Below are 72,089 nucleotides of genomic sequence, written 5' to 3' on the forward strand. Positions count from 1 at the left end.
ACCGATTTCATTCTCCATAGTTCGGTATTAATCTCCCAATTCTTACAATGATTCAAAGTAGCTTCAATTTCAAAACCCAATCCAAAAAATACTTGAAAAACTCTTCAAAACTAAGCAGGACAATATTTTCGTGTACAAAATTATAGTCTAACAATGATCGGGCCCCTTTTCCTCTCTCAAAAATCAATTTATACGCTTTCAAAATTTGGCCTTCGAGGTTGTTCGGCGGTATAAGTCAAGTGTCGCTAAACAAGTCAGCGACAAGCCAAATGCTCTTTCCATCGCCTTTTAATCTTGTCTTATCACTATTTTGGTACTGTAAAATTAAGCGGTCGAAGTCGAGGATACCGACCTGGTCGGTGATATTCCATTTTTCCTTCCTGATTGCCATTTTTCTTGTGTCTACACCAGTAGTTCTGTAACATTAGGCGATCTGGACCTCCTTCGCCAATCAAATCGGCGTGTTACCAGAGGGTATGTTACCTTGCCCAATTGATCTTATCCAAGGGTTAGCACTCTGTAACTTTAGGCGGGCAAAGGGACTAATTTGGCGAATCATCAACTGTCTTCGGTGGTCTTTAGCTTTGCTTTTATTCTTCCTTACTCACTTGCCTTTTTATCTGCAAATTAGTGATTAAAGCATCAGTTTAGAGCACACAATAGGCATTGAGGACACTATTAGTATGAATAACAAGCTCTAAATGAGTAGAAATCTCAAGTTCATCAATGTGTGACTTACTTTTTAATTATGATTGATACATTTGTTGCGTGTGATTGATCTACTTTGACTTTGTGATTGACTTACTTGATATGCTTGGTTGTTGAATTATGACCATGACCGTAATTTATTAAACTGTAAGTTGTGCATTATAGAACTGCTAGGTTGTGTCAATTTATGTGCAGGTTGTAGTTTGAGAAGATTCGGTTGTAGTGTAGGAGGTATTCAAGTTTTAGCTAGATGCCTTGTTTATTCGGTTGCTTGTTGGGTAGCGTGTTGTTGTTACTCACTCGTTGCTTATACACTTGTGTCGTTTCGAGCCCGGCATAGCGTGATCATCCACTTTTTCTCACTTTCTAAGGCTTGTCAAAGGATTATTGAGAGATAGTTGTTTGTCATCCCGGTGGGCCCTCTTTTCATTTTTTCAAGCTTTGTTCCATTTGAGAAACAAAAAGTGAGACTTGTATTTATTTCTTAATTATGCACTATATGTATTTAGTGGCTTGTACACGTGTCAACTACATTTTAGTGGTTTTAATAGAATGAAAAAAAATTCCATTTTATCTTGTTCTTGATTTATTATGTTTCACACTTCTTTCGTTTTCGTTGGATTGAGACTAACTTGTCTTGGTGGGAATAGACAAGTGTCATCACGTCCATTTTTGGGTTATGAGAAATATCATATATATATATATATATATATATAGTACATTTTTCCGATGAAGCAGTGACATGTGACACCCCTTGGCCCTTCGTAGATCCATCTTTGGCACCGAGGCTACACCCTAGACGTGGCCAACACTCAAAAATCATTGTTGATCCCAAGTGAATCCTTGTCTTGGCTGACCACTGAGCGAAATACTATACATATATGCAAAAGCCTTATAAAATGAACATTTAAAATAATTTAAAGATATCTTATTCAAAAATCTGAAACAAATCTGAATATAAATAATATTTACAATAATAATGCTTAAAACTTCTGAAACTAAATATTGAACTGATTCACTAACTTTGTATATCTATGAAGCTTCTACTAACTTAAGATAGGTGTAGCGACAAGACCCATGACTACCTGACTATTCCACCAACAATGACTAAAATTCAAATAAACTAAACTAACAAAATTAGAGCCCTCTAAAAGAGAGTTAGTCTCAACAACTACTAATGAAAAGAGATCTTATTGAACGTCTGATATCGTGAGTACCTGAAAACTGCATCATAAAATGATGTAGGGCAAAATGGTGCCAGTACATGGAATATATGGTATGTAATAATACTGAATGAAATAAATAAATAACTTAATTGAAAAGAGACTGATAGTAAAGCATTAACATGAAGTGAAATCATTAAAGCTTTACAATGAGATATGCAATAATAGCAACTAAAATAACATACTTTACTTTTCTTAGGTAGTTTCTGTAACCAACAACCATTAATATGATCCTCGTGATAATACAATGCCTAGCCTACATTGCCAGAGTCATCCTATAAGAAGGTTCACCAAAGCTGACTGGAACTACAAGTGGCATCAATGAAGCTTATGTTCATTACCCTGAACACATGTATCTGAATCATAAAACGATGCAGACCAAATGGCATTCGTACATTGAATTTACGAGCATGTATGGGGAATTCTAAAGCATAACATAAGCTTGAACGAATGGAAAAGAAACATACTTACCTCTCTCAACTCAACTCAACTCAATGAAACATAGTTCCCCTCAACTCAGAGAAATATGGCTCAACTAAGAAATACGATACTCAACTCAGCAATAAGATAACCAACTTGGAGAAATATAGTTCAACTCAACTCAGAGAAATAGGGCTCAACTCAACAATACAGTACTCAAATTCTGATTCAAGATACTCAACTCAAACTCAAGATACTAAGCAACAATAAAATATACAATTTGTTGAAAGCTTTTTAAAATGATAGACAATAACTCAGTTGTATACAAAATACAATAATAACTCAATTGTATGAAAATACAATAATAACTCTGTTTGTATATAAAAATACAAAATAACTCTATGGAGATTCTCTAACCGACAACCATCACTATGAGCTATATGATAATACATTGTCCAGCCCACACTGCCAGAACTGTCATATACTATGTCGGGGTATAGAACCTACTAACTAAGTGGATGCACTAGTCTATGCTAAAAAGCAATAAGGAATCATCTAAATAGTATGACCCTTTCTACCCACGTTATACACATGGTTCATGGGGGTTGTGAGTTGTCTGAACTCTCCCCCATATCAATTCTTAATACTTCTCCCAAAATATAACTAGCTCATTTATTTAAAAGCATAACTCTTTATGTGTTTTGAGATTATTACTCAAAAATCTTTCTCTTAAAAGAGATGATACTCAAACTTCTCAAAACTCGTTTGGAAATCTCAATTTCCTCTCATCTTAAGTGTAAAAACATTTACCCTTGGGAATACTTAGCTCCCATATATCATTTTGAAGAAAATGAATTCAACTTTACTCTTCCTCAACTCAATGCTCAAGTCTTTAAAACAAGTTTTAAAATAATTTGTAAAAAGACTTCTTAAAATGAGGTTCATGTCGAATCATGGACGTGAACGACTCAATTCAAGGTTTAAAATAACCATGCATAGAACTCAATAGTTAAAACTCAACAACTCCAGAACTCAAGGAGGCAATGATACTAGTCATCTCAAGAATGCTTGACTTGGAGGGTTCATGCAGAACTATGGGCATGAGTGTAACACCCGAAAAATATTTTGAGCTAAGACTCAAACCGTTCTTCGTAGTGAGTAAGATTTTATAGGGGAATTTAAAATTTTCTTAAGTTTTAGGGTCGCTAGATGTAGCACCTTGAGTTCCAAAAAGAACTAAAGAGAATTTCTTCAAGTCATTCCTAGGTTCTTCTAGCTTGGGGTTAACTTCAAACGACCATAACTTTTAGCACAGAATGAGTTAGGAGACCCATAAGATATCAAATGAAAGATCTCTGAGTCCTCTTTCCAACGCCACCAATATTGCTAATTTTCAAGCTCGTATAAGGGAGATATGCATGTTTGAAGTCGGGCTATCCAAATAAGGAAAGTTACCCAAAAATATGAAGGGTATTTTTGTCTTTTCTTTACCCAATCAGGTTAAAACGAAATTAAGTAATATTTTGGGGACTAATCTGATTTGGGTCAGTTTTCATAAATCCAAATACGCTTAGGGTTTTAGAAGAGAGTTCATTCAAGTCACTCCTATGTTCTTTTATGTTTTGGGTCAACTTCAAACGACCATAACTTTCAGCACAGATTAACACTACAACAAATATGATATATAGCTACAAAATTATTATCTACGACATAAAATTCGTCATTAATTGTTCACTTTTAGTGACAAAAATTACTTTTCGTGCTTAAATATACAAGGCAGATACATTTGGTGACAAAACATAATAGCTCATAGCAAAGTTTTGTCCACTAAAGTTTCCCACCAAAAAATGTATTGGCGCCATTTATTGAGTACTGTCAGTCACGAATTTAAAGTTACCAGTGACACATTATTTCGTCACTAATGATGTTTTTAATTTGTGACAAATTATTTTTGTCTTAAAATTAATCAATTTTTAGACACAAAATAATTTCGTCTCAAAAAATATCTTGATACAATAGCGACAAATTAGAATTTGTGGTTAAATATTCTAAGTTTTAGCTATAAAAATTTAGATTTTATTGTAACATTTATTTTCGTCACTAATAATATAATTAATTGGTGACAATTATTTTATTGTCTCTAATCAACCTACGATTTAGTGACAACAAAAAATTGTCACAAAATATGTATGGTATTAAATAGCGACGACTTAGAATTTGTAGTTGAATAATTCAACTATTTGCTACAAAAATATTCATTTTGGGTACGATTGTTTATAATTAGAGAATTTCATAAATGGTCCATCAACTATTAAAGTAGGTCTAAAATAGTCCTATAACTATACATTTATCATATTTAGTCCTTTAACTATTCAAAATATTATCATGTTTGGTCTCTTAATTATATACTTACCATTTTTAGTCTCTTGACTATGCATTTACTAGTTTTAGTCCTTTAAGTATTCACCTGACTATTTTTATACAAATAGAACTCATGTCTATGTGAAATTATATCTTTAACCCATTTTTTAGTTAATTCTCTTTCCCACTATTATTTCTTCAGATTACTCTGGAAAAAAGAACCTTACCTCAGTGATTCAAAACAAAATTCATGGTAAAAGAAGATACAAGTCCTGAGTTTTATTCAATGGAGGATGAAATCAAATATATTATTGCTACTAATGACTTGAGAATGTTAAAATTTATTATAAAAAGAAAAATGTTATTACTGATTAGTTGTAGTTATTTATATTTAATAGAAATGAATTTCCTGCATTTAGAATAAAATTAAAAAAAAATTTACTCGTATATTTTGATTCCAAATTTTGTACTCCAACGACTTTATTAACGGGAATTTATTTAATATCTTAGAAGCTGAAATTTATAAAATGGTAGATTTTCCACCATTTTAAAGATTTTTTTATTTTGAAATATATCAATTTTATTATTCTGTTCATTTGATTTTTCGTAGAGAAATTGAAGAATAATACCAAATCTTTTATTTATTTTATATGAAAAAAAAAATCACGCTGATTATGAACCGTTAACCTCTAAAGAAAAAAACATTTTATTTTTTGTTGGTAATTGTACAGACTAACTCGATCTATTTGCTTCTGTCTAAAAATACATACATAATTAGTTGTGGATCTTTTTACGTAGAGCAACTCTATAGAGATAATATCAACTTACAAACTTAGACTGCAAAGATGCAAAATATTTCATGGGTTCTATTACCTTTTTCATCTGTGTGGAAATTGAAATAAACTAAAAAAAATGAAAGCACAAATGAAAGAAATTAACCAACTATGATTTTGAATATATTAAGATAAAGTACTATCGTTGTGGGTATCAATATTTTTAAAAAAATTGATTTACCGATCGAAGCAAATCGAGTATTAGTATTTCTTTTAATAAAGTCGAATGTTTTATTTTATATAACTTTATAATTATACTGAATAATTTTTTAATTTAAAATAGTGTATACACTTGCATATATGTGTATAATAGTGTATAAAAGGTGCTTATATACATTTTTATATTGTTATACATAATTAAACAACTCATACACAAATCAATTGTAGATAATTTTTAAATAATGTACCTGCACTTTATAAGTGTGTATAAACATTGATTATATACAATAATAATATAGGACACCTTTCAATCATCACGAGTGTTGACACCCAATTTTGATCATATGCAATTCGTATTAACTATCGAGCTTCTTCAATTTGAAATCATTATTTTTGAAAATTTCAAAAATATTTTAAATATATTCTCTAAATAGTTCTGTTAGTTTTCAGAAATAATTATATAACTATACATATGTATATATATATATATATATATATAACTCTAAATTAGTTAACTTCATATTTATGTATAATTATTAATTAACTTATGTCTTAAGAAATATTTTGTCTTATTTAAATTAAGAACCTCAGATAATTAATCAATCGAATTTAGCTAATTGATTCAATTTGGCAATATTCAAATTCAATTGACTAAATTCCTAATACAATAGGCCACTCAATTCAGCTAAGATTACAATCGTTTTGCCATATTTTGAATTCTTTATTCTAAGACCCTCATATCCTCATATATCTAGAGTCAATTAGGTCATTTTATAGATTATTATATTTGATTTAATATATTGTGTAGACACGTAATTTTTTATCAAACTTAAGTTTAACATTATTTTTAATGCTTAAATATTTTTTAAAATTTAAATTAAATAATTTTATTTTTATTTTATTTTATTAAGTTTATTTTAAATGATTTGAAAAGCACAAAAAATTGAATCGCAATTTTAGGTAAGTTTTATTTTTTCAATTGTTTTAAAAAGAAATAAAAAAATATAATTTTGTTTATATGTTTTCTTTTAATTTAGATTTAATAAATAAGCTAGTAATTTTAATATATTCTTTAATTACATATTTAGATTAACTACTTATCTTTTCTTATATTTTCATTAGTTCAAAATAATTAGCTAATATTTTTATAATTTTTATATAAATTTAATAAATAAATAATAACCAACTGAAACTACCTCTTACCCCACTACTACACCTACACCATCCTATTTTCCTCCCACTATCCTAATTGTTTACCCAATATCTACCCACACACACAATCATTACCTGTATTAACACAACAATAAATCAAAACTAAAAGAATCAGCAACACCCAAACCCAGCAAACGACAAAAAGGAAAAAAAAACTCCTATACTACCATCACACAAAAACACACAAACAAAAAAAAAGGACGATCAACAAAAACAAAAAAAAAACATATACACGCAAAGCAACAACAACACACGAAAACAAAAATACAATACACACTAACACCAAAAATAATATTTATGAGCGTTTTAATCGAATTTCGATCAAGATTTTGTGGTTCTTATTTCTTCATTTGTGGTACTTAACTTTACCTTATCTCTTAATTTATTTGTGGAAATTTATGTAATTATGTGATAAGTTTTTCTATAGTTTTGTTTTATTTATAATTTGATTGAAATGAAGATTGGGTTAAAGTGTTATATCATTATTTAATGAATGAAGTCCTATATAATGTAAGAATTTTATTTTTTATTCTTTTTGTTGTTGTTGTTGTTGTTGTTATTGTTGTTTAATTTTGTCATGCCCAAGCCACTATTTTTATGACATTGTTGTAGCTTAATGTTCATGTCAATTGTCTATTTTAATTTACATATTTTTAAATAAATGTGATTACCTAATAAACAAACAAATGGGTTATGTTGTTAAACTTGAATTTACTTCATTTTGGATTAGTTGAATCCTTTGATATGAAGATTAATTTATTTAAAAATAGTATCAATTAATATAATAATGGGATGAAAGATTAGTTCTCTAAAATTCACCAAAATAAGAGTAAGTACTTTCAATACTAGGTGAGTTTTAGGCACTTTTAAAATATGTGTTTCAATTAAGAGACTTGTAATCATTGCCTAAGCAATATCAGTTGTTGGCTTTTGTATTCACCTGCCACATTCATGAGTTATTTTAGGTCTTTGTATTTAGCAAATGAGAATTACATTGTTGATAACATGCACCTAATTAACTGACATAACATTCAATTTTTAGTTAAATGAGCTAGATAAAAAAGATTTGGACTTACAAGTATTTATCTGTCAACTTTATGAAAAAAGAGCCTTTTGATTGTTTCATTTGTGCCATTTCTTAATCACATTAATTTTTTTTATAATTGATGGCCTTTTTCTATTATGTTCTAAGAAATTTCTTGAGTTTTGTTTTCTAGAACACTCGTCTTTTTTTTTTTGCAACATAATGGATGAGGCTATAAATTCTAGTTATATGCAGTTTCTCCTTTAATTCATGCATGCTTGATTCGAATGTGAAAATTCCTACATAGATTACATTATATTTTAATAGTTAATAGTTTTCATGAATGATAGAGTTTCTGTTGCCATGTAGAGTAGTTTGTGATGATATACTCCATAAACTCACTTGTGTTAACCTTGTAATGATAAATTTTATATTGTAAATTAGAGAGTACTAATATATATATATATATATATATATATATATATATATGGAATTGTAATACAAGGGACAATCCATCAAATAAGTCTTATAAAAGTGGGCAATAGAACATATGAAAGACAAATAGTGTTACATGTTTTACTTTTGACTCTAGTATAAACATCTCAATCTAAATTTTTGTTTTATTTTCTCTCTCTTTGTACAGGTATAAAGGGTGAGAAATGAATCAAGATTGATTACAAGCTATATGTGTTACCACATTATTGATATTTTGGAAAGAATTATTACTTATATGTCTTTGTATAGGAGTAATATTTAGTATATTTTTGGTTTGATTTTCTTGTCATTGGACATATTTTACTTTTATTTTAGGAGTTTGTAATGAGATATTATTAATTTAGTATAATTTTAGTTGTTTTTATTGTATGATCATGGGTGAATTTTATGACAAATATTTTTGTCATGAATTAAGTTAATTTATCACAAGTTGATTACATTCAGTGACACAAAATGTATTGTCCTAGTACCCCTTATATTGAATATGATTTTTTTTTATTTTGTGACAATTGTAATTGTCACTACTTATGAAAATATTTAGTGACAATATATGTCGTCGATAAAAGCAACACTTTTAGTGACAAAATGATATATTTAATCACAAAATTATTAACCTTTTTTATTATATTAAATTTATCCCTAATTTATACATTTAAGGATAAAATATTTTTTTGTATATAAAAAAATAGTCATTAGTGACGATATTGTATTTTTTAAACTACGAAATACGTATAGCTTTAGAGACATTTGATGTCGTCACTTATTGAACAAAATAATTAGTGATGATTTAATTTTGTCACTAATAATAATATTTTTAGTGACAAAACATACTATTAACTACAAAAAGTTACACTTTTTATGACAAATAAATTCGTCACAAATGTTTATGCATTTGGGGACAATTTTTATTTTTGTAGTTAATATAATATTTTAGTGACGAAGCACTAAATCGTCTTTGTATACTTTTAGTGACGCACATTTAGTGACACTGATTGACGAAATTTTTTTCGTCACACAAGAGTTTTAGTGACGAAATATGATTTATAGATGACGAAATTATTCGTCCCTGATAATCAAAATTGTTGTAGTGTAAGTTAGGAGACCCATAAGATATCAAATGAAAGTTCTTGGTATTCTCTTTCCAATGCCACCGAGTTTGATAATGTTTGAGCTTGTATGAGGGAGATATGCCCTTTTGAAGTAAGGCTATCCATTTAAGGAAAGTTACCCAAAAATAGGAGGGGTATTTTAGTCTTTTCCTTACCCCCACTTATTATAAATGTGAATTTCACCCAATTAAGGGTCTATACTGATTAGAATCAGTATCATTCATCCCCAAAGCGTTAAGGGTTTTAGAGAGAAGATTCAAGGGGAGAAAAAAAAATCAAAGTAGACTTTATTCAAGATTGTTTCAATCTTTTTCAATATACTTCTTCAAGGTAAGTATTTCTCCAAGAATTCATTCTCTCCAACTCAAATTCCTCCATACAATTATGAATCACTAATAAAAATCATAATTCTTGGTCATAGAGATTTCAAGAAACAAATTCAATAATCTCAAGAAACGTTTTCTTAATTGTTTACCTTCAATCTAGGGTTTCAAGGATTCTAATCAAGTTCTTCTTCAATATTCTTCAAGAAACTTGTTTTTTGAGGTTTGTAAGCTTCCATAGTTTTGGATTTGTTCGCCCACACATCAATCATGAGTTTCTTTGACGAATTTCATCCATGAGATTGAGTATGTTGATAATCTTGAGGTTTTGTGCTTCGTTCTTTGATAATGAAGTTCTTGTTGAGTTTATGAGGTGTGAGTTGCGAATGAGTGATTGTTTTGGTAGGTCTTGATTGGGATTTCGACTTATGTGTGTTTAGTATATGAATCCAAAAGAATTTGGAGGAGAATGTATTTATGAGTCTAAACTATCATCGAGATCCTTCACATCATGAATCATAACTCGTGAATTCATAATTCAAATTCAAGAAAGAGTTAAGAGTAGAGTTCAAGAAAGTCTTTGAGTTCAATTGTGAATCCTTTGAGATCAACTATCAATTAAAGCTAAGTTTTGATGAAGTAAGTATGAGAATGAGAAGAGTCGTATACCTAAGTTTCATATCGTTATTTAGACTCTTGAGTCGAGTCGTTTATGCCCATAAATTATGCATGAACTCCATCAGTTAAGTATCTTTGAGAGGAGTAGTATCTTCAAGTTCTAAGTCTTGGGTATTGCGTTCCTAATCATTTTGGGATTATATTCCCAATCATGGGACTACTACATGTTACCCATGAAGGTGCTTGAGTTGAGTAGTTCACACCCATAATTTTGCATGAACCCTATGAGTCGAGCAGTCTTGAGATGAGAAGTATCATTGATTCCTTAAGTTGAGTAGTTCATGCCCATAATTCCGCATGAACCCTTCGAGTCAAGCATTCTTGAGATGAGTAGTATCATTGACTCCTTGTGTTCTGGAGTTGTTGAGTTCCATGTATTGAGTTCTATGCATGGTTATTGAAAACCTTTAATTGAGTCGTTCACGTCCATGATTTAGCATGAACCCTATTTTAAGAAGTCTTTTTACAAATTGTTTTAAAACTTGTTTTAAAGACTTGAGCACTGAGTTGAGGAAGAGTAGAGTAGAGTTCATTTTTAAAAAAATGATATATGAGAACTAAGTATTCCCAAAAGTAAATATTTTTACATTTATGATGAGAGGAAACTTAGATTTCCAAAAGAGTTTTGAGAAGTTTGAGTACCATCTCTTTTGAGAGAAAGACTTTTGAGTAATAATCTCAAAACACAGACAGAGTTATGTTTTTCAATATATGAGCTAGTTATATTTTGAGAGTAGTATTTAGCACCAATATGGGGGAGAGCTCAGACAACTCACAGCCCCCATAAACCATGTAGCCAACGTGGGTAGAAAGGGTCTTACTTTTTAGATGATTCCTTAATGCTTTTAGCATAGACTAGTAGATCCACTTAGTAGTAGGTTCTATACCCTGGCGAAGTACATGACAGTTCTGCTAGCGTGGGCTAGACGTTGTATCATCACATAACTCATAGTGATGGTTGTCGATTAGAGAATCTCCCCCAAAGTTATATTGTATTTTTATATACAAACTGAGTTATTATTGTATTCTTCAATACATTGAGTTGCTATCTACTGTTTTAAAAGCTTTCCATATATGGCATCTTTTATTGTTGCTTTATCGAGAGTTAAGTATCTTATTGTTGAGTTGAGACTTATTTCTCTTAGTTGAGTTGAACTATATTTAGTATCTTATTGTTGAGTTGAGCCTTATTTCTCTGAGTTGGGTTTAACTATATTTCACTTAGTTGATTATCATGTTATTGAGTTGAGCCTTATTTTCTCTAAGTTGAGTTGAACTATTTTATTTGAGTTGAATTAAGTTGAGTGAGTTGAGAAGAGGTAAGTATATTTCTTTTCCATCAGTTCAAGCTTATGTTTATGCTTTAGAATTCCCCTTACATGCTCGTACATTCCATGTACTGACGCCATTTGGTTTGCATCATTTTATGATGCAAATAAAAGTATTCAGGGTTATCAACATAAGCTTTGTTGATACCGCTTGTAGTTCGAGCTAGCTATGGTGAGCTTCCTTGCCTTCTGGAGGATTCCATTTACTTTTCAGTTTTGTTAGGAATTTGTGGGTCTTGTCCCAACTTCCATCCTTGTCATTTAGAGACTTCATAGATAGACAGTAGAGTTTGAGAAGTCTGTTCATTTATTTTGTTAAATGTTTTAAAGACTTGAGTTGCCTATTTTGGCTAGTTGAATATTCTATTATATTTAGAGTTAATCATTTGAGTTAAAGCGTTGTATCTAAATTCTACGAATTTTATCCAATTTTAAGCTCTGTATGCTTGAGTTAGTTTTCCGCTTGTAGTCAGCCAGGATGAGGGTTCACTTGGGGAATAACAATGGTTCTCGAGTGCCGACTACGTCCAGGGTGTAGGCTCAAATTGTGACAATTTTGGTAACCTGATATAATGCAGTGATGAATTAGTTGATGGGTGATATACTGTGAGTTTACGTTATTTTTAATACATTTCACTTAAGAGTTGTGTGTGTCTAGGGCCATTTTGTATTAGAACTAATGTTTATTGTGCTAAATTTGCAGGAAATAGGCTTGGACGTGGTCGAGGGAGATAGAACTGAAATTTTGCAGAAGTGGCCACCCACAGAAGTGACCTACGAACCGTAGGTCCAGTCACAGTCTGTCATCGAGTAGGATCACTATCCTGTTTTTCCTTAACCTCTACTAGCAATAAAGATTCGGATCTATTATTAACTATCACACCACCATTTGACATGTTTGTAAGACCAACTCCTAGGCGAGCAAGTCAGTGAACATCTTTTGCTAATTCCTTCTTTTCTTCCTCAACATGTGTTATACTACCCATAGATAGTCTGTTGAGAGCATCAACAACTACATTGGCCTTACCAGGATGGTAAACCACATTCATATCATAGTCCTTGAGGAATTCAAGCCATCTCCTTTGACGAAGATTCAACTCTTTATGGGTGAAGACATGCTGAAGGCTCTTATGATTTGTGAACACATCTACATGAACACCATACAAGTAATGTCTCCAAATCTTTGGGGAAAATACTACAGCTGCAAGCTCGAGGTCATGAGTCGGGTAGTTCTTCTCATGGACCTTAAGATGTCTAGAAGCATAAGTTATGACCTTACCTCACTGCATCAATGCACAACCTAGGCTGACCCTAGATGCATCACAATAAATCACATAACCATCTAAACCATCTGATAGAGTCAAGACAAGAGTTGTAGTCAACCTAGCTTTCTACTCTGAGAAACTTTTCTCGCACTCATATGACCACTAAAATTTGACTTCTGAGTCAACTTGGTAAGTGGGGAAGCTATGGATAAAAATTCTTCAACAAATCTGCTGTAATAACGGGCCAAACCCAACAAACTTCTTATATCTATTGGAGAGGTGGGTCTAGGCCATTATTTCACTACCTCTATTTTCTAAGAATCCACTCAGATTCCTTCGCTAGATACCATATGACCAAGGAAAGTGACTGACTGTAAAAATAATTCACATTTGCTAAACTTAGCGAATAACTGGCAATCCTTGACAGTTTGCAGAACAACTCTTAAATGAGTCGCATGGTCGTCCTCATTCTGAGAATATATGAGGATATCATCAATAAAAACAATAACGAACAAATCCAAATATTATTTGAACACCCTGTTCATCAAGTCCATGAAAGCTACAGGAGCATTTGTTAGTCCGAAAGACATAACTACAAATTCATAGTGACCATATCTAGTCCTGAAGGTTGTCTTCAGAATGTCACTATCTCTAACTCTAAGCTGAAGATAACTAGATCTGAGGTCTATCTTAAAAAAACAACTAGCACCCTGAAGTTGGTCGAACAAGTCATCAATCCTGGGGATGGGATCCTTATTCTTGATTGTGACTTTGTTCAACTGAGGATAGTCAATACACATCCTAAGAGAACCATCTTTCTTTTTCATGAACAACACTAGTGCACCCCATGGAGAGATACTTGGTCTAATAAAGCCCTTATCTAGAAGGTTTTTCAGCTGCTCTTTCAATTCCTTAAGGTCAGTTGGAGCCATTCTGTAAGTATGAATCGAAATGGGCGGGTTATCTGGAAGGAGATCAATTCCAAAGTAAATTTCCCTTTTGGGAGGAACTTCAGGAAGATCTTCTAGAAACTCATTTACTACTGGAACTGACTCAAGAGTTGGGGTTTCGGTGTTTAAATCCTTAGCCCAAACAAGATGATAGATATACAATTTAGAGATTATCTTTTTTGGCCTTAAGGTAAGATATAAATCGACCTACATGCACTAGGCTACTACCCTTCCATTCTAAGACTGGCTTGTTTGGAAACTGAAAACGAACGATCCTAGTTCAACAATCGACTGAGGCATAATAGGAATGTAACCAATTCATGCCTAGAATGATGTCAAAATCTATCATTTCTAACTTTACAAGATCTGCTGAGGTGACTTTCTAAGAGACTGTGACAAAGCAATTTATGTATACCCGTCTAGATATAACTAGGTTACCAACTAGAGTAGAGACTAAGAAGAATTCTGAAAGAGTTTTTGGACTGACACCAAAGTTTATTGTTATATAGGGAATTACAAAGAAAAAAGTAGCCCCTGGATCTAACATTGCATAAGCTTCTAAGTGAAAGACTCATAAAATAGCAGTGACCACATCAGGAGAATCTTCCTGATCCTAGTGAGCCTGGAGAGCATACAACATGTTCTAGCGGTGACCGCCATTTGTACTAGATGAAGTACCCTGCTGAGTTAGGCGACCTGTTGGTACTACTGGATTTGTAGACTAAGCCTTATTATTGTTACCTTATTGCCCCTTCCTGGTATAAGGGCAATCCTTCAACCCATGGCCAGACTGACCACACCCAAAACACCCTTCCTTGCCTACAAGACACTCACCCGGATGGTTTTTACCACACTTTGGACAAGTTGGAAAGGTCCTGTTACCTGAAGCACTCCCTTGAGAATTAGAGACTAATGCCCTACCTTTTTTATCCTCTCAAAACCTGGGGGATTAATCACTAGTTGTTGAAAGTGTTGGGGTTGTAAACCTCTACTGAAACTGTGAGAGATTCCCACCACTTGACTTCTGCAGAGAGTATTCATAATTCCATGTTCTAGACTTCTTGTTGTCCATAGCCATTTCCCTAAGCTTATTTCCCTCAACCTGCTAAGCATGAGTCATAAGCCTAGAGATATTCATATCCTCTAACAACATAGCATTCCTGCACTCTATCTTCACCAAGTCGCATACCCCAAATAAAAACTTACTCATTTGTGCCCTTGGAGCGGCAACCATACGTGGAGCATACCTGGAGAGCTGAGTGAACTTAGGTCCATATTCTTGGACTAACATGGTACCTTTTCTCAAATTCATGAACTCTTGAGCTTTAGCCTGTCTCAACTCTCTCGGAAAGAACCTGTCCAAAAAAGCTCCAGTAAAGCATTCCCAAGTCACACGAGCTGCATTTGCACCCCTCTTTTCTTTCCACTGAGTGAACCAAACGTGAGCTTCATCCTTAAGCTGGTAGGATTCCAACTCCACCCTATTATTACCAGTTACTTGCATCACTCTAAAGAATTTCTTAACCTCATCAATGAAGTTTTATGGGTCCTCACCAATCTGTGACCCTAGAAATTCAGGCATATTCATCTGAACAAAATCTCAAACTCTAGCTGCCACTTATCCACCATTAGTATTAGTAGGAACTGGGACTTGCCGATTGTTTTGGTTGGCTACACTCTTAGCCAAAAGTTGGATGATCACATTTCGGAATTCTGCATTCGTACCCTCATTGTCCGGGACTGGAGGAATTGTGTTAACATCGTGTGCATTAGCATTCCGTGCATAATCTCTATGAGGAAGCATGATCTAAAACACATAACGATGGATTAGAGAGGAGATCATACCCACGCACTATAAGAAAAGGAAGAAAGTGAAGTTTTTCTTAAAACACTTCGTAGCCTCCCTCTCATTAGATGTGGTGCACTTCACACCCATGAAAAGGACTCCACTTAGTGCGGCTTTCATACATCCTAGGACTCTTGTACCTAATGCTCTAATACCAAGTTTTTCACGCCTTAAGGCTACCCTCTTGATGTAAACACGGATCCTAGGATCACGAGTGACCCCAAGTTAACCCTGAAGTTGGCATATCATAAGCATAATAAAACAATTGAATAAAGAGATACTAGGCGGAAGAGAAAACAAGAGATAACTGAATGATGGGGAATACCCAATACTAATCTAAATATATTTCAAACTACTAAAAGTTAAACTATACTGAACATTCACTCAAATCTAAAGTTGAATCTAATACTATGCCTGAAAAGCCTCTAATTGAGTTGAGTTGAGTTGAGCTACTGGGACATGACATCCAGCTAACTCTAACAAAACTGAAAACTGAACAAAAAGACTAAACTGAAAGCATGTCTATTTTCCTCGTAGTATGAGGAATCACCACTGAAGCTTCTAAAATGCGGACCAAGAATCGATCTAAGCATGATTTGGATGTTGAGTACCTTAACCTACATCATGAAAGGATGTAGCATAGAGCATGTGTCAGTACTTGGAATGTACTGAGAATGCAGAATATAAATGATAGCTGAACAAACATAACAGAGCAATGTCATAATCTGAATAGAAACATAGATACTGAAATATAGATGAAAACTGAGCTAAATTGAATGCAATGACCAAGTACTAATCATGAAAGTAGCATGTTGAACTGATTTTATATGTATATGTTGAAAACCTGGTCAAATTTAGTAAGAGTTTGAGTGTGGGAGCTACTTTTAACTTACATAAAACCACGTGAGCTAAACATGGAATCCTATGTATACGCCCCATCAAGAGGATCCAATATACCTTGCCAGGAGTATAAAGGCATGACTGGCGTGAACACTAAATTTGATACCCAACAAAGGGGACTTATAAGCCTACGAGAGCACGTAGTTCTGTGACTATGAGGGTACGCTAAACCCTAGTCCAACTCGGTGCTAAGCCAACTCCCAACTGGAAATGTGTATGACACAACATAACTGAAATACTGGATATCTCAATATTCTAACATGCAACATTTAAGTACTGACAATGAAATATTTGAAACTGGAGCATGTATATCGGTTTAACTGACCTAGAAAGTGTAATTCATGAACTAAGAGAATATACACAACTAGGGTTCTAAGTTTCATGCAAGGAACTAAGCAAACTTTTTCACAAAAACATGATAATCTGATTAAGAATACTATAACAGCTAAATCACAACCAATATCTAAGGTTTTAGAAACCCCAAGTCTAAGCAAGATATAGTGAATCAAGAATCTGATTGAATTCTTGGGACCTAGTGGATGAAAGGAACCCACTAGTGAAATCCCACATACCTGGTGACGAAATCTACGGAGAAATCCTTCCATTTCGGGCTGAAACTTGAAGAACACTGTTGCTTGTTTTTTAGAGGTTTGGTCAACTTTTTAATCGTCTTTCTGCTCCTAGTTTGGATGATTTTTGGTGAATAAAGGTTTTGGGTCTGTCTGACTAAGTTATTAGGCTTAAACTGGGTAAAACGACATAGTTTAGGAACTAAACGATGAAGTTTAAGTGCCCAACGCATAGGAAAAAGACCTAAATGACTCTAACTTAAAACCTAACGAAGGCCACCCACGGAGGGACCTACTGGCCGTAGGTCAACCTACCAATCGTACGTAGGAGTCATAGGTCAAGCTCTGCCCGATAGGACCTCACTAAAACGAGCATAATGTTTTACTCCAAGATGGAATTTTAGCAAACTCAGTGGTATTGGAAAGAGGATTCAATTATATTTCATTGGGTAGGTCATGGGCCACCTAATTCCTTTTGTGTTAAAAGTTATGACCGTTTGAAGTTGACCCAATAGCATATTCCGCCTAAAAGGTTGTTGAACCTCACCTACGAACAAACCTACGATCCGTTGGTCCAACCATGGACCATCATGGTCGACCGTGGGTGGGGTTAGAGACTATAAACATTTGGTGCCAAACGATGGAACCCCACCTACGGTCCATGGGTGGTTTCGTTAGTACTCGCACCAGTTTTCTGAAAACTAGGATTTTTCTTCATTTTGAGATGTGTGGTGTTACATTATGTGTGAGCTAAGGAGTCTTATTTTTGTGTGAATTTCATAATAAAAGGTAGATGAATAGTTACTAGTATGGATGAGTTAGAGTATACTTTAACCAGAAGGGATTTTATGTCAATGTAACATTGTGTTAGTGAAGGCCAAGTATAGGTGTCGAATAAAAGAGCAGAGTATTCACGAGGTGATAGATCTAAGCTAGATTTATATATTATTTTGGGAGAGTCATGTGGTCGTAGGGTTATAGAACTAATCTGGTAATGATGTATAATAAATATGTAAATAGTATTTAAGTTGTGAAAGGGAATATGATGGTAATATGTAAATAGGTAGGTTGTGAGATAAAGATTGAACACTTTTCATAAGGTCTTAGTGGGCGAGTTTTTCTTAATTTTATCTATTAGTCGTAAACTAGTATAGTATGTGATCGATTATATTGGTATATGTATTTACTACTAGACACTAAGCTTGAATTTGAGATGAGTATCATGATAAAAATAATGGCAACATGAGGGTGATGATGTTAGTTTTGAGATCTGATGTAGTAGGTTTGACATGAAGTAGGTGAGGAATTAAGGTGTTACTATGCAATAAAAGTGAGTGAAACAAGTGTGGTATTTGGACCCATAGATGAGAGCAAAGAAGTGTGGATAAGTTAGTAGATTAACAAGAACATTAAGAGGTGTACCCGAGATCGTATGTAGTTAGATGAGGTTCCAATTAAGTTTATGATTTTTCATGAGTGCCTATATAGTAAATTTGAGTTGTCAATATGGAATAGGCTGATTTAAGCACTATTTTTTCCTTAAGAGTTAGATTAAGCGACTTTATAAGTCAATGTGGGTAATGGTTCTAGAAAGTCTTTTATAGAAGCTGGAAGAAGTTACGAGGAGTATATTAGAAAGAAGCCTTTGAAGGAATCTTAGTGCCTACATGTGGAAAGTTTAGTAGCAATGAGAGTAGCATTTCCTGAGTATTGGGGTAAAGCAAATGTATAATAGTTTAGAGAAGATGAAATAAATCCATAGTTTTAAAGTGTCATACTTAGACCTAATGGGGAGATGATATGGTGAGAAACCAAGTCAAGTGTGGAGAATCATATAGTGACGTATTTAGAAAGAGTTGTAGTGTTACATTAATCAATTCATACTCTAGCGTATTTCTCAAAGTTCGGTGATTATAACATCCTGTTGATGTTTATAATATCCTAATTGTGTCTATGATCCATGCTTACACACTTCAGATAGATTCAAACCCATGCTCAATTCCCAGAATGAGGGGCAAAGACTTTAGCCGATTGATCTCAATCTTACCCCATAAAGTTATGGATATCCACCTTATGATATGAATCTATTGTAACACCTCGGACTTTGAAAGAGCTAAATTGAGATTCGTTCAAGTTACTCTTCAATTCTGAGTTTTGGGTCAACTCAAACGACCATAACTTTAAACACAAGGTGAGTTAGGTGGCCCATGATATATCAAATTGATGTTTGTTGAGTCCTCTTTCCAACGCCGCCAAGTTTGATAAATTTTGAGTTTTGCTGAAGGAGATATGCATGTTTGAGTGCGGCCTGTCTAGTTAAGGTGTTTTCTTTTGTTTTAAAGAGAGGTATTTTAGCCTTTTTCTTACCCTACTATCCTAGCACGTTTTATAATCATACTAAGTAAGTTCTAAACATTCCTAAAGCGTTTAGAAGGCTAGGACAAAGTTCAAGAGGAGAAACGAAGAAAGTTTCCAGCGTTCATCTAGTTTTGAGAATTTTTGCAAAGAATTTGGTTCTTTTGAGGTATGTAAGTTTTCATAGTGTTAGGTTTGTTCACCCTCACACCAATCATGAGTTTCCAATTACGAATTCATCCATCAGATTGTATATATTGAGATTCTTGTTGATTTCTTGAGGCTTTGTGTGTCATTCTTTAAAAATGGAGTTTTGTTGAGTTCTTGAGGTTTTTTGGGTGGATTTTCTATTAATTATGTTGTGTTTATGAATCTAAGGGATTTTGGAATAAATCAATTGATTCTAGCTGAATTAGGACCAAAAATCGAGAAGAAAAATTCGTCAGGACGTTCTACGAATAGGCTGGGGCGGCGCGCCCCCGTAGCACCAGGGGGGCTAGCACCCAAAGTCTTTCGTGTGCTCCAAACCAGCCTCAGGCAACTGAGGGCTGGCGTGGAGCAGCGGGGCACTGATGCGCCAGGGGCGTCGGGCCCCCTTCCTCCTTTGTTCTTTGTTCCGTATGTGTTCCTTTGAATCATGTCTTCGCTCTCTTCTTATTTCCAACTATCTAAGTCTTCATTAATTATTGAGAGATCATATATATCGTAATCATATCTCTTAAATCTTCATTTCACATCAAAGTAAAGATTAAGAGTAATGTTCGAGGAAGTCCTTTTTAGTCATTTTGATAAGTCTTCTACAATTACTTATAATTTGTTTTAAGACTTGAGTAAATGAGTAGGAGAATGAGGAGAGTGGAGTTCATATTCCAAAATGAGTATAAGGGAACAAATTATTCCCTAGTGTAAAAACATTTACATTTAAAATGAGAGGAAACCTTGATTTCTAAACGAGTTCATAAGGAGTTTTAAGTATTATCTCTTTTAAGAGAACCCTTTGAGCAGTTATCTCAAATTGAGGAGGATTTATATTTTTAAACATATGATCATGAGTTATATATTATTGGGAGTAGTATTGAGCACTGATATGGGATGAGTTCAGACAACTCAAAATCCTCATAAACCATGTATGCCAACATCGGTAAAGGATCATACTTTTTAGATGATTGGTTATTGCTTTTAAGCATAGTTTAGTTGATCCACTGAGTTGAGGATGTACTATATTCTGGAAAGGTATAGAAAAATTTGGACAACGTGGGTGAGACGTTGTATCATCACGTAACTCATAGTGGTGGTTTTCGGTTAGAGAATCTCCCAAATAAGAGTAAAGAGTTATTATTGTATTTTTATACATTTTGAGTACTTGTCTACTTTTTAGAAAGCTTTAAATATTGCATCTTATTATCATTGCTTTCATATTGAGTTGAGTAGAGTATACTTGAGTTGAGTTGAGTATTCTTGACAAATTAGCCGACCAGAAAAAAATTAAAAAGAGAGCTATGGATGAAAAGAAATATAAGAAGAAACATACTAGAAGAAAGTTAAGAAAAATAAGAAGAAAATTAAACAAATTATATCTGTAATATAAACAGCTCAATATCACAAAAACTGATAACGATAAATTAGATCAATTAATAGATAATATATCTAAAATAGAATATAAATATATTCAATATTTAAAAATACAATGAATAACGAGAATAACGAATATAGACATAAACTTATTGAAATAATTATAGTGAAAAGACAAGAATTAGCACACAGGCAAGGTAGACTTAACAGTAATATATTCGCAAGAACTAGCAAAAAATCTATAGTACCATAAAGGAAACCTATTTTATATCTACAGATACAGATAGAAAGTTTAGAATATAAACTTCACACAATCTATAAATGAATAAGGAAGAATATGTCATAGACGAAAAAATATATGAAAACTATGACGGATTAAAAATAAAGATAATATTTTCCAATCTAGGAAGGAGATACAAGAAAATAGGTGACAATATAAGTTTAATATTAGAAAAATAAACGGTAAAACTAGAAGATAGTTTAACTGCTATGATAAGAATAACAAAAGAAAATGAAGAAATAGATAGAAAAACGGAAATTGAAAAAATAAAACAACAAGCAAAAAAGGAAGTACAACAATTAGAAGAAGTAAAAAATATTAAAATAATAGAACTAAAAAAAGAATTGGCAATATTAAAAGAAATGTACGAAATTAAACAAAAAGAAAAAGAACAAAAAACAAAATTAGCAAATGATATAAATAAATTTAAAGAAAAATTGCAATTAGAAGAAGAACTAGAAGAAAAAGAAGAAAATAACCAAGATAAACTACCTGAAATAAGAATTGATGAAATAAATAACAATGATCTAGATGAACAACATTCGGAAACAAGCGAAACATATACGGAACTTTTATCAAACATAGATAATACAAAGAATTTAGAAGTAAATACAGGAGACGTAGACATGGATGAAAAACCTAGTACATCAGGGATAAAAAACCAAATTAAATTAAAATATTATAATGCAAACTATGGACAATATGATAAAGAAAAAACTATAGGGATAAAAAATTAAATAAAAAATTGACACCTAAACCAATAACTTAACAGCATGATTTTTTAGATTTAGACAGTGTAGCAGATATAAATAAAACAATCCAATTATGGATGGGATATATATATCAAAACAATTAATAGATAACAAAATAGGAATGACAGAAACACCACGATTTATAGAAAGAATACTTATAGGAACAGTACAATTATGGATGCAAAATTTATCGGATGAAAGTTTAAAAACTCTAAGAAGTAATAAAAAATCTAATGGTGAATTAGCTACTACAACTATGGAAATATTATGTAAGTACGAAGTAGCCATAAGAAATGAATTTAGTAGTATGACAACAGAAGTAGAAGAACAAAATAAAGAAAAAATCATAAATCGGAATCTTATGACAAAATTAGCAATATGTAATATGTGAATATACATGTGCATTTAGAGAATATTATTATAAAGGAACATATAGCACAGAAGAAAGTAAGGAAATAAGAAAATTATATTTCACAAAATTACCAGAACCTTTTAATTCAAAAGTAATAAAAAGTTGGAATGAAGCAGGATTAATAGCTACCTTAGGAGCTAGAATAAAATTCTTACAACAATGGTTTATAGAACTATGTGAAAGACATAAAGAAGAAATAAAAATGGAAAAAATACTAGTAAAAAACTTAGCATTTAGAGAATATTATTATAAAGGAACATATAGCACAGAAGAAAGTAAGGAATAAGAAAATTATATTTCACAAAATTACCAGAACCTTTTAATTCAAAAGTAATAAAAAATTGGAATGAAGCAGGATTAATAGATACCTTAGTAGCTAGAATAAAATTCTTACAACGATGGTTTATAGAACTATGTGAAAGACATAAAGAAGAAATAAAAATGGAAAAAACACTAGTAAAAAACTTAGCATGTTGCAAAAATAAAACGGCACCCCAATTTAGTTGTACGGAAATATACTATAAAAAGAGATATAACAAAAAATATAGATCGAAATATAAATATAAAAACCAAGAACAAGATATTATGTAAAAAACTAAAAAATCAAAAGACCATATAGACCAAAAAGAAAACTAATGGAATGTACTTGTTATAATTGTGGAAAATTAGGACATATAGCTAGGGATTGTAAATTACCTAAAAATCCAAAGAAAAAACAAATATTAGAAATAATAATAACACTGAAAAATATACACAAATAAAATACGTAGATTATGAATTAAAAAGTGAAGATAGCATATATGAATTATCAGAAAACGAAACAGACGAAATGGAAAATAATTAAGTAATATAATCAGATAATGAACACTATATAAATGACTGAAACAAATATACAAATAATAACTAAAGAAAAATATCATTACTGCATAACTTGATATTTTTCTTTAGTTATTATTTTTATATCTGTTTCAGTCATTTATATAGTGTTCATTCTCTGATTCTATTACTGAATTATTTTCCATTTCCTCTGTTTCGTTTTCTGATAATTCATACATGTTATCTTCACTTTCTAATTCATAATATACATATTCTATTTGTGTATATTTTTCATTGTCTATTATTATTTCTGATATTTGTTTTTTCTTTAGATTTTTAGGTAATTTACAATCTCTAGCTATATGTCCTAATTTTCCACAATTATAACAAGTACATTCCATTAGTTTTCTTTTTGGTCTATATGGTCTTTTGGTTTTGTAGTTTTTTACATAATATCTTCTTCTTGGTTTTTTATATTTATATTTCGATCTTTATTTTTGCAACATGCTAAGTTTTTTACTAGTATTTTTTCCATTTTTATTTCTTCTTTATGTCTTTCACATAGTTATATAAACCATCGTTGTAAGAATTTTATTCTAGCTCCTAAGGTATCTGTTAATCTTGCTTCATTCCAACTTTTTATTACTTTTGAATTAAAAGGTTCTGGTAATTTTGTGAAATATAATTTTCTTATTTCCTTACTTTCTTTTGTGCTATATGTTCCTTTATAATAATACTCTCTAAATGCACATGTATATTCACATATTACATATTGCTAATTTTGTCATAAGATTCCGATTTATGATTTTTTCTTTATTTTGTTCTTCTACTTCTATTGTCATACTACTAAATTCATTTCTTATAGCTACTTCGTACTTATATAATATTTCCATAGTTGTAGTAGCTAATTCACCATTAGATTTTTTATTACTTCTTAGAGTTTTTAAACTTTCATCTGATAAATTTTGTAGCCATAATTTTACTGTTCCTATAAGTGTTCTTTCTATATATCCTGGTGTTTCTGTCATTTCTATTTTGTTATCTATTAATTGTTTTGATATATATCCCATCCATAATTGGATTGTTTTATTTATATCTGCTACACAGTCAAAATCTAAAAAATCATGTTGTTCAGTTATTGGTTTAGGTGTCCATTTTTTATTTAATTTTTTATCCCATATAGTTTTTTCTTTATCATATTGTCCATAGTTTGCATTATAATATTTTAAATTTTTTGGGTTTTTTATCCCTGATGTACTAGGTTTTTCATTCATGTCTACGTCTCCTGTATTTACTTCTAAATTCTTTGTATTATCTATGTTTGCTAAAAGTTCCGTATATGTTTCGCTTGTTTCCAAATGTTGTTCATCTAGATCATCGTTATTTATTTCATCAATTCTTATTTCAGGTAGTTTCTCTTGGTTATTTTCTTCTTTTTCTTCTAATTCTTCTTCTAATTGCAATTTTTCTTTAAATTTATTTATCTCATTTGCTAATTTTATTTTTTGTTCTTTTTCTTTTTGTTTAATTTCGTACATTTCTTGTAATATTGTCAGTTCTTTTTCTAGTTCTATTATTTTAATATTTTTTACTTCTTCTAATTGTTGTACTTCCTTTTTTGCTTGTTGTTTTATTTTTTCAATTTCCGTTTTTCTATCTATTTCTTCATTTTCTTTTGTTATTCTTATCATAGCAGTTAAACTATCTTCTAGTTTTACTGTTTCTTTTTCTAATATTAAACTTATATTGTCACCTATTTTCTTGTATCTTCTTCCTAGATTGGAAAATATTATCTTTATTTTTAATCCGTCATAGTTTTCATATATTTTTTCGTCTATGACATATTCTTCCTTATTCATATATAGATTGTGTTGAAGTTTATATTCTAAACTTTCTATCTGTATCTGTAGATATAAAATAGGTTTCCTTTGTGCTACTGTAGATTTTTTACAAGTTCTTGCAAATATATTACTGTTAAGTCTACTTTGCCTGTGTGCTAATTCTTGTCTTTTCACTATAATTATTTCAATAAGTTTATGTCTATATTCGTTATTCTCGTTATTCATTGTATTTTTAAATATTGAATATATTTATATTCTATTTTAGATATATTATCTATTAATTGATCTAATTTATCGTTATCAGTTTTTGTGATATTGAGCTGTTTATATTACAGATATAATTTGTTTAATTTTCTTCTTATTTTTCTTAACTTTCTTCTAGTATGTTTCTTCTTATATTTCTTTTCATCCATAGCTCTGATAAACGAATTTGTTGACTAATTAAAGGACCAAACCAATGAAATTTTCACCTCTTAATCCAACATTTTCTTCTCTCTCAAACCCTAAACAAAAATCAAAGTAGAAGACTTCCATTCAAGATTCTTTCAAAAAAATTCAAGAGTTTTCTTCAAGGTAAGTCCTACTCCAAGAATTCTATTCTTTTCAATTCAGATTCCTCCATACAATTATGAATCACTAATGAAAATTATCATTCTTGGCCATAGAGATTTCAAAAACTAATTCAACAATCTCATGAAAAATTTTCTTGATTGTTCTCCTACAAGCTAGGGTTTCTAGGCTTCTAATCAGGTTCTTCTTTAAGATTCTTCAAGAACCTCTTTCTTTTAGGTATATAAGGCTATCATTGTGTTGTACTAGTTCGTCCTCACGCCCTACATCTACTTTCATATCAGTAAAAGAGTAATCTAGGGTTCTATCCCTAAATTTGAGTATTTTTTAGATGAGTAGTATTGTTGTGTTCTGAGTATTGAGTTTTCTGTATTTTTATTGAGGTTCTTGATTTGATTCGTTCATGTCTATATTTCAGCATGAACCCTATAAATTTAGTATTCTTTACATGAGTAGTATCATTGTGTTTTGACTTCTTGAGTTCTAAGTATTGAGTTTTCTATATTGTTATGGAGATCCTAGAGTTGATTCGTTCATGTCTATATTTTAGCATGACTCCTATTTTGAGTTAAATTTTGAGAGTCCTTTAAAGCCAACATTTTTGTTTTAAATTAAGTTTTTGCGAAAGTAAAGAGGAGTTTGAGAAAGAGTTATAACCAAGATTTGAGCAAGAGTATAAAGGGAACTAAGTATTTCCCAAATGTTTCACTCTTACATGAATAGAGAGACAGATTGAGCAAAGAGAAACCTTGTTTTCTAAATGAGCAAGGAGTTCAGAGTTATTTTACAGAAGTTATTTCTTTTAAGAGGATACTTAGAGAAATTATCTTAAACTGGAGAAAGAGTATTTTTATACATTTGAGAATAACTATATATATTATTGGGAGTAGTAATTTTTATACATTTGACAATAACTATATATATATATATATATTATTGGGAGTAGTATTGAGCACAGATATGAGGATAAGTCCAGACAACTCAATATCCTCATAAACAATGTCTTGTCAACATGGGTACAGAATCATACTTTTTAAATGCATCCTTATTGCTTATTGTATCCACTTAGTTGAGGTGTCCCATATCCTGGAACAATATAAGACAGTCTGGCAGCGTGGACGAGATGAGGTATAATCACATAGCTCATAGTGATGGTTGTCGATTAGTGAATCTCCCAAATAGAGGTAAAAATGTATTTTTATTATATAACTTAATATGTTGTGTTTAAAGATGAGTAAGTAATTTTTGTCATGTTTTAATGATTTCACCTCTTTATTTCTTTACTTTCAGTTGAGTATATATCTATATCGATTGTAGTCTTTTCATTTAGTTAAATTTTATTCAACTATATTACATACTCATAAATTGAATGTATTGATGTCATTAGACATGCATCTCTTAATGACATATATACGTGTTCTTAGGATCATCAACAAGAGTCTGTTGAGATCACTGCATCCGCTCGTCAGCTTTTGAGTAAGACCTCATATCTTACGGAGGACTCCAGTTTTATGAGTTGTTAGTAGCAGTTCTCTTGAAGTGTTGTGGGTGTTGTCCCAATACTCGTCTTTGTATAGTAGAGGCTTCATAGATAGACAATTTACGAGAACTTTTAGTTTTGGATGTTTTATTCAAAACTTATGTTTCATACTCGATATATTCAGAGAGTTTTGAGATTTATTAGACAGTTGATTTAGCATTTCTTTCAGTTTGATGCTTGTGTATGCATGATTTAGTCTTCTTCTTATAGTCATCCAGGATGAGGGTTCGCTTGGGGGCCAGCAATGGTTCTCAAGTTTCGTCCATGTCTAGGGTATAGGCTTGGACCGTGACAGTTTTTAAGTTAATGTGTAGCTAAATTTCATAACTAGGATTGTGGAAACCATGATGAATTATCAAAGTAAGTTAATGTAAAAGTGATTCTTAAATGATTTTTATGCATGTTTTGTTAATCTCTTCGTTTTAATTATTTTTAAACATTGGAAAATGTTAGAACTCGCCTTATTCGTACTTGCCCAACCACGGAAGTAATGAATAGGATAAGAGACTAAACAACAGAGATTTAGTGACTACAATAGTTACCTAAAAGCTTGAACCACATCTATTTGAGCTCATTTGGGGTCAAGCTCAAGGGTTACTAAATCACACACCCGTAGACTGACCACGTTGCATGGTGAAATTCCCTATTTGGACATCTAATCACTTGGAGATACCTAACTTACCGATTTTGCGTGCTAAAAATTAGAATACATCACTAATACGATATTTTTTCTATGTTATGAAATCATGGGGAACACATTCATAGTTACTTCTAATAAACTAAATACAAATAAATATTTAGTTCCAAGCTATTGTTATTCTTTTTTATTCTTTTTGTCTCAACCTCCTTTTTTTTAAATGACTATCAAGTTAAATTTTGCTATTGACAATATTCTTTCATATTCTCTGTGGGATTGACCAAGACCATAGTTGGGTAAATATATTGCAAAAGGGTTGTTTATATTTCCTTTTAAGAAGTATATTTGGACATTATAAAAAAGCGTCATTTAGGGGAATATGACTTAGAAATTGTATTTGATATTTATTTTAACTTGTAGTCCTTATTTGTTTATAGTTTTTTAAGTATTATTTTTATTTACTTTTGTTTATTATTATTTTACTCTTCTTGAGATGTCATCTAAAAAAAGTATGTAGTGATAAGTGTTCTTGCAATTCATGTACTTTTGATATTAGGGATTCTAAGACGTTATTACTTTTTGCAATTGATGGTCTATGTGAGGACATAAAATAAGGTTTGATACTCTTACTAGAAAGAAATATTAAGCTCGAGTATGAGATTGATACGTTTGGCTTAGATATTCACAATTTAGATGTTGAGTTGAGTGCAAAGATTGATGTGTTTCACACCAAATAAGTCAATTATACAATATGTGAGGAAGAAAAAATTTGGATAAGCCAACTTGTAAAGCTAAAATTGGAGAGCAGATTACTTGATCATACTTTTATTGATGTTGTCACTATTGAAAGAGCACACTAGAGTTCTACAATTAAGTAAATAATATTATTTTTAGAAACTCTAGTATGTGTAAATACAAGGATGTAAATAGCACTACATTTCATGAGTTAGCGCATTGGACCTAATTTCAATCATTTTTCTACATTATGTTTTGATGATAAGAAATTAATCAAGCCATCTGAGCATTTGGAAGAGTTTATAGAGGAGGAACAATGTGTTTATCTTCTTGAATTTGTTGTTTCAAATTCAAAAACTTATGTTCCTCATTTAAGGACCAAGAATTGCAACATACAATTTTTTATTGCTTGATTCCTTTATTTTTGAAGTTGACCCAAAACTTAAAATATGATATGTGACTAGTAAGCACCACTAAACAGACCGTACAAGTCACCACGGGCTGTTTAGTGGCTCTTCTAGGTGGCCTTCACCTTGGCTGTCTTGGGCAATCTTTACGATGCCCAAAATGGGTTGTGGTCCCTTGAAAGGACCGTCTAAGGTCTTGTGAAGGGTCCATGGTCCATTTTGGGTCGTGGACTTGCTTGTTTGCCTTTTTTTAGCCATTTCTCAAAGTCTGAGGTGTTACTGCCTCTAAGGCATTAGGCAAACCAAAATACATTACCAAAACCTCATAATGACCATACTGAGTTTGGAAATATTTCTTCACAATATCATCTTTCTTTACCCTCAATTGTTGATAACCCGATCAAAGATCAATCTTACAGAAGTAACTTGCTCCTGGTAGTTGATCAAACAACTCATCAATCCTTGGAATAGACTACTTATTTTTTATGGTGACCTTATTCAATTGACAATAGCCAATGCACATTCAGAATGAACCATCCTTCTTTCGAACAAACAACACCAAAACAACCCATCGAGAGATACTTGGTCTAACAAAATATTTATCTAACAAGTTCATTAATTGGCCCTTTAATTCCTTAAGTTTTGTCGGGGCCATATGGTAAGGAGGAATAAAGATATGATGCATATCTAGGAGAAGGTCAATAGCGAAGTATCTCTCCCTTTCAAGAGGAATACCAGGAAGGTCATCGAGAAACACTTCTGGAAACTCATTTATAATCGTAACTGACTCGAGAGTAGGGGTTTCAAAATCAATATATCTAACCCTAACATGATGATAAATGCAACCCTTAGAAACTATTTTCCTAGACTTTAGGCAAGATATGAACTGACCCTTAAGAGCATAATTTCCCCATTTCCATTTTAAGATAGGCTCATTCGGAACTTGAAATGTGACCAATCGGGTCGTACATTCTATGGAAGCATACAAAAAAGAATCCAATGTATCCCAAGAATAATACCAAAGTCTAACATATCAAGCTCTATAAGATCAACATGAGTGACTTTATGAAAAATACAAATAGGGAAATTTCTATGAACTCGTTTAGCAACAATAGAATCAACAACAAGTCTAAAGACCTGAAAGGGATTAGAAAGGATTTCAGGACAATCATCAAATCTTATGGCCACATAATTAGTAACAAATGACAAGTTAGCACCCGAATCAAGCAAAACATATATATCAAAATGAAAGACTCTCAACATACCGGTAATAACATTCATAGAACCGTTATGATCCTGTCGAGTCTAAAGAGAATTTAACCTATTATAACGAGGAGAACCCACATCACAACCACTAGGATGAGCTTTCCTACCATCCTTTCTCTTAGTAGTCTGCAATAGATAATCCCTCATCTTGTGACCACTCTTCCCACAACCACAACAAACATCTGTACCGGCTAAGCATTTTCCCAAGTGACTTTTGACACACTTTTGGCAAGCGGGAATTAAAGATCCATTTCCCCAACTTGCTTGAGGCTAAGGGTTAGACACCGTATCTTTTTTGAACTTAGGAGCCATAAAACTTGAGGAACCTTTATCGAAGAACTTTTGACAAAATTCAGAATGACCATGTCAACCTAACCTAGAATGAGAAAAGTCACCATCACTGGTCATTGCCATCTTTGACTCCTTAGATATCTCTTTTAGATTTTCCTCTTCAATTTATTGAACATGTATCATCAACTGAGAGATATCCATCTCCTTAATCAACATGGTAGTACGACACTCTTTGACCACCATTTCGTACACACCTGACACAAACTTGCTCATCCTTGCCCAAGAGTCGACAACCATAGTCAGAGCATACTTAAAAAATTGAGTAAACTTCAAAGCATACTATTTCACACTCATATTTCATTGGAAAAGATTAATGAACTCGAGCACCTTCGTCTCCCTCATCTCAAGAGGAAAGAAACGATCAAGAAAAACCCCTTTGAATTTCTCCCAATCAAGAGGACCCTCATCAATAAACCTCTTTTCCTTCCATTGTTTGAACCAAACTTGAGTTGCACCCCTAAGTTGATAAGAGGCCAATTCCTCCTTTTCCACTTTTGACACTCCCAAAATCTCCACTATATAAAACCTAATCGATGAACTCTTGATAATCCTCATCAATTTTCGAACCATGAAACTCTGGGGGATTCATCCTAGTGAAGTCTCTCGCCCTTATCATTGTCGTACCCACGACTAGGTTCAAGGGGGCAATGACTTTTCTATTAGCTTAGATCTTTATATCTTGAGCCAATACTTGAAATACGGATCAAAATTTGGCATGAGTCACTTGTTAGCCCAAAGGGTCAGTCAAAACTTGAGGAACTTTGGGCTCTACATCATTAGCCAAATTCCTTCTCACATAAGCCCTTCGGGAAGCCAGATCCTGAAAACCATCAGGCAAAAGTTAGGAGATAGACTTTTATAGAGTTGTACTCTATCGCATAACTTTAGAGTAGTAAAAGAAGTGGAGTTTCCTAAATGTCTAGTAGCCTTTTATTCATAAATAAAGCGTGATTCACACTCATAAAAAAGACTCTACTCAACGAGGCTTGTCAGACATCCTAAAACCTTCTCTAAAACCTAATGCTCTAAAAATACCAAGTTTGCCATGACCCAAATTACACCTTAGAAGTGACATGGAGAATAAAACCCCGAGAGGCCCTAAACAAGCAACTTAACATAAGCATGATGTAAAATAATTACAATAAGAGAGAATAGGTAATAAAAGTCTCATATCATAAGAAATCTTAACACAAGTGTGAATACTAAATTGCGTCTAACATAGTCTTTCTAACATCATAAGAGTGGTTGGGACGTAAATCGTACACCACATACGAGTCTGAAACTGAAAAAGACAACTAAAATACTAAAACATCAAAGGTATGGTCCTTGGTGCATGAGGACTCACGAATTCATGATCAAGCTGAGCAATGACGATCTAAGCACATCCGGGAGGAGAAGTGTCGGACCCTATATTATAAAATAATATAGGCACAAGTATGCATTAGTACATTGAATGTACTATGTATTGGGAAAATGCATAAAAAAAGTACATGATCATAATAAGACTTTAAACATGATATGCATAACAAAGTTTAAACATAGTAAGGAACTTTTATGAAATTCATGAATTATAAACAAAGTCAATGCATTCTTAAGACATAAGGAAAGATTTTCATAAAACCTTTGAAGAAGACATAGTTCCTTTGTGACATATTTATTGTTAACCAACAAGAAGACCATGTGAGCTACAACATGGAATTTGATGTAACCCTCACATCGAAAAATAGATTCTACTTGCCAAGGTAGGCTCCATAACATTCATTCATAATTGTTATTATGGATCCATTAGCTATGTTATTTAAGACAATCTTATGGGGGCACGTAATTTGAGTCAAAAGAATTGCTAATGAAGACCAAACTTCTACTAGCAGTAGCGCCTCCATTCTAAAGTTCTCTCAGTACTAATTCCCAACCGAAAAGACATATATTCATATCAAAATACTTAGAAAGACACAATTAAACTACCAATTCAATAATAAGTCATCATAGGGTAGCTCCTTTAAATCATGATTTCATAAACTTCTTCATATTAGACACTTACCTTTCTAAGCATCTAAATCATAATTTTATTCATATGTGAGAAAACCATTCACAAATCATTGATACTTATCATAAAAACCTCCATTGTTCATAAATCATCATTTTCATAAAACATTCATAGCTTTCATAATCGTAATTCATGAATCAATATGCTTTGATCATAATTTATGTTCATAAAGACATCATAGGCATGAGTCCATATGAAATCAATTCAAGACCGTATAATTAAATCAAATTATGCATAATAAGATTGAAAATAAACAATTCAGTCATAATAAATAGGACCCATGGAAAATTGCACGAAACCCTAATGAAATAGGGTGAATTCAATTCAAGAGATTAATATTCTTTTGGGACCCAATGGATTAAAGGAATCCATTAGTGACTTCCCACATACCTTGATATCAAAGCCTATCAAAGCAAGAGAAGTAGAAGACCTTAAAGCTTGAAACTCTAGCTTTTTTTCCTTGAGCTTGAGAGAGAATTTGGAGAGGTAACCCTTGAGAAAATTTGAGATTTTTAGAGAATGGGAGGGAATGGGGTACTTTTGAAGAGTAAATTCAGTTACATGGGTAGTTATAGGTCCAAAATGACATAATTTAGGGGTTAGTGAGGTAGGAAATGACCAAAATACCCTTGATTAAAAACTGTTGGAGTGACCTATGATTTCGACCTACGATTAGTAAGACTTTCTAGGGACCATCTTGGTCAATCGTAGAGTCACTTACTAGGCCTAAAAATCTAAACTAGTCCTACAGTAAATCCTATGACTCTATTAGGGTTATGCAACACCCCAACTGATTTTTAAAGATGCATGATATCCATCTTATCAAACAAGGTTGAAGAATTCTTATAAGTCTTCATGGATGACTTTTCCATTTTGGGAGACTCCTTCAACGAGTGCCTTAATCACCTTAGTAAAGTTCTTAAAAAAATTCGAGAAAATTATCTTGATTTTAAATTGGAAAATGTGTCACTTTATGGTGAAGAAAGACATATTTTTTGGGGAAAAATATTAGAATGGAGAATCAAAGTTGACAAAGAAAAGATAGAAATTATTGCAAAATCCCCCCCCCCCCCCACGCACATCTATGTGAAAGGGTTGTACAATCTAAAGAACATGCAAAATTTGTATTTTACAGGCAATGCTTGAAGGCTTTGGTGTCACACTCCAACTCAAGGTTGCAACTAGTACCATGTGCCACATTTAATTATGAGTCGACTCTTGTTGGATCACTATGATATCAATGTAATACCAACGATAAAATCAAGAAAATAAACAAGCATATATCGACTTAAAAGTAATTGCTAGTCAGCAAGGACTCAGATCACCTAAACTAGACTCTTTTTTATGGAAGTAAAGCTTTCAACGCAATATATAGTAACCCAACTAGGTTGAAGTCGAATTCCATAAACATCGTACTAGAGTTCTTTTATTATTTGATGTTGAGATTCAAATCAGTAACTATTATGCGAAATTGAGATTTTTTACTAACATCTACTAACTATTTTTAACTACTTGGATTTTATCAATAATAAAGATGAATTAGGGTTAGAGTTCTTAGTTATCGAAATTCAAATAAATATTTTACTATTAATTCATTCATGTGTGTTCTGTGTGTAAAACTGACAAATCTATAAGTCTCATACAAACTCGCGGTCTAATTAAGAGAATATCACCCTAAATCCTTTTCCGGCACTTGGATGTCGAATTAATTTATTCATCCATCAAAAGTATCAAGTAAACTATTTTGTCTCGAGCTCAACTTACTAGATGGTAGGTGGTAGTATTAAATCCTTGTTAATGATCCTTCTTCTTGATCTGCACTTCTATGGTCAAACAAGGCAAAATACAAATGAGTTCTTTATGACATGATCAACCATTTAAACAAAATGTTAAGTGTGAAAGGAACTTAATACACAATGATCAAACTTTCATGACAAGATATTTATAATCAATTATCATCATCCCTACTTTAAGTTCCATAATCCTAGTTATGCGTTTAGCTACTCATAACTATCAAAAACATTAACTATAATAAATCAAACTACAAGAGAACATGAATGTACAAGAAAGTAGTAAGATGCAGCTCTTCAAAGAGATTTTTTCTCGCTCCACAATAATCTACTAAAACTATAAAGTAAACCTTAAAAAGAAGATAATGAATTCTCAAAATGAAGACTAAGTTGTAATCCTCTACTACTAATTATTAATCCTAAAAACATGATTTAAAGACATATATAATAATATGGTCAAAATCTTAATTCCAATTGGATTCTACTTTGACTATGTCAAACCTAGTCTAGTAGATAGAGTGCCACGGTGCGGGGCCTATCATGTTGGGCAATGGTTCATGGTATGTGGTCTATCTCAGACTCTGCCCTCTTTTGTTGTGTCCTTAAATTTTAGCTCTTATACATGCGCGATGCGAAGCTCATCTCATTGTTTTTTCTGTAGCTATTTTTGCTCCATTTAACTCTGGCTTACTACTCTTCACGTTATCATCATGTCCAGAGCCTACACCGTAGACGTGGCCGGCACTTGAGACCCATTGTTCGTCCTCAAGCGAACCCTTATCTTGGCTGGCTATAAGAAGAAGACTAACTCAAGCATACAAAAGCTTCAAAATTGAATTCACTTCAAATACTCAACTTTAAAATAATCTGAACAATACTTAATAGATAACTCTAAATAAGAATAATATATTCAACTCGCCATAAATAGGCAACTTAAGTCTTGAAAACATTTAACCAAATAAATGAACAGACTTCTGAAACTCTATTGTCTAACTATGAAGCCTTTAAATGAAAAAGATGGGAGTTGGGACAAGACCCACGACATCCTGACGAAACAAAAAAGTAAAGGAAATCCTTCGGAAGCAAGGAAGCTAACCATAGCTAACTGGAACTGTAGGTGGTACCAACAAAACGCCAGTTGATGATCCTGAATACCTATATCTGCATCATGAAACGATGCAGGACAAATGGCTCAGTACATGGAATGTATGAGCATGTAAGGGGAATTCTAAAGCATAACATAAGCTTGAACTGGTGGAATAGAAACATATATACTTACCTATTCTCAACTCACTCAACTTATCTCGACTCAAAGAAACAAAGTTCAACTCAATGATAAGATATTAAACTCAGTGAAATAAGGCTCAACTCAGTAATAAGATACTCGACTCTTGGTACTCAACTCTGGATACTCAACTCAATATAAAGCAACAATACATATATAATATATGGAAAGCTTTAAACAGTAGAAAGCAACTCAGTTTGTATGCAAGGATACAAGATAAACTCTGCTTGTATATGAAAATTCAAAGTAAACTATGTGTATATAAGAATACAAAATATCTATGTGAGAGTTTCTCTAACCGACAACCATTACTATGAGCTATGTGATGATACAGCGTATTGTCGCACGCTGCCAGGGTTGTCCTATACTTTGCTGGGTATAGAACCTACTCACTAAGTGGATCCACTAATCTATGCTAGAAAGCATTAAGGAATCATCTAAAAAGTATCCTTTTCTACCCATTCTGGCTACACGGTTTATAAAGACATTTAATTACTAGAACTCAAACTCGTCTTGATATCGGTACTCAATACTACTCCCAAAATGTAACTAGCTCATATGTTTAAAACCATAACTCTTTCTATGTTTTGAGATTATTACTCAAAAATCTCTCTTAAAAGAGGTTGTACTAAAACTTCTCAAAACTCTTTCGAAAATCCCAGTTTCCTCGCATCTTAAATGTAAAAACATTTACTAGTGGGAATACTTAGTTCCCATATATCATTTTTAAGAAAATGAACTCAGTTCTACTCTTCCTCAACTCAGTGCTCAAGTCTTTAAAACAAGTTTTAAAACAATTTGTAAAAAGATTTCTTAAAATAAGGTTCATGTTGAATTATGGACGTGCACGACTTAATTCAAGGTTTTCAATAACCATGCATAAAACTAAATACTTGGAACTCAACAACTCTAGAACTCAGGGAGTCAATGACACTACTCATCTGAAGAATATTCAACTGGAAGGGTTCATGCGAAATTATGGGCATGAACTACTCAACTCAAGGACTCATTGATACCTCTCATCTCAAGACTTCTCGACTCATACTTACTTCCTCAAAACTTAGCTCAAATCGACAGTTGGTCTCAAAGGATTCACAATTGAACTCAAAGACTTTCTTGAACTCTACTCTTAACTCTTTCTTGAATTTGAATTATGAATTATGAATTCAAGAGTTATGATTCATGATATAAGGGATATCAATAACAATATAGCAATTAGATAATCAGGAATAGAACTTATTAAAGAAACATGAACTCAAGAACTCAAAATCAATTTTTCTCAAGAATACTCAAATCTAGGGAAAGTATCCTAGATTACTCTCTTACTGATCTGAAAGTAGATGTAGGGCATGAGGACGAACTAGTCTAACACTATGATAGCCTTACATACCTAAAAGAACAAGGTTCTTGAATAATCTTGAAGAATTTTTAAGAACTTGATTAGAAGCCTTGAAACCCTAGCTTGAAGGTAAATAATCAAGAAAACCTCTCTTGAGGTTCTTGAATTAGTTTCTTGAAATCTCTATTGCCTAGAATTATGATTATTAGTGATTTATAATTTTATGGAGGAATTTGAGTTGAAAAGAATAGAATTCTTGGAGAAAAAGTTACCTTGAAGAAGAATCTTGAAAAAAGATTGGAGAATATTGAAAGAGATTGAAAGAATCTTTGAATGGAGTCTTGTACTTTCATTTTTCCTAAGGGTTTTGCCCTAGAATTTGAGAGAGAAGAGAACGGTGGATTAAAATATGATAAATCTGATTATTATTTTTTTAGCCTTCTATTAGTCAAGAAATTTGTTTAGCGTTTTATTGGAGGTAAAAAGACAAAAATGACTCTTTTTAATGTTTTCCCATCGGCTAATTCATAACAACCCTGTATAGGTTACTAAAATATTCATACTGTTTTACTCAGAAATTTGATTGATGAGAAATTGGTGTCATTGGAAAGTAGATTCAAATACCTTTAATTTGATAGGTTATGGCTCACGTAACTCTTTATATTCTAAGAGATATGGTCGTTTGAAGTTGACCCAAGTAGAATCTTACATCAAAACTTAATCGATAAGGAAACTCCAAGAACACTTATCAAGAACTCATCAAGAAATTAAATTTCTCAATATTTATGGATAGATTCGCAAAAGAAACTCATGATTGGCGTGTGGGTGAACAAACCCAACACTATGGAAGCTTACATACCTCAAAGTACTAGGTTCTTGGCGAAATCTTGAATTTCTTGAACTAATGCTTGAAACTTTGAACTTTTTCTACTCTTGAATCTTCTCTCTAAAACCCTAAATGCTTTTGGTGATGAATGAAACTAATTCTAATCAGTTTAGACTCCTAAAACCTTACTAAAAATGCTTAAATCTGTTTGGGTAAGGAAAAGACCAAAATACCCCTCATATTTTTGGTTAGCTTCCCTTTAACTTGACAACCCGACTTCAAGCGGGCATATCTCCCTCATACAAGCTCGAAAAGTAGCAAACTCAGTGGCGTTGTAAAGAGGATTCAAAGACCTTATATTTGATATCTTAGGCCACCTAACTCATCATGTACTGAAGGTTATGGTCATTTTAAGTTGACCCAAAACTTAGATGAACCTAGGAATGACTTGAATGAATTTTTTTTAATTCTTTTTGAAACTCAAGGTGTTATATCTAGTGACCTGACCTTAATACTTAAGAAATTTTAAATTCTTCGATAAAATCATACTCACCACGAAGGATGATTCGAGTCTTCATTCAAAAAAATATGGGTGTTACAATATCTCCCCCTTAGGATCATTCGTCCTCGAATAACGACTGCACTGGGTATGGAACGGGGTTACTCTTATTATCTCTGCCATACCAACTAGAATTTTCCCGCATTACTATTCTTTACCAAAAAAGGGCTCTCATTTCATCACGACCCAGATCATCGTGATTGGCACCCACACTAACCCTCCTGTGGGAGAACTATTACTACAACCCAAACTAAACAACTTAACCAAAAACTAAGGCATTAAAAGTTACGAAAGCACGTTTAAATGCAGAAATCAAATAGAGTTCCCATAAACTCCAAAACTCTAACAACGACTAACAAAACATTGTGGAAATTATTCCCTAGAACCTGAAAGTCGATGTACCAAAACTCTAACAAGGAACCACAAGTCTAAAGATAATGGGTGCAACCCAATTAAACATGTGAATATCTAAAGTACTAATCTAAGCCCGAATAAGATGGACTGAGCAAAAGAAGAACTCATGGTAGCCTGGAAGAACTGGCTCACTTTTGAATTTGAATCGATCACTGGTCTTCTAAACGGGGTATGTCAGTAGCCAACTGAAGATGTCATATACTCAACAAAGAAAGAGCAAGTGCAGTATCAGTATACAACCACAATGTACTGGTAGGATCACATAGCTATTTCAATAAGTGGAACGTATACAAGTAATCACATCATAATAAAATAGGCATATACCAAACATATACAATATCATTCATCATTTCAGGATCAATGAACAATTTCACATTCTCAATAATTAATCTATATGACAAGTCAATGGTCCTCTCATGAAACCCATACCCAAACTGTTAGTGTGCCGGATCGTGACACTCATTCCAAGTTAGTTTGTCGGATCGTGACACCAATTCCAATGTGTATGTCAGTACGTGACATCCAATCCCAGTTAGTGTTTCGAAACGTGACACCCGTTCCATTCAACATGCCACAATCACAAGGTACATTTTCATAATCATACAATCAAGTGTTGATTCATGGCATACAATCATTCATTCATACTCATTTATGATTAGCCTGATCAATAGTGCAACATTTGCATACATAGGTGCATTATAATGAAGTAATTACTAACATACATCACACAACCATGAAATCACAACCATCACTTACCTCGAACAAAGTTTAACCCTCCTAAGAAACTTGATTCTTCCCTTTTCGGATTCTTCCCTTTTCGGATTCTTTCTACTTGTTCTAGTTTACAAACAATCAATATAATGCTAGAATCAATAAACGAGGCCTAAGTACCCGGATTACAATCAACACTATCAATCCTAGGCCAAACCCATGATCCTAATATGTAGCTAGGGCTTTTCCCACCATCCAAACGGTTCCAAAACTCTCCCCCAACAATAGTTACACATGAATTTACATTCTACGGATCGAAAAATGGATTCGAGGAGCAAAACCATACATTTAGCTTCAAGAATGGTGAAAAATTGTCAAGAAACTGCCTTGGTTTGTCTCCTAACTCTTAAGAACGAAGTTTGCAGAATAATGACATTTTTGGGGTTTATTTCTAACTTAATTCGCGACTGGCCCGCTATGGCAGCCCCATCCTGCCACAGTGGCCCCGTCCTGGCGGGAATAATCCCGCCCTGGCGGCTTGCACAGAAAAACTGAGTCGATTTAAGAGTTTCAAACCCCCATATCACAATACACATTCATCCCATGACACTCAAAAACTACCCGTTCATGCTAAGATCAGCTGCGGGAGTTCTACTCACCCGAATTTGATTTTGTAAAGTCGTACGGATTCATTAACGTCTTAGAGATCCACTCTTGTAATAAAATTCATAATTAGATCACTCATTTGCTACCAGATCTTCCTAGAACTCACTGACTTTGATTTCGTCCAAATCTGGACTTGGCTAGGAAATTTCAAGTTACTACCAAAAAGTTTTCCAGCCTAAAAATTTTCCCCGTTGGCTTTTCTGTAACGGCGGGAACAAGTCATTACAATAGATACGAATTTACCTATCACACATCCCCGAGTGACAAGGGAAAATGGGCTAAAGTAAGGGTAGAGTAGTACATGAATTGACGAACAACTTAAGATATTTGTCTCGCATGTCATTCTCAGTTTCCCAAGTATCTTCATCAAGTGGATGATGCTTCTATTGAACTTTCACGGACTTAATCACTTTGGTCCTCAACTTCCGGACATCATGATAAAAAATTTGAATTGGTTCCTCCTGACACTGAAGGTCTTTGTCTAGCAACACTGAGTCCCATTTTATAATGTAGTCCATGTCACCATGATATCTCTTCAACATGGACACATGAAATACCAGATGAGCTCTCGATAGGTTAGGAGATAAAGCCAATGTATACGCTATTGGTCCTACACAGTCGAGAATTTCTAATGGTCCAATGTATCTAGGACTAAGCTTACCCTTCTTACCGAATATCATCATCCCTTTTATGGGTGACACCTTAAGAAGCACATTCTCACCAATCTGAAATGCCATGTCTCTTACCTTATTGTCTGCATACTTTTTCTGTCTACTCTGGGCAGCCAAAAGTTTAGCTTGAATACTCATCAGTTTATCTTGAGCATCCTTTACTAATTCAACCCCCAAAGGTTTCATGTCTCTAGTCTCAAACCATCCTATGGGTGATCTACCTCCCCTCCCATAAAATGCCTCGAATGGCGCCATATCGATGCTGCAATGGTAACTTTTGTTATAGGAGAACTCACACAGAGGTAGGAACTTATCCCAATGTCCTCCAAAGTCAATCACACACGCTCTCAACATGTCCTCTAACACTTGGATAGTTTTCTCCGATTGCACGTCCATCTACGGATGAAAAGCTGCACTAAAAGTGAGTTGTGTGCCTAATTCATCATGTAATTTCCTCCAAAACTTGGATGTGAACTGCGTACCACGGTCTTAGATGATATAAAGGGGCACCCCGTGCAACCTCACTATCTCTTTCACATAAACCTTAGCCAATTGCTGTGCATTATAGTCTATTCTTACTGGAATAAAATGGGCTGACTTAGTCAATCTGTCCACCACTACTCAGATAGAATCAAACTTCCCTAAAGTCTTGGAAAGACCAACTACGAAATCTATAGCTATCCTTTCCCATTTCCATTTCGGAATTGGCATTCTCTGAAGAAAACCTGCAAGCCTTTGATGCTTATATTTTACTTGTTGGCAATTTTGACACTTAGCCACAAACTCCGATATATCTTTCTTCATTCCCGACCACAAATATAGTTGCTTCAAGTCTCGGTACATGAAACGACCCCAAAAATGCCCGAAAATGTGCTTCGGAAACACCTATAATTGTAATTTCCATATATCTCAAAATCCGTGCATGATTTCAGAAATTTGACTTCATATTCTTATTCAGGGGGTCAAATTGAGTGGGAAATGGGTCTAACCCGAATTTTAGAGCAACCGTATCAAAATTTGAAAATCGCAAAAAATGCGATTTGGAGGGTCAACTTTAAATGGGCATATCTCTTAGCACAAAAGGAACTGGAAGGGCCACCACCTATTAAATTAAATCCCTTTGATTTAGCTTTCCAATGCACTTGGTTTCACCTCATTCCGAGTTAGGATGAGGGAGTTATGACCATTTTCGTAAAATCTGTCTCGGCAGAATTGCAAATTCCAGTAAGCTTTTTTTTTTAGCGGGTTGGGGACATTTTTTATAAATGTCCCATACTTAGTCATATTTTTTCTAACTTCAAAACACTCAAAAACACTAAGCCCTCTCCAAAATTCCACCAAGATCTTCAACCAAATTCAAACATCTCAAGCTCTAATTCCGGATTCAAGACTCAATCTCAAGCTTCAATTCTCCATTCCAATCTTCATCAAGGATTCTCCAAAGTTGAGGTATGTGGGTTTGATTGTGGAAATATTCCTTTCCACAAGTCCAACCATTTATCCTCTATTACTACTTCAAGTTTATGGGCCCTTATGGTTATTTATGAACTCTTGAAGTATGGAATTACTACTACACACCCTATTATGGTCTATTTTACATATTATCATGAAATGGAATTATTATGTGATGCTTATGGTTTTTATGCTTCCATGATCAAATTATGAAGGTTGATATATATACATGTATGTTGTTGATGGGCTGATTTATATGAATTTTGGAATTGGTTGGATTTAGTACTCTTGAAAGACATGATTTTATCTACATGAACAATAGCCCACCATGTGTTTGATAAAATGTCATTTATAGAATTCTTAGGAAATGGAAGGTCCAATGTACATCCTATGAGTCGGATGATTATATAATTATTGAAATGATGATGAAAGGGATACATGTATATGATTTTCTCTATATAGTGTTGTGAGTCGACCAAGCCTAGTACGGGGGGTAGTAGGCCCGTATAACCGTATCGAGGGGTTGGTACCTTGGTTGCCTAGTACGGGGGGTAGTAGGCCCGTATAACCACATCGAGGGGTTTGTACCTTGGTCCCTAGCTCGGGGGGTGGTAGGCCCGGGTAACCACATTGAGGGGTTTGTACCTCTTTCGCCTCTCCAAGGGGGTGGTAGGCCTTGGAAATACTATATTGATGGTCACTCGCCACACATGTACTATGTCCCACTAAATATGATTTTTATGTAAGCATCATTATACATATCATTTCATTAATATGCTATCTATCGGGTATGATTATGCATTTTTCCTATGATGTCCATCTATTGTAGCATTGCATTGCATCGCATATACTTAGTACATTCAAACGTACTAATGCATACTCTATGCCTACATGATGTCACCATGTAGGGACCGGAGCACCGCTTGACCATCCTCCTCCGCGTGGCTAATACGATTTTCTATCGAGGTTATTGGTGAGTCCTCCATTCCAGGGACGTTGCTTATGATCTTTTGCTATGTGTAAGACTTTTCCTTTTTAGTTATGTTTTGACTATGAGGGTGAGCCCGGTAGTTTGTCTTGGCCCCCGCTAAGTACCCATGTTTAGAGGTGGTGTTGGACAAGTTGTGTATTATGCTTGAGCTTGACTCATCTATGGTATTTATGTATCATTCCTTTTTTTTCTCTTGCTCCCTTAGTCCCGATTTCTCCCTTGATTATGCTTATCGCTTATGGTCATTTTAATTGCTTCTGCGACCAAGGATGTGTAATGATACGCTATGAGGCTTGTTTGGGGTTCCTTCGGGTTCCCCATTCGCCGGTCACGTCTAGGCCCTAGGCTTGGGTCATGACAGTACATCTTGATCACACCCGAATGAATAGAATACCGCTAACCATGAGATTATATCAACAAATTTTGAATTATCAAGTCTACTCGAGGGACACAAATCCTTCCTTTAAAACTGAGCACACCCCCCGCATCAAGAACCATATCTTGTGCCTTACCAGACACTGTCTTCTTTCTAAGCTCCTTCAAATTCTCTTCCTCAAATTGTTTGGCCTTGATCTCCTCAATGAACGTGGCTCTTACCTCAATGCTAGCTAACCACCACCTTTCTCTGAGATGCCCAACTGCATGAACTTAGATTCCAAGGTTTGAATTTCCTTAGCCAAAAATCGCTTGGACACACTCAAGTAAGCTAGACTACCCATACTCACCGCCTTCCGGATTAGTGCGTCTGCCACTACATTAGCCTTACCCGAATGATATTGGATGGTCACATCATAATCCTTGAGTAACTCCATCCACCTTCGCGGTCTAAAATTCAGATCCTTTTAAGTGAACACATGTTGTAGACTACAATGATCAGTAAACACCTCACACTTGACACTATAGAGGTAATGCCGCCAGATCTTAAGAGCAAACATCATTGTTGCCAACTCTAAATCATGTGATGGGTAATTCCTTCATGCACCTTCAACTGTCGCGATGCATAAGCTATAACATTCTCATCCTGCATTAACACAGCACCCAAACCCGAACGGGAAGCATCACAATAAACAATAAAAAATTTACCCTCCACTAGTAGTGCTAGAATAGGTGTTGTGGTCAAAAGAGTCTTGAGCTTTTGAAAGCTCTCATCACATTTTTTGGTCCATTTGAATGGCACCTCTTTTTTGGTTAACTTCGTCATATGCATGCCAACAGAATCAATGTTCTTCACAAATCGACGATAGTAGATAGCGAGCCCCACAAAACTCCTAACTTCAATCATAAAGCTAGGGTGAACCCAATTCTTAACCGCTTCAATCTTTTGGGTATCTACCATTACCCTTTCCCTTGAAACTACATGCCCCAAAAAGGCAACCGAAGTCAACCAAAATTCACACTTAGAAAATTTTCCGCATACACCTTTTTTCCCAAGAACATCCAGAGCAATACGAATATGGTCGTCATGCACTTCCTCACTTTTCAAATAGACCAAAATGTCATAAATAAATACTATCACAAACGAATCAAGGAATGGTATGAACACACCATTCATCAAACTCATGAAAGCTACAGGCGCATTTGTCAACCCGAATGACACAACTAGAAACTCATAGTTCCCATAGCGGGTTCTAAATGCCATCTTGGGTACATCTTCAGGACTAATCTTTAACTCATGGTAACCAGACCTTAGATCAATCTTAGAGAAAATTGATGTACCTTGCAACTGGTCAAAAAGATCATCTATTCGAGGCAATGGGTACTTGTTTTGAATGGTGACTCTATTCAATTGTCGGTAGTCTATGCACATCCTCATACTACCATCTTTTTTCTTAACAAACAAGACAGGAGCACCCCACGGGGAACCAGTAGTACAGATAAAACCTTTATCACGAAGTTCTTAGATTTGAGCCTTAAGCTCTCTCAATTCTACCGAGTCCATGTGATACGGAGAGATGGAAATGGGGCGGGTACCAGGTTCCAAATCAATGCAGAAATCTATATATCTATCTGAAGGCATACCAGCTAAATCTGTAGGAAACACTTCTGTAAATTCTGACACCACAGGAATAGACTCAACCTGAACATCCTAAATATGAGCCAAATAAGACAAACAACCCTGCCCCACTAGTTTCCTAGCCTGAATGGAGGATATGATCTTAGTTGGCTTAGTCTTGTACAGACTTAGTGTTACAATTAAGCACAACATAATACGGGGACAACCAAGTCATGCCTAAGATTATATCAAAGTCAATCACATACAAAATCACCAAATCATCCCAAGTCTGAAAACCCATAAACAAGATAAGACAAGCACGATAGACATGGGTGACTATGACAGACTCTCAAACTGGGGTAGAAACATGAATGGGGGCATCAAGTATATCACAAATCATATCAAATCCCAAGGCAAACTGAACAAACACATAAGAATAAGTCGAACCCGGATAAAATAACACATTATCCATCTAATCACACACAAGAATAGTACATGTGATCATTGCATCAGACGCCTCCACCTCGCTTTTGCCCGAAAAGGCATTACATTAAGCCATGTCATCATGACAGGTGACTTCTCTACCTGACTGCACTGTACCTCTGCCTGCATTACCATTTCCCCAACCTCCATGGCCTCGCTGATTTCCACCTTGCCCACCTTGTGGACATCCTCGACCATTATTACCATTGCCCGCGATACCACTGCTCTAGTCTGCTACTGTGTCTAATCCAACATGCGCGGGTGGGGACAATCTCTCCTCATATGCCCAGGTTCTCCATAATTATAACAAGTGCTATCGAAAGATGACCTGCTGCCCGTCGAATTTTTGGCTCCCAGGCTATCCTGAAACAAATTTTGAGGTGAAGTTCTTGAGTAATTACATGTAGAAGCGGGCATAGCGGATTGAATTGGCCGGGCTACAAGTGTCGTCCTCCCTGAACCTCTGGAGTAAGATTCCTGAAAGTTACCTGTATTCTTAGCTTTCTTAGCCAAAGCCTTAGCCTGCCCATCACATCTAACTCCTTCTACCTTTTTCACAAAATCAGTCACCTCATTGAAGCTTTTTCCTGCATAGGTCATATGAACGGACAATACCTGCAACTCAGAATTTAGTCCCTTACCAAATAGATGGATCTTCTCTTCCTAAGTGGTCACCAATTGCATAGCATATCTAGACAAAACATGTAACTTAGCCTCATAAGCAGCCATAGACATACCACCCTGCTCCAAAGCCATGAAATCATCCTTCTTACGATCTCTCAAAGTCCGGGGCACATACTTCTCCAAGAACAGAGCATGAAATTGGATCTAAGTGAGTGGGGTAAAGCTGAAGATCTGCACTCCACATAAGCTCTCCACCACTACTTAGTCTCACCTTGAAGTTGAAAAGCCACAAACTCTACTCTATGTTGAAGGACAGATCCCAACTTATGAAGCCTTTCATAACAATCTAGAATGAACTCATAGGCATCCTCACTCTCGGAACCATGGAACACATGTGGTTTCAATTTCAAGAACTTAGTCAACATCTCGTGTTCGTTACCAGTCTTAACAGGACACAACAAAGGATGGAAGAAAGCATCAGTACCTACAGTTCCACTCATCTTAGGAACAGTGATAGCAATAGAGGGATTGGCGGGAGCTTGAGTTGCTTGAACTGCGGGAAGAATTCCAGGACCAACTAATCATTTCAGGAAAGACATAATCAGTTAATCTAACACTGGGTCTAAGAGAGGAATACATGTAGTCTCAGCCTGCACCTCTTCCTCTTTCCCAACATCCTCATCATTTTCAACCTTAACATTCTCATCTATCTCTTCATGATGAGCAGGAGGATTCTCATTTTTGAGAACATTCTCAACCAGATCTCCACCGCTAGCGGGTGCTACCCTTCCTTTGCCCCTGCCCCTTGCGCCCTCTACCCCTACCTCGACCACCACCTCTCATTACGGATTCCTCAGCTAGATCATTGGCGGGAGCTGCGGACCTGACACTGTTGAACCTAGTGTTAACCATCTGTGGAAAGAAGAGTGAAGAATGTTAGATACCAATTCAGATCGCCAGATACAAATTGCAATCAAGTTATAGCATGAAAGGAGACAAGAGAAAACAGAGAATTTTCCTAAAGTCCTATAGCCTCTCGAAGAAAAGTACAGACGTCTCTGTACCATTCCGCAAGACTCTACTAGACTCGATTTAGTACACCGAGATCAACGAACCAAAGGCTCTGATACCAATTTTATCACGATCTAGACCGTCGTGATTGGCACCTACACTAACCATTCGGTGGGATAACCATTACTACAACCAAACTAAAAAATTTAACCAAAAACTAAGGCATTTAAAGTTACGAAAGCATGTTTAAATGCAGAAATCAAATAGAGTACCCATAAACTCTAAAACTCTAACAACAACTAACAAAACATTGCGGAAATTATTCCCTAGAACCTGAAAGTCAATGTACCAAAACTCTAACAAGGAACCATAAGTCTAAAGATAATAGGTACAACCCAATTAAACATGTTAATATCTAAAGTACTAATCTAAGTCTGAATAAGATGGACTGAGAAAAATGAGTACTCATGGTAGCCTAGAAGAACTGGCTCACCCTTGAATTTGAATCGATCACTGCTCTTCTAAACGAGGTTTATCAGTAGCCGCTTGAAGATGCCCGGTACTCAACAAAAGAGCTAGTGTTATATCAGTACACAACCACAGTGTACTGGTAGGATCACGCGGCTATTTCAATAAGTTGAACATATACAAGTAATCACATCATAATAAAACAGGCATATACCGAACATATACAATATCATTCATCATTTCAGGATCAATGAACAATTCCACATTCTTAATAATTAATCTATATGACAAGTTAATGGTCCTCTCATGAAACCCATACCCAAACTATTAGTGTGCCGGATCGTGACACCCGTTCCAAATTAGTGTGTCGGATCGTGATACTCGTTCCAATGTGTATGTCAGTACGTGACATCCAATCCCAGTTAGTGTGTCGGAATGTGACACTCGTTCCATTCAACATGCCACAATCACAATCACAAGGTACATTCTCATAATCATACAATCAAGTGTTGATTCATGGCATACAACCAATCTTTCATACTCATTTACGGTTAGTGTGATCATTAGTGCAACATTCACACACATACGTGCATTATAATAAAGTAATTACTAACATACATCGCACAACCATGAAATCACAATCATTACCTACCTCGATCAAAGCTTGAACCCTCTTAAGAAACTTGATTCTTCCCATTCCAGATTCTTTCCTCTTGTTCTTGGTCTACAAACAATCAATATAACGCGAGGATCAATAAACGAGGCCTAATTAACTAGATTACAATCAACACTATCAACCCTAGGCCAAACCCATAATCCTAAAATGCAGCTAGGGCTTTTTCCCACCATCCAAACAGTTCCAAAACCCTTCCCCAACAATAATTAACCATGAATTTACATTCTACCGATCGAAAAATGGATTCGGGGAGTAAAAACCTTACCTTTAGCCTAAAGAATGGTGAAAAATTATCAAGAAGTTACCCTGGTTCGTCTCCTAACTCTTAAGGCCTATTTAAGAGTTTCAAATCCCCATTTCACAACACATCTTCATCCCATGACACTTAGAAACTACACGTTCACGCTAATATCAGTTTTGAGAGTTCTACTCACCCGAATTCAATTCTTTAAAGTCGTACAGGTTCCTTAAATTCTTAGCTATCCACTCATGTAACCAAATTCATAATTAGATCTCTCATTATCTACCAGATCTTACTAGAACTCACTGACTCCAATTTCATTCAAATTTGGACTAGGGTAGGAAATTTCAAGTTACTACCAAAATATTTTTCGGCCCAAAAATTTCCTCGTTGTCTTTCTGTAACAACGGGAACATGTCGTTACAATTTAGCTATTTATTATAGTAAACCCTCATTCTTTTCTTCCTCCTTATTTATAACCTTAGACAGAATTATAACACCATCATTATCACGATAGAATCATTAACCTTCTCTTTCTAACATTACTTCGTTACTAAAAGGACCTTTGAAAAGATATCTCCCATACTCTTTTTAACTCATTACTATCTTATTCCCAACACTTGACTTGATTTCAAATCTTATCATCTCCCCCTTAGGTCTAAAGCTGACACTTGAAGGATATGGACCTATTCCAACATCTCTAACTGGTCTACATCCTCTGTTACTCTAACACTCGGGAGAAGCTTATCTCATGACTACCGAACTCTCCATAAGAACGTACTAATACTTCTTTCTAAGGTGTTTCTGTTAACCTCTTTTGATTACATACCCTCTCGATACACCTCGTAATGCTCTTTTTACTCTTGTGACTTAGCCACACTTCACTACCCTTGTCAAAAGGTTTAGGGTATCTCACTTCTACCACTCATATTTATTGCAACTAATCACCTCAATTTCTCACCTACTTTATGTCAAGTCTTCTAGATCAAATCTCAAGACTAACATCATCACCCTATTGTTGCCATCATTTTGTCAAGACACTCATCTCAAATTCAAGCTTAATGTTTATTACTAAACCCGAATATTAATATGATTTCTCGCTTACTATACTAACTTACAACTACTGGATACAATTTAGAAACACTCGTCCACTAGGAACTTATGACAAGTAGTCAATCCTTACCTCTTAGTCTCCATACTCACAAATTATCATCATATTCGACTTCACAACTTAAGTACTACTTACTCATTTACCGTGCATTATCTCTTAAATAGATCTATCATCTTCTGAATACCATGGGGTTTCCCCCTTCAAAATTCATAAGCCTAGCTTGGGTATACCACCTCATGAATACTCTGCTCGATTATTCAACATATGAATTTAGTCTTCTCTAACACGATGGCACATTGACATCAACTCTATTATAGTTAAAAAAAATATACTATATCTCATCATGACTAGTAATTATTCTTCTTTCTTCTATCTAGAACTCTCTACAACAATATTATTCCTTATTTTAATATTAAGGGAAACTCATCACTTATAACTGACTGGGTGCATGATTGCAATCACATAATCTGCCCCATCAATATCCTATTTCCTTAGATTACTGAACCTCTACATATTTTCCTCTAATTTTGGGCACTTTTACTACTACTGCTCATTATATCGTAATTCATTCTATCTTTTAGGGTGAAAATAATACCCAAGCTCTACATATATAATCCTCTTAAAAGTCTCAGGTGAATAAGGTTTAGGGAAGAGTGTACAACTCGCTTTTAGCTCAAATGCACGATTCATATGAACATGAGTGCATTCCTCTGAAATCAACACTTAACTCACTCATGGGCTTCTCTCAATCCCCTTTTGAGTCTCATGATGTCATCAAGACTCTTGCTAAGAGAAACACATCGATAAAGGATTGACTTTTCTTTTCAACCAGCTCTAGTATGACGGGTAGTCGAATGTATCTGAGAACGAGTATGAATAAATCTCTATGACATAGCTCTATTGCATGATTAACAGTAAGAAAAAAGTGAGATAGTTCCTAAATGTTGCAGCCTCCTAATTATAGATGTGGCGCGCTTTACATCGATAACTAGGACTCAACAGACACGACTTCATAGACACCCTAGGACTCTTGAACTCTGTGCTCTGATACCTAGTTTGTCACGCCCTTATCCAACACCCTCGATGCGGCCGGCACTCTAGAACCATTGTTGGTCCCCAAGTGAACCCTTATCCTGGCTGGCTACAAGCGGCAGACTAACTCAAGCATATAAAAGCTTCAAAACTAAATTCACTTCAAATACTCAACTTTAAAATAATTTGAACAATACTGAATAGATAACTCTAAATAAGAATAATATATTCAACTAGCCATAAATAAGCAACTTAAGTTTTGAAAACATTTAACAAAATAAATGAATATATTTCTGAAACTCTAATGTCTATCTATGAAGCCTCTAAATGACAAAGATGGGAGTCGGGACAAGACCCACGACATCCTAACGAAACTGAAAAGTAAATGAAAAACCCTCCGGAAGCAAGAAGGCTCATCATAGCTAACTGGAACTGTAAGAGGTACAAACGAAATGCCTGTTGATGATTCTGAATACCTATATTTGCATCATTAAACGATACAGGCCAAATGGCTCATTACGTGGAATGTACGAGCATCTAAGGTGAATTCTAAAGCATAACATAAGCTTGAACTGGTGGAATAGAAATATATATACTTACCTCTTCTCAACTCACTCAACACAACTAGACTAAAAGAAAAATAGTTCAACTCAATGATAAGATATTCAACTCAATGAAATAAGGCTCAACTCAATAATAAGATACTCAACTCTAGGTACTCAACTCTGGGTACTCAACTCTGGATACTCAACTCAATATAAAGCAACAATACATATGCATTATATGGAAAGATTTTAAACAGTAGAAAGCAACTCAGTTTGTATGCAAGAATACAAGATAAAATTTTCTTGTATATGAAAATTCAAAGTAAACTATGTGTATATAAGAAAACAAAATATCTCTGTGGAAGATTCTCTAACTGACAACTCTCACTATAAGTTATATGATGATACAGCGTCTTGCCGCACGCTGCTAGGTTAGTCCTATACATTGTCGGGGTATAGTACCTACTTACTAAGTTAATCCACTAGTCTATGCTAAAAAGCATTAAGGAATCATCTAAAAAGTATTACCCTTTTCTACCCATGTTGGCTACACGGTTTGGAGACTTTGAATTATCTTAACTCAAACTCGTCCCCATATCGGTGCTCAATACTACTCCCAAAATTTAACTATCTCATATGTTTAAAAGCATAACTCTTTCTGTGTTTTGAGATTATTACTCAAAAATCTTTCTCTTAAAAGAGATGGTACAAAAACTGCTCAAAACTCTTTTGGAAATCTCAGTTTCATCTCATTTTAAATGTAAAAACATTTACTCATGGGAATACTTAGTTCCTATATATCATTTTTAAGAAAATGAACTCAGCTCTACTCTTCGTCAACTCAATGCTCAAGTCATTAAAATAAGTTTTAAAACAGTTTGTAAAAAAACACTTCTTAAAATAGGGTTCATGCCGAATTATGGACGTGAACGACTCAATTCAAGGTTTTCAAAAACCATGCATAAAAATTAATACTTGGAACTCAACATCTCCAAAACTCAAGGATTCAATGACACTGCTCATCTGAAGAATGCTCAACTCGGAAGGTTCATGCGGAATTATGGGAATGAACTACTCAACTCAAGGACTCAATGATACCTCTCATCTCAAGACTTCTCGACTCATACTTACTTCCTCAAAACTTAGCTCAAATCGACAGTTGATCTCAAAGGATTCACAATTGAACTCAAAGACTTTCTCGAACTCTACTCTTAACTCTTTCTTGAATTTGAACTATGAATTCAAGAGTTATGATTTGTGATATGAAGGATCTCAATAACAATATAGAAATTTGATATTAGGAATAAAACTTTTAAAAGAAATATGAACTCGAGAACTCAAAATCAACCTATCTCAAGAATACTCAAATCTAGGGAAAGTATCCTAGATTATTACTCTCATACTGATCTGAAAGTAGATGTAGGGCATGCGGACGAACTAGTCCAACACTATCATAACCTTACATACCTGACAGAATAAGGGTATTGAAGAATCTTGAAGAAGAACTTGATTAGAAGCCTTGAAACCCTAGCTTGAAGGTAAACAATCAAGAAAACCTTTCTTAAGACTCTTGAAATAGTTTCTTCAAATCTATATGGCCAAGAATTATGATTATTAGTGATTCATAATTGGATGGAGGAATTTGAGTTGAAAAGAATAGATTTCTTGGAGAAAAACTTACCATGAAGAAGAATCTTGAAAAAAAATTAGAAGAATCTTGGAAAGAATCTTGAATGGATTCTTCTACTTTGATTTATCTTGAGGGTTTTGCCCTAAGGTTTGAGGGAGAAGAGAATGATCGATTAAAAGATGAAATCTAGTTGTTTTGATCCTTTTATTAGTCAAGAAATTAGTTTAGGGTTTTCTTGGAGATAAAAAGACAAAAACGACTCATTTTAATATTTTTCCGTCGGCTAATTCATAACAGCACTGTATAGGTTACTAAAATAGTCATAACTTTTACTCAGAAATTGGATTGACACGAAATTGGTGGCGTTGGAAAATAGATTCAAATATCTTTAATTTTATAGGTTATGTCTCACGTAACTCTTTATATTCTAAGAGATATGGTCATTTGAAGTTGATCCAAGTATAATCTTACGTCAAAACTTAATCGATAAGCAAACTTCAAGAACACTTATCAAGTACTCATCAAGAAATTAAATTGATAAATATTTATGGATAGATTCACAAAAGAAACTCATGATTGGCATGTGGTGAACAAACCCGACACTATGGAAGCTTACATACCTCAAAGAACTAGGTTCTTGGAGAAATCTTGAATTTCTTGAACAAACGCTTGAAACTTTAAACTTTTTCTCCTCTTGAATCTTCTTTTTAAAACCCTGAATGCTTTTGGGGATGAATGAAACTTATTCTAATCAGTTTAGACTCCTAAAACCTTACTAAAAAATCTTAAATCCGATTGGGTAAGGAAAAGACCAAAATAACCCTCATATTTTCAGGTAGCTTTCCTTAATTGGGTAGCCCGACTTCAAATGTGCTTATCTCCCTCATACGAGCTCAAAAATTAGCAAACTCGGTGACGTTGAAAAGAGGATTCCAAGTCCTTTCATTTGATATGTTATGGGCCACCTAACTCAACATGTACTGAAGGTTATGGTCATTTTAAGTTGACCCAAAACTTAGATGAACCTAGGAATGACTTGAATGAATTCTCTTTAAATCTTTTTGGAACTCAAGTCCTATATCTAGTGACTTGATCTTAATACTTGAGAAATTGTTAATTCCTCAGTAAATTCCTACTCACCACGAAGGATCATTTGAGACTTAGTTCAAAAAAAATTTAGGGTTGTACAGTTTAAATCCATCATATTGATCTTTTCTTGCTTGTTTTGACCTAAAAGTAATCTAATCATGTCTACTAGATATATTTATATAGCAACTTTAAACTTTGAGATTCAAGTGTTTCTTTTGACATAACTTTTTTTCTATTAAATATTTTGAATTATTATTTATTACAACTTATAAGACTTTTTATATAATTCAAATTTGTAAATTTATTTTAAAATCACAAAATTTTCATGTCGATATTCAATAAAAAGTAAAAAAATATATAAACTCTTGAAATTCTAATCGTGCCACAAGTTCGTAGGAACTTACTAAAAAAGGCTAGGTTTTACCTGGTGGGGTTGTTGTCCCTTTTGCCTCGGAGAGTGAGTGGCAATTTGCGCTCCGCAGTGGCACTCCAACAAAGAAAAAATTACGAATGAGTCCTACACATCACATAACTTTTGGTCAAACAGAACTCTAACTTCAACTTTAAAATATTCAAATAAAAATATATTTTCATGATCAAACGCCTACATAATTACTAATGCTCATGCTTGATAGTCCTGTATGTGATTAGAGTTGTCACAATAGCCAAAGAAACAAATTTAATAAATCAAGATAAATTAATCATAACTATAATTTACTTTTTGGAAAAAAAAAGTCGATGAGAACGTACATGTGGATTAACGGTTTTTTTTGATAGAATTTAATCAAAATAAAGTTAAAAAGCACATACAAAAAGAACAGCAAAAATATAGACATTGTACCTTAAAAGTTGAAACTCTAATCTCAAAACTCTCAAATTAAAGTGTATAATATTGGATTAGTTTCTCTCAACTCTCAAGGTATACCTACATATATATATATATATATATATATATATATATAGATATATATATAAGTGAAAGTATGCATATTGTGTATGTAAACAAAAGGACAAGAAGGAAAAATACTAAATGTAGAGCCATAAACCATAATCCAGAAAGTATAAGTAGATTGTATAAAAGGCAACAAACCATAAAATCAATTAATTGAACTGAGAACTAAGTCAAACTGAAGAAAAAAATGGACTTGTAGTTTGATTTTGCATTGAGAAAAAAACTGACCACTCTTTATTTGATTTGATACTGACATAAAAAAGAAGTTAAATTAATCCAAAACAAACTGACATAATATATAATTTAATGTTTTTATATATAAAATAATATCCATTATAAATTTTTTGTTAATATATTTTAAATTAGTTTATGCATTTCAACGTTTAGATATGTTATTTCTGTTGAAGGAAAGTGACTTTTCGTTCGAAAGAAATAGGTTCTTTACCTATGAATTTTAAGAATCAATAAATTAATATAACTATCAGGAAAAAAGAAAATTAATTAGTGAAATGAAAAGAAAATTTGTCCAATCAAATACGAAGTAAAATTTGAAATCGAGTGAGCCATGATGATGACGACGCGCGGGAGTCTCTCTTCTCAATCCTTTAATAGCTAGGGTGAGTATTTTTACTCAAAAATACAAAAGGTATCCTCTTCACCTCCACTATGGGGAAGAACTAATTTTTATTTTCTCTTCAACTTATTTTCTTCCAATTTCCGATTTCCATTACTTCTCATACTTTAAGCTTAGCCTTTAGTGAAACCCAATAAACCCCTATATGAATGAGGAATGACTATATTATGAAAATATACATAAAAATATTGTGTGATATAAAAATAAGAATTTATCACATATGGATAAGCATGTTTTCCTATGAACTCTTATTGTTAACATAAATTAGGTAAACTTGGTAAATTAATTCAATATCTTTGAAATGTCGAGTTTTTACTTATACCTAGATAACATATGCCACACAAACAATCCTTAACCCCTCTTGGTTCTCACTATTGTGTTCATTTCAGTCATGAACACTAAATAATATCATTAGTGTGTAGAAAACTGGTCTTACACAATTTTTATGAGTTTTCTCTTTGAATTCACTTTCAATTATAAGTAACAATAGTAGTTTTTCATATACAAACCAATGATATTTTTCTTTTGTTTTCTTCCTCTTTATTCAAATTCCTCTTAGTTGTGTTTGTTACAATAACTTTTCAAGGAACATGTTCATTATAGAATGATAATATAAACTTATGGGTATTTTTATTAGTTTTTAGAACTTGTGGGTATAACTATATTTCTGTAAAAGTTTAAATATTTCTCAGAAAATCTATAGTCATACGCGTAAAAAATATGTGTCTTAATTTTAGCATTAATTACTTATTGTCCAAATCATTTACAAAAATCTATTACTCCCATTATTCCATATTAATTCATTTGTGAGGCAATCCGCACTAAATAAGAGAAATATTCAAGGACATAATTTAAATCATATTTTCCACTATTACCCTTTATAAGATTATAATATAATTTTGTAAGTAGTGCAACTTATCTCCTATAAATATAAAACTTCATCAAAGGAAAGGACAAATATGGAAAAAAATGTAAACATCCATCTTGAAGTTTTATAGAAAATATATTATATAAAGTTTCATTAAATGAAAGAGTAAATATGGAAAAAACTTTAAACATTCATCTTAAACTTTGAACAATGAAAAAACCCTCAAAAATTCAATTACTGCAGAATAGAGGGAGTACTAAGTAATTAATTGGGATATTTTAGTAAAATGGTCATGTCTAGAGATTATCGAATTCAAATAACAAATAAAAGTGGGTGAAAAAAAATTGTAGCAAAACATACGAGTTGTGTGTTGTGTTAGACCATTTCAGACCTTGTTTTCTTTGTTTGTCTGTGTGCCGCCTTGGAGCTCAAACGGAACCAAACAACATTCATTAGGCACACATGGTAAAATTCTACTCATTTACCCCATATCTAATGTTTATGTGATTCTGCACTTGTTTTTTTATGGCAAAGGCAGATAATCTTTTTGGAATGATGATTAGCATTGGGATAAAATATCTTTTTCCTGTTTAATTGGAAATATAAAAGGAAAAGTTGTAAATGTGGAGTGTTTAATTTTTTTGAATGTGTTTCATTTAATTCTACTTTATAGCAGAATATTTTAGATTTCTGATTCTAGATTGAGTTTTAATTACAGGATATCTAGTAAAAATATATATTATAAAAATTAATAATTGTTGTTTCGTCAAATTGAATTTGTGCAAAATATCCTTATAGTTCAAGGATAGAAAAAATTTGATACATCTTAAGTAATTTAGATTAATACTTTATTAAATAACTTTTTCAAGGATAGACAAAGTTTGATACTTAGATTATATGCCTCCTCCCAGAACACATATGACCCTCACAACAATCCAATTTCATTCTTGAGTCTCATTTTTTTCTAACAAACACTTGATAATCTTAGCTGATGGGTGGTGTCATCACTCGAGCATTGCAAATCTTTCTCATCAATTACTCATTTGACACATATGGACTTCAACATCAATTGGAACTTATTGCTTTAAGCTCAATAGCACGATCAAGGGTAGAAACCACTCCTTTACAAACCTAATGTTTATGTCCATATAGCCTCTCAATCATATATGTGATCGTCAACAAACCCTAGTTCTTTGATACCACTTATAAACTTGATATGTACATAGAAGCGAAAGGTAAATAATCTCATAAAACATTGAGTAATTCATTAAGTGAAAAGTAAAAATAAAAATATATAACATAATAAAAAACCTATGTGAGGCTACATTAGGAATTTTACGCGATAAAACATGACATGAGTATGGTATAGATGGAACTTCTAAGTCGCACATGAGACAAGACCCTTACAATACCCAAAAACATACAAAAAATGTCTCTTCATAAGTAAAAGTTCCTCAATGATATATAAGACTCACCACAACCAATAGAATGAGTGAAGTGCCTAGAGAGGATCAGCGCCTCCCTGAGAGTTCATATGTGGATCACAAAATGAAGCAGTACTCACATGATGACCTGAACCCAATTATAAAAGAATATAAGTTGTACTAGCACCAACTTATTGCTATATTAAAGTACAAACCAAATTTCTTGTCATGTATTAAAGTGCTTCTTAAGGAGGAGCACTGAAGGTGTTTCAGTCTGGATGAGTTATAAGAATATTCTAGGAAAATAATTTTTTTCCTATCTGTAGTTTACAGATAATACTTGGAATGAAGTGGATATAAGTTTGCTGCAAAAGAGGGATTTATTACATATATAAGGATGTAAGATGAATGAACATGAAAACATGATTTTGTTGATTATGACTTACCTTGTGTAACAGCTGATATTTTCTTTCCTCATTGTTCATTTTGTTGATATGGTAATGTTGATTCTAAATTTCTTGTCTTTTCTTATGAACTTGCAGGAAAAATTTTGTGAAATTTGTGGTGATATAGGTATTCAAGAAGCAATTATTACCTGCTATAAGTGTAAAAATGTTGACGTGCACCAGTAAGTTCTCTATCTCTAAATTTTTAGCATGTAAAGATAGTAAGATGAGCTGAAAGTCATTACTCTCTTATATGTGCTTGCTTCATCACCTCTTGTCATATATATATGTTCTTTGTAAACCTCAAATATTGTCCCAGTCCCAATGCCATTTCTAAGGGAGAAGTTGATCTTTTCACACAACGGGATGTTCCTCTTGAAGGAAATAGCTAGATAGATTATCAGCTTTGCTTTTCTTTTCTTTTTGGAATCTTTAATAGGTATCAAATGTGGAGTAGAACTAAAATCCTAAATGGAAGTAATATTACCTCCTAGGGAGAGTAAGGAATTTTCCTTTTTTGTTTTTCTAAGTATTTATATTGAATCCCGACAAATTTTAGACTTGCATCATGTAGGTCACATAGTACCTCCTACAAATGATTTTTCTATACTCATGTCAGGCTATTATTGTATATTGGGTTTCACCTAAAGAGTACATTGCTTCTTTCATTAGCATGTTGTGGCATATAATTCTCTTAAACACTACTTGTATCTTTTATAAATACATAGTCTTCTTCCTATTCTAAAAAATTCTGCTTTTCTCTTCCTATCAGAAATTGTGTGTCAGGATCTTATGTTAATGCAACAGTTGATTGGTGTTGTAAAGAATGTGATATTGGCTAAGGAATTATGTCTTCATCACATGGACTAGAAATTGTGCAATTCAAGGAATCCTCTGCAATGATTTGTCAGAGTATTTTGCAACCAAGGAAACATAGTCAGTTTCCTCATGGGAGTGTGAATCATACTAACTGGGAAAAGGAGGTAAAGACTGGGAAAGTGAGATAACTACCTATTGAAGAAGCACTTGGTCTTCGATTAGGCATCGAGAAATATGGATCTCCACTGATAAATATTGTCTCCTCAAGAGTTGTGCCAATCGAATCCATGGCAATCATGACTCAAGGACAGTTTAGCAATCCTAGTGTTCAAATTTCAAATTTACTTCCTGAGAAGAGTGCAGTGCAGCGGTCTTTAGGATCAACATGATACACAAAACCTCAAAATCTTCAAAATGCCAAAATCACTAAACAGAGCCAAAAAATAGTACAATTATCTAAAGGTTAAGTTCTCATCAACATCTTTTGTATTCATTAATTGGTTTAATTTGTCCTCTTCTTATACCTCTCTCCTTCAGAAATTTCCTTTTCTATAATTTACTTATGTACTTTCATTCAACTGATGTAACCTATTTTTTGGTCCAGCTGGTTCTACCATTCTAGAGCATAGGAGTCCCACTGTTATGTATGAGAGTCGGATAAAGAATTCCTTTATGGCACACCCTTGTGATCCTGCTCTAGTTCTTTCCTGAAGAATGTACCCTTCATGAATGCACATTAATTTCTAACATAGTTTAACGTAGGGTAAACTGACTTCCAAAATTTCAAATTCAGCAAAACAGTCTTTTGCAAATTTCTCACTACTTACCTTGTGACTTTTTTTAAATCCCCCCTTGTGTGATGCCAGGTGGCCCAAAAAATTAGTTGGGGTGCAAGCAAGCTCTAGGGACGCCATTAGTACAAGTAAAAAGATGAATAGGGGACAGTAAAATATATGCCTAACTATGGGAAAGAGTTCTACCCATAAGTAGTTGCGATTTGTCACATAATGATAATCTGAATAGATACTGGCTAGTGAGACTGTAGTAAACTTGATTACCATTATAGATTAAATCCTTGAGGACTTGAAGCTATTGCCAGGTATGTCATTGTATTATGGACCATCTGAATTTTTTCAAGTATGGGAAACAAGAAACTGTAGGTATGTTGGTTATATGGGAGCTATATATTGTTTATTTTCTAAGAAATTTCAGTTCTGCAACTTAATATGATGTAGCATGCCAAATTATGTGGAACTTTCTATTTATTTCTTTTGACTGAGAAATTGCTTCATGTATTTATTTTTTTGTCCTTGAAACTAGAATATGCCTTTCTTTATGAGTCAAAAAATCGAGAAGTTTCACTTTGATTATATATATATACACACACACATACGCGTGAGCGTGCGCGCACACACACATATATATATACATATATGTAAGAATATCTTTTTTTTACTTGAAGAATTCACACCACTCAACAGGAATACAGGTTTGCTTTCCTATAATAATTAGTCCTTATCTTATTTGCATTTTAGGGGAAGTTTTGACATCTTAGGTGCACTGGAACATGCACTTGAGATATTCAATAATTTTATCGAGGCTCATCCTCCTTGCAGAGTTCGACGTAAGGTGTATGAGTTCTCAGGACTATTGCCCGATACTCTTAAACTAGAACTAGTTCCGCGTGGGGATATCTGGCCAAGTTTATTCAACAATCATTGTCCAGGTAAAGAAGACATTGGATTGTATTTCTTTGCAAGTGGGAGAAACAGGTTAGCTTCTACCCTATATATCTATCTGAAAAGGGATAAGGGTTGCAAAGTAGAAGTGCGCCCTTTCCTAAGAATATTTTTATCAGAAATTGATTTGCATTTCTCATTATATGTAGGTCTGAGAGATATATTGCCCTGGTGGAGTTCATGCGTACCAAGGATTTGGTGATGAGAACTCTTATCAATTATGTTGAGTTGCTTATACTAGCATCCACAACCCAGTGGAATGATTCCCAAAGTACATTTATAATCTCTATGTTCTTTTCTCATTTTCTTATTCCCTTTCATGAATTTTTAGGTAATATGTATATTCAGTTATTCTATGTAGAAGATCAATTTTCCTTTTTATCCATAAGATTATTCCTTTTTTAGTTGGCAATACTTGTTTGGTTCCATTTGAATATAAATGCTTTAATGTGGTAAGTCATCAGGCCAATCTGTAGAAGTTCTGATTGTAAATTGGGGGTTGAAAAATATGTAACTTCGATTGTTTTATCTGTAGCTGTGTGCCTTGAATGTAAGTTCAAATTCAAGAGCTTCATCTCACCATATATATGTTCTTGTAGGATGGAATAGTGAACACTTCATGTGGGGATTATTTTACCGCACGGGATAAAACACAGATGGATGTGCTGAAGGAGGCAGCAACAAAGTGATTGATATGGAGATAGACATGATAGCTGGAGAAGATGTAGGAACGCTGGACATTGTGCTACGCTCATGGTTGTAGATCTGTTCACAACGAGTTTTGTTCATTCAGTTCTATCTTCTTCTTTCTGTTTTAATCTGGCTACTTCTGTCTAACTATATGCGTGCAACTTCTATGTCAATCGTATCTTTTGTTTGTATCATCCGACTCTAGTGTTAGACTCCTTGTACTATTTGTTACAAACACAAATCAACAATTATATTTTATGGTCTATATGTGAGTACTGAGTGATTCAATTGTTGATCTCTTGAATTCCTATTAGACTTATGGTCAGTATGTGAATTTAGGATGGAATAAGTTGCTTAAAACAACTCAGTTGGTATGGCGCGATTGTCACTATCTCAACATATGCAAATTAAAGAACAGGTATTACTAGAACTGAAATGTTTGAAGACATATTATGGAAAAGATACTTTTCCTTGTGGTATGTGTTGCTTCCAATTGTACACGGAAGAGTGGCTCCAAAAGAGCCGAATTATTGAACCCAAAGGACTTGTCGATAAACTGTTTTAATAAATTATATTAGTGTAATTATTTATTAAAGAGCGCCAAGAAAATTTTATTTATAAATAATAGAATGCAAGAATTAAATAATAATATTACTTACAATGGTTGGAAAATTCCAGCGTTGCAACAGGCTTAAGGCTTCATGTATCACATCTCATGTATGAATTAACTACGGTTATTAAATTATTGATTTAGAGGGTTGATTATATGATCATGATCTGTCGACCTCTAATTGTCTACTTCAATCGACTATCTAACTACATTGTTGAGAGGAGATAAACAAAACTCAATCGGTGAGCATTTATACTTCATCATGTTTCGTAACCAAGCTTGGTGTTCGTTTGGGTGTCTATCCTTAACACGAATCTGAACAAGTGATATGCAAGAGAGATCGAGCTCTTCGTATTATTTGGTCTATCTAACTCTCCATGTCCCGAGTTCAAGAATAGACAATAGATTTATCTCTATGGTGATCAAGCATGAAATACTAAAACGAGAATACAAAAGTAATTTAAGCGATAACCAATATTAATTCAAAATAATCGATGTTCAATAATTACCCATAGCTACAGCCCAGAACAAAGGCTTTTTAGCTACTAATGCCTAAAAAAAGAATAAAAAGAAAAGAACACTTAAAAGTATTGACAACTATAACGTATAATAAAGAAGTTATTCCCCCACAAAATATACCTAGGGTCCTATTTATAAAGTTTAGGAAAAAATAATTCCACTTCTACTCCAAATAGGAATCCTAAATTAACTAAAATTGTCCGAAAAGTTGGGGATGGCCTAGAGCAGCGCGCAATGATTGCTGGGGCAGCACGCCACCAGTGCACCAACACTTGGCTTTAGTAGTTTAGGCCCTGGCCCAGCGCATCAAAGCTGCTCAAGGTGTGTCTTTCTTCGCGCTCATTTCCCTTCACTCTTTTCGCCTCCTATTTAGCTAATATTCCTTTAGAAACCCATGCATATGCTAATAATGTAGATTAGTGTGCATTCATTGCAATACTTAAGCAAAACACAACAATTATCATCAAGAATGTTCTTGAAACGTAAAGCACATGCGGGTAAATCGTAGTAAATGGGCATATAAATACGCCTAAGATCACCACCCCACACTTAAACCTTTGTTCGCTCTCGAGAAAGCATTAAAACTCATCTTTAAAAAAATCAAACTAGGGATGTCACCACTTTGGTTGATACGAACAATAAGGTCGTATACACTTTTCAAACATCAAGTAAACTTCTCAATCATTATGCAAGATATACACATAAACAAAAAATCTCTAACCTCCTAACTTCAAGAAATGACTCTGAACTCATAAAATTTAAGCTTTCTCTCCTATTCTTATCAAACAAAGCTAATAAATAACATATTTATCATGGAAAAAGTTCCCTCACAAGAAGAAATGGACCACACACTCAATTCAAAAGATTGAATATAAATTAAGGACTTAGCATCAAAGAATAACTCTAACACTCACAAATAAAATTCACATGAATGCACAAAGAATCATTGGCTTGCCCATTAATTCCATCTCCACTAATTAAGCATGCTTGAATAGAATCAAATAGGACTTTAACGGGATGTAATGTAGGCTAGGGGATGGGTAGGAAAACTATATTATAGTGACTTGCACTTCCCTAAGCAATTTGAACTTTTAGACTTCATCACCCATTATTTTATTCTCTTTATTTTCAGCCTTCTATTCAACAATATTTCACAAGTAGTTCTCATCATCATCTCAAGAATGTTTAAGTCATTGTTTTGCTCAAAGAATATTTTTTTTCTCCTATTTTTTCATATCACATTCTTTCAAAGAGAGTTTTTTCATCACTCTGTAAATATCATTGATTACTTTTTTCATTCAATCATCCATGTTTCTTTAGATTTTCAAATTATAATCACTTTATGTTATGGTACTCAAGGAAGCAATGTACAAAAACTAGGCATTCGATAAAAGAGTTAGCGAAAAAAATATGGGTACCAACAAAAGGCTACAAGTTCAAAAAGGTTAACTAGTGGTATAATATCTGAAAAGGCTAAAATTTACAAGGCAAATCAAAGAAACCCTATTATCATCTCCTAAACAAAACAACACATTTTATTTTGCTTCAATAACATGCAGAACAAGTTCTAGACTAAGATTAAAAAAAATATGGAATAAACAAATTCTCATCACACATGACAGAAGCATCAATCAAGATGGATAAATTTCACTTCTAGGAGATACATGACCATAACAAACTACAAAATAAAATAGGTTATTTACAAAGTCACAACCATGAGCCTAGGTGTCAAAGAGTCTATAATTTCCTTATCAATCAAGCATTCACAAGAAAGTACTACTCAAAATTTGGCCTAAATATAAAGTATCACACAACTAAAAAGGGTCTTTCCTTTTCTCGCCAAAATAAATAAATAAAAATAAAGAAAAATTTACTCCTTAAAAACGATACTTGGTTCAAAGGGACTTTCCTTAGGAAATGAACAGAAAACAAAAGCTGAGGAACCCATCCGAAAAATATAAAAGACTCAATAAAATAGAAAAAACTAAGAATTCATTCCTCCACCCAAAATTTTAGAAAATGCTATGTCTCCAAAGCATCAATTAAGATTTAAAACAAGGGCTAGAAAAACTCCCTGAGGTCTCTAGGACTAGCTAGTAGAATGTTTTCTCAATTTTCATCAAGGGTCATATGCACCACAGTTAAACTCAAACGTGCTCCTTTGCTTCAAATTTTTGGGTACTCACACTTTTCCTAATGTGCAAAAACAACAGATAAAAAAGTGACACTAAGAAAATAAAATCAGAAGTTATACTACATTTGTTGACAGCATAGAGTCGACATAAGAATTATGCGGATCGGAGAGTTCGAGCCCTAGTGTTCATGGAGGGTGATCATGTTTGGCTTCGAGTGTCATCTATGAAGGGTGTGATGAGGTTCAAAATAACTGACAAGCTTAGACCTAGATTCATTGGACCCTTTGAGATCTTGAGTCGTGTGGGAGAGGATGCCTATAAGTTGGCCTTTCCACCTATTTTGTCAGCTCTACATCTCAAATTTCATGCTTCCATGCTTTGGAAGTATATGCTAGATAACTCCATGGACTTTCCCTTGATTCATTTGGGTTGGGTCTAGACTTATCTTTTGAGGAGGATGCTATAGCCATTTTGGATAGACAAGTCTGGAAGCTTAGGACCAAATAGATGGCTTCAATGAAGGTGCAGTGGAAGCACCGTTCAGTTGGTGAGGTGACTTGGGAGACAGAGTCGAATATGCATGCTAGATATCCTCAACTTTTTTAAGCTTCAAGTACTTTCTTTTGCTTTATTTTTTAGGATGAACATGTATTTTAGTGGTAGATAATGTAATGAGCCGGCTGGTCATTTTTTGTTTTTCAGTGAAATGTATTATTTTGCCCTCCCGATATTGACCGTGAGTCTTCTATGTTCGAGTTCTGAAAGTTTGGTTTTGGACTTTGAGTTAGAAGTTGAGAATTTTGTTAGTATTGAGTTTGAAAGGCTTATGTATTTAAGAAAGTGATTTTTGGTGTCTTTTGGAGTTTTGAGAGTCGGAATGAAATTCCATTGATTCCATCAGTCCCAAAATGTGAAATTTGACCAATGAGAGTTGTCAGTTTTTGATTCAGAGTCATTTTGAGGAATTGAGGTCCTAAGTTGTGAAATTATGAAAATTTATCCTTTAGGTTGACTTTCGTTAACTTCGGGGTTTGGATGCTCGGATCGGATTTTGAGATTCTGTTGAATTCGGGGGATGATTTTGGGCTTAGGTGAGGTCTTGGTTGATTTTTGAGAGGTCTCAAGCTTGTTTTATCCTTTTAGGCGTCGAGTTGGTTTCTTGTAGTTTTCACAAATGTCGGGTTAAGAAGACTTTAGATTCATTTTTTACTATTCCATTGAGTCCAGAACATCAAGTATAATTGATTTGCATATGTGGTTTGAGTACACGGGGTTCCCAAAGAATCCTGAGGATTCTTTTTAAAAAGATTTTATGACTTGTCTCCTTTGCTGGATTTTGGTTCTAGTGCATGACGATTTTGGTCATCGCGATCGTGACGTAGAACTTATTTGAGGTGGATCGCGATCGCGTGGGTCTCTTCTGCGATCATGATGGTCAACTTTATTGAGTTGATTATTTTTACTCATCACAATCGTGTGACTCTGTGTCGCGATCTTAGTGAGCATTTGAGACCTGGGCAGAATATATTTCTAAAATCGGGGTTTCAACCTAATTTCACCATTTTTTAGTTTTGGGAGCTTTGGTGTGGCGACCTTGACTAGATTTTTGAGGAAAAACTTTTGGGTAACGATTCTTAACTCTAAATCTTCTATTACCCATTATTAATTATGGATTTAAGTGTTCAAATCAAACTTTTGAAATGAGAAATTTGAGGTTATCTTCAAGAACCTAGTAAAATGGTGATTGTGAAGTGCTTTTAAGTCCCTTTTCGAAATGATTTCACCAATGAGTTCCTAAGGCCTTGATTAACATTCTCAAGTATTAAATTTCAGATTTAAACCTTATTTTTGAAATTGAGTTTTGTGTTGATTGACCTACTTTTCAAAGAATTGATGTGGGTATTATTGTTTTCGAAAATTAATTGTTAATACTTGATTTTTATAGATTGTGTGGCTTCGGAAGTAATTCAGAAGGGGAAGGGCTCAACTCTTGGAGTGATTACTGATTGATTTAAGGTAATTGATATCCTAAACCTTGTATTCTAGTAGAATTCATGTAATATGTTGCTTCCAATTGCACACGCAAGTGTACACGGTCATGCAAGTAATATAGTGGCTTTAAAAGAACTGGATTATCAAACCCAAAGCACTTGTCGATTAACTATTTTATTAAATTATACTAGTCTAATTATTCATTCAAGAGTCCCACAAGAATCTGACTTTTATTTGTAAATAAGAGAATGCAAAAATTAAATAATAAAATTAACTTACAATGTTTGGGACAATTGTTGGGCTGCAGCATGCATAAGGTTTCATGTGTCGCATCTCAAGTAATGAATTAACTAAGGTTATCAAATTACTGATTTATAGGGTTGATTTTATGATCATGATATCCTAACCTCTAATCTCCTACTACAATTGATTGTCTAACTACATCGTTGAGCGGGGATAGACAGACTCAATTGGCAAGCATTCATATTTCATCTTGTTTGGTAACCAAGCTCGGTGCTCATTCGAGTGTCAATACTAAACACGAATCTAAACAATTGATGTGGAAGAGAGATCGAACTCTTTGTATTCTTCCTCTCCGTCTCTCAAGTCCAAGAATAGATAATATGTTTATCTCTATGGTGGCCAATCATGAAATAATAAAATAAGAATAGAAAAAGTAATTTAAGTGATAACCAACATTAGTTCAAAATAATCGATGTTAAACAATTACTCATAGCTACAAACCCAGAACAAGAGTCTTTAGCTACTAATGTCTAAGTAAAGAAAAAGAAGAAAAGAACCCTAAAAAGTATTGATTGTTTTTCCCTACAAAGTATATTCCTCCTTAATAATTATTCTCATGGGCTATTTATAAAGGTAGAAAATCCTAAATAAAATAATTGAGTCCAAAACAAATTGGAAACCCAAAACTAAAAAGAATTGAAATTCCTTACTGTACACTGCGTGAAACCGCCTCAAAATTTGAGGGGGCCTTCAATTTGTGCCACATGGAAATGAGATAACAAACATCACTTTACTTTCTTCACTTTCATCTAGAAATTCCAATATATTGATATATTAATAAAATATTCAATTTAATATATTAAGTTGCCTTCTTGATTTCCTTCCATAATCATTCATCTATAATTCATTTTAGCTCCAGATTTCTTCATCCTTACACCAATTTACTCCTACAAATAAAATACACTATTTAGCCCAATTCATAAAATTTATGCTCGAAAAAAATAAATAAAAATACTTAATGTGAGACCAATAATGATTAAAAAAATATGTATGTAGTCTCACAACATATTTCCTTTGTTGTTTACGTGTTGGGAGTAATGGGGATGAGGTGAAGGGTTAATTGCCCACTTGTTAAATTTTAATGAATAAAAAGGGGTTGAAATTGAAAGGGCTATATGACGAAAATGATAATGAGAATTTCCTTGTTGCGACCCTTACAATTGATTGATGAAATGCTTGATAGAATGAATGTGGATTTGAATTGCATGAATTATTGTCTCTTCGATGTGGTGTGATATAGCTTGTGTGCACTGATTGTTGAACACCGTGATGAGACATGTGATGTTTATGATGTTGAGGTCATTGTCGAAAAGTGCTATTATGTCAAGGTCATTTTCAACAAGTGTTGTGATGCTAAGGTCATTTTCGGCTAGAGGATTGATATGAAGCTAATGAGAAATGATTATGGCTATAGATATGGTGCCGATGAGAAATGGTTCCAGTGAGGGGTCGATTATTGTGACTTGAGACATTTCATGCTTATGTGTGGCTTACTTGTTAATTATGATTGATACATTTTTTTGCGTGTGATTGATCTACTTGACTTTGAGATTGGCTTACTTGATATATTTGTTTGTTGAATTATGACCATCGATTGTAATTTATTGAACCTTGTAAGTTGTGCATTTTAGGAGTGCTAGGTTGTGTCAATTTATGTGCAGGTTGTAGTTTGAGAAGGTTTGGTTGTAGCGTAAGAGGTATTTGATTTCTACTAGATGCCTTGTTTATTAGGTTGCTTGTTGGGTAGCGTGTTGTTGGTACTCACTCCTTGCTTCTACACTTGTGTAGGTTCCGAGCCTAGTATAGCGTGATCATCCTCTTTTTCTTACTTTCTGAGGCTTGTCAAAGGACTATTGAGAGGTAGTTGTTTGTCATTCCGGCGGGCCCTCTTTTCTTTTCTTTAAGCTTTGTTCCATTTGAGAAACAAAGACTGAGACTTGTATTTATTTCTTAATTTTGCACTTTATAAATTTAGTGGCTTGTACACGTGTCAACTAGATTTTAGGGGTTTTAATAGAATGAATAAATTTTCCGCTTTATGTTGTTCTTGATTTATTATGTTTTGCACTTCGTTTGTTTTCATTGGATTGAGACTAGCTTGTCTTGGTGGGAATAGATAAGTGTAATCACGTCCATTTTTGGGTCGTGAAAAAAAAAAATATATATATATATATATATATATGGAAGTGTTCTACTTCGATTTTACCTTAGGGTTTTACCTTAGGGTTTGAGAGAGAAGAGAATGTTGGATTAAGAGGTAAAAATCAGATTGGTTTGTTCCTTTAATTAGTTAACAAGTTCGTTTTAGGGTTTTCTTAGAGATAAAACGACAAAAACGACCCTTTTTAATATTTTTGCATTGGCTAATTCGTCACTGCATTGTATGAGGTTACTAAAATGGTCATAACTTTCTACTCGGAAATTAGATTGACGCAAAACTAGTGACGTTGGAAAGAAGATTCAAATACCTTTAATTTTATAGTATATTGGCCACCTAAGTCTTTATATTATAAGATATATGATAGTTTGAAGTTGACCCAAATAGAATATTACATCAAAACTTAATCGGTATTGTCATGACCCAGGGGTACCCCCTAGACGTAACACGGTGTACTTGACCCCGAAGGGATCTCATACAAGCCCTTAGAATATCAATGACATAAGAACATAGGGGAAAAAATGCGGAAAATTTAAAACTTTTCTTTACAATCAAAGTCTTTTATAAAATGAGATAGTCTATAACACCATGTCTCAAACCATTTATAATACTTGGATTCAAACTCTAGAATACAATCTTAGGGACACGACCCTTACATAAATCTAAAACATAAAAGAAAGACATAAAGGACATATGGTCAAGCCCTCGAATACTATGAGGACTCACCAATCTTCTTCTTCTTGATCTACTACCATATGAGTCTTCTTAATTCAATTATTTTTATATCTTTAAGCATATATAAGATTAAAGTTTCATAACTTTTTATCATTTCATCATGCATATATGTATTCATGTTCCTTGTTATGCTGGGTTTTGCTTTCAATTATTCCTTCCTATCATATGCATAACTGATTAAGATTATATTAGATCATTATGAACTAGATTATATGTTTATCATGTTCTCCTGTCACTACTAGCATCGTACTTTAGCAGATACTTATCAGTGCCTCAACTTTGTTTACTCCCCTATCATGGCTTCCTCGCCTACCGGTTTCAACATTAGGATGGCATAGTATAGAAGTTTTCTCTCTGTTTCCAGTGTGCTAATAAACTAGAAATCATGATTCAAATAATTCTAATACATAATAACTAACATAAACTTAGTCAATCATATATATGATATTCAGGAATATATGAAATTAGTTCTGCATATTTATTGAACAATATACCTTTGCCTCTTGCTCATCCATGATATCTGAAAGTTGCTCCATTATCTATTAAGTATGAATATCTTTAGTATTTGAGAGTATTTGAGAGTGTTTTTATGAAAGCTTTCTTCGTTTATTCAAGGCCTCCCCCTATGTTCCATATACATTCCTTTATATAGAAAGGAAATTCTATCGTATAGCTACTTTACAATCATGCACAATAATGCATATCCTATATTACTTAATAATGCGCCTAATTTTTTACAATAACGCGCCTACTTTACGACTTTTTTACATAGTACTGTACACTTTATACTATTTGCTTTTGGCTTTGTCGGCCAAATATGTCTTCTTTTCTTTATCTTCTTATCTTCTCAGTAGTGTTCTGTCTCTATCTCCTTTTTATCTCCTTATCTCTAGTTTTTTGTCTCTATCTTTTGATCATTCCAGCTGTACACCTGGAATCACATTATCTTCTCCATTACATTTTGAACATATGTGGTCAGGATACTTGTGACCAATTAACTTGCAATATCTGGTTAATAGTTCTGACGAAATAAATCCTTCCTTAATGCTCTTGTTGTAGGTCTTTCTTCTGGTTTTAATAATGATAAAATCCATCTCTAGACTTCATCCATATATGGTTTCCTTAGCTACCTTGAGTTGGCATAAATCATTAATTGATTTATGGAATAGTAGCTCCATATAGCATTTCCATTCAAATAATTGTTGGCTAATTCTTGTATTATAGTTGATATACCAATTATTCTTTTATTGGCATAAAAACTAGGTATCTCGATTTTTTGTATTTCTGGTTGTTCTCCAATATCTTCTGGTATTATCATATCTTTGGCCAGGCCTATCTTTACAACTTGAATCGGTGGTTTTATCTCCTCATGTAATATTTCTGTTGTTGCCGTATAGAATTTCACATAGAATAAATTCCCTTTGGTTACTCTTTTATACATAATAAATGCTTTATATAATTCTGGTATACCGCT

At 33.7% G+C, this 72,089-nt stretch overlaps 1 protein-coding gene and 1 pseudogene across 1 annotated transcript; one reads left to right on the forward strand and one right to left on the reverse strand.

The window, feature by feature from the left end:
• Nucleotides 1-15,706: 15,706 nt before the first annotated feature.
• LOC125824850 (uncharacterized) lies at nt 15,707-41,311 on the reverse strand. The gene is made up of 2 exons (XM_049504202.1): nt 41,132-41,311; nt 15,707-15,895 (listed from the first exon to the last, which is right to left on the reverse strand). Exons 1-2 carry the CDS (start codon nt 41,309-41,311, stop codon nt 15,707-15,709), a joined length of 369 nt encoding a protein of 122 aa, XP_049360159.1.
• A 16,725-nt stretch (nt 41,312-58,036) lies between these two features.
• LOC125824852 (uncharacterized) lies at nt 58,037-62,236 on the forward strand (annotated as a pseudogene).
• Nucleotides 62,237-72,089: the final 9,853 nt, after the last annotated feature.

This window comes from Solanum verrucosum, unplaced genomic scaffold (assembly GCF_900185275.1).
Source record: "Solanum verrucosum unplaced genomic scaffold, falcon-dt-bn FXZP01000080.1, whole genome shotgun sequence".
NCBI classification, from domain to species: domain Eukaryota; kingdom Viridiplantae; phylum Streptophyta; class Magnoliopsida; order Solanales; family Solanaceae; genus Solanum; species Solanum verrucosum.

Excerpts from the sequence above, each read along its gene's own strand:
- LOC125824850 (XM_049504202.1), bottom strand. The coding sequence starts at position 41,311 with ATGGCATTTCAGATTGGTGAGAATGTGCTTCTTAAGGTGTCACCCATA. Across the intron at positions 15,896-41,131 it reads ACCTATCGAGAGCTCATCTG|ATCATGCTTCCTCATAGAGA; the intron begins GTATTTCATGTG and ends TATGTGTTTTAG.